Genomic DNA, 72,089 nt, shown 5'->3' with positions numbered 1-72,089 from the left:
CCAGATTTACCACATTATAAAGATTCAAATGTCCAGATCGTAACAAAAATTTACAAGACATACAAAGAAACAGGAAAGTATGGGCCGAGCCCATGGCGCACTCGGGAGAGTGTGGCGCTGGGAGCGCGGCGACGCTACCGCCGTGGGTTCGGATCCTATATAGGAATGGCCGATGCACTCACTGGCTGAGTGCTGGTCACAAAAAAAAACAAAAAACCCCCCCAAAAAAACAGGAAAGTATGCCCCATTTAAATGAAAATAAATAAATAAATAAATCCACAGAAATATCTTCTGAAAAAGCCCAGAGGGCAAATTACTATACAAACACTTTAAAACCACTGTCTTAAATATACTCAGAGAGCTAAAGGAAGACGTGGACTAAGACAGAGAAACAACATATAAACAAAATGAGAATATCAATAAAGAGAAAATATAAAGAACAAAAAGAAATGGTGGAGTTGAAAAGGATAATAACTGAAATGAAAAATCAACTAGAGGGGTTTAAAAGCAGTTTTAAGCAGGCAGACAAATAATCAGCAAATCTGAAGACAGAAAAATAGAAACAAGCATGGCAAAGAAAGAAAAATAAAAAAGATGGAAATGAACAGAGTGTAAGGGACTGGTAGAACATGATCAAACAGACTAACATATGCATGGTGGAATCCTAGAAGCAGAGAGAGTGTGAGAAAGGGACAGTAAGAATGTTGAATGAAATAATGACTGAAAAACTCATGAATGTGATGAAAGACATGAATCTACATATCCAACAGGCTCAACAAAATTCAACTTGGATGAACTGAAAGAGACCCACACTGAGACACAGTATAATCAAACTGTTAAAAGCCAAGAAAAAGAAAGAATCTTAAAAGCAGAAAGAGAGAAGCAACTTGTCACATATAAGGAATCCTACATAAGATTATCAAGTTATTTCTCATAAAAGAAAAACAAAACAAAACAAAAGTTTGGAGGCCAGAAGGCAATGGTTGGTATATTCAAAGTGCTGAAAAAGAAAATGTCAGTGAAGAATTCTATATCCAGCAAAATTGTCCTTCAAAAATAAGGGAGAAATTAAGACATTCTCAGATAAAGAAAAGGTAAGGTGCCCTTACCACTTGACCTGCCCTGCAAGAAATGCTAGGGAGACTTCTTCAGGTTGAAATAACAGGACGATAGATAGTAACTCAAAGCCATATGAAAAAATAAAGATTTGTACTAAAGGCAGATAAAAGGGTAATTATTGCAATTTTAGTTTGTGACTTCACTTTTAATTTTCTGAATTATTTAAATACAAATGTGTAAAAACTATTATTAATTTATGTATAAAGATGTAATTTGTGACATCAATAAGATAAAGGGATGATCACAGCTGATTAGAAGCAGAGTTTTTACATGGTATTGAAGTTAATTTGGTATAAATTCAAATTACATTATTATTACTTTAGTATGTTAAATGTAATGCCCCTGGTAGCCACAAAGAAGATATCTACCAAATATGCACAAAAGGAAATGAGGAGAATCAAAATAGTTCACTACAAAAAATTAAGTAAATGCACAAGAAGGCATTAATGGAAGAAATGAAGGACAAAAATTGAATAACACATACAAAAAACAAGTGTCAAAATTGCAGAAGTAAGTTTACATTTACATGTAAATGGATTAAGCACTTCATTCAAAAAGCAGAGATTAGAAGAAGGATTTTTAAAATGACCCAATTACATGCTTTCTATAAGAGACTCAATTTAGACCTAAAGACATAAATAGATTGAAAGTAGAAGGATGTAAAAACATATTCCATATAAGTAGTAACAAAAAGAGAGCTAGTGGCTATACTAATATCACCCAAAACAGACTCTAAATTTGAAAGTTAACAAGAAATAAAGAAAGATATATTTTAATAGAAAGTTCAGTACAGCAAGAAGATGTAAACATTATAAAAATTTACAAACATAGTAACAAATCTTCAACATATATATAGCAAACAATCACTGAATTGAACGGAGAGATAAATAGTTCTACAATAAGAGTTGGAGATTCTATTACTTCACTTTCAGCAATGTATAGAACAACCAGACAGAAGCCAAGTGAGGAAATAGAGGGCATGAAGGACACAATAAACCAAGTAAACTTAGCAGATATATAAAGAACATTCAATCAAACAACAGAATACACAATTTTCTCAAGTTCACATGGGATATTCTCCAGGATATACCACATGTTGAGCAACAAAACAATTCTCAATATATTTTAAAATATTCATATCATTCAAAGTATCTTCTGCAATGGGATTGTTAGAAATAAATAACAAAAGGAAAACTGGACAATTCATATATACATGGAAATTAAACAACACCTTTTGAACAAAAAATGGGTAAAAGAAAAAAATCAGAAGGCAAATGACAATGAAAGCGCAACATATCAAAACTTATGAAAAGCACTGCTCAGAGGGAAATTTATAACTGTAAATGCCTTCAGTAAAAAAGAAAAATGTTTTAAATAAACAATCTAACTTTATACGCTAAGGAAAAAGAAGAGCAAAATAACCCCAAACTTGCAGAAGAAAATAGATAATAAACAACAGAGCAGAGATGAGATGAACAATGTAGAGAATAGAGTAGAACAATGTAGAGAATAGAAACCAAAAATTGGTTCTTTGAAAAGATCAAAACAATTGACAAACTTTTGGTAGACTGAAAAGAAAAGAATAGAGAAGTCACAAGCAACTAAAATCACAAAAGAAAGTACCAACCTTACAGAAACAAAAAAGATTATAGGAGAATACTTTGAGCTAACAAATTGTATGCCAACAAATTAACCTAAAAGAAACAAACTAATTTCTTAAAGCATACAAATTACCTAAACTGATTCAAAAAGATATAGAAAAATCCTAACAGATGTATAAGAAGTTTAAAAAATGACAGTAATTAAAAACCTCCCCCAAAATATAATTTGAGAAGTGGATGAATTCAATGGTGAATTCTACCAAACATCTAAAGTACCAATCCTTCTCAAAAGCTCCCAAAAAATTTAAGATGAAGGAACACTTTCTAATTTATTCTAAAAGTCCAGCATTACTTTGATACCAAAGCCAGATAAAGATAAAGATGTCACAAGTAAAAAAAAAAAAAAAAATAGCAGACATATATCTCTTATGAATATAGATGCAAAAATCTTCCATAAAGTATTAGCAAATAGAATTCAGCAGCATATTGAAATGATTATTTACCATGGCTGAGTAGGACCTATTCCAGGAATCCAAGGGTGGTTCAATATAAGAAAATCAATTTATATATCACATTAATAGAATGAAGGAGAAAAAAACACAAATGATCATTTCAATTGATACCAAAAAAGCAATTTAAAAAATCAACTCCATTTCATGAGAAAAGATCTCAGAAAACAAGGAATAGAGGGAAAATTCCTGAACATAATAAAGGTATTTATGGTGAAGTGATGTCACCGAGATGGCATTGCTACCTCCCCACCACAGATCAACTTACAACTATGAAAACACAAAAACTTCCATCTGGTAAATTCCCTGTGCCCACATAGGAGGGAGGGCTACAGCCAGTTGAAGGAAGGAATCACCCAGAAGTTGGAAAGTCTTCATGGAGAACTTGTGCAAGGTCAACCCTGTGGGAAAAATTTGCAGTGCCTGGGGCAGAAGCCTATCTACCAGAGGTGCAACAGGGAGGAGCGTAGGAAGCTAATCTGCCTTACAATCAGCATGGGCGCTGCACACTGGAGACAAATCAGTGTGATAGAATTGCAGGGGACACAGTATGCAGGAAAGACTCAGTTTAAGCCAGAACTTCCACACAGCACAGTTGCATTTGTGGTAACCCCACAAAACCAGAAAGTGACTAAAAGGTGACATTTAAAATCTGGTCCACAGAAAAATATTTTCCCAGTCTGAGAAAAAGTAGTAAGGGAGAAATTTAGCTCAGGCTCAGAGTTCAAGTTTTGGTCCCCACAGGAAGTTTTCCCCAATCTGGGAATAAACCACAGCATAGCAAATTAGTTCTGGTGTAGTTTTAAAGTGTTTTTAAGTGGCTGCTAGTAATCCACTCCAGAATGGGAAAAAACAAACAAACAAACCAAAGACCAAAGACAGAGTTCTTATATTGAGCAGAAAAGGTCTAACATCACCAAAGAACACCTATAAAACCTGGTAGGGGAGCTGTCTCCTAACATGCCCAGGCAGCAATGTAAAGACAAAGATAAAAAAAGAACAGAGAAATATGACACCACCAAAAGAAACAAACAAAGTACCAGAAATGGACCCAGAAGAAGAGCATATCTATAAAATGTCTAAAAGAGAATACAGAATAATTCTCTTAAAGATGTTCAGAGAGTCACAAGTAAATACAGATAGAAAAGTAATTGATGTTTGGAAAACCATCTAGAAGCAAAATAATAAACTTGACAAAGGGAGAGCACATTAAAAAAAAATAGAAATAAAGGGCTGGCCCCATGGCTCACTTGGGAGAGTGTGGCACTGGTAGCACCGAGGCCGCGGGTTCAGATCCTATACAGGGATGGCTGGGCACTCACTGGCTGAATGTGGTGCAGACAACACCATGCCAAGGGTTGCGATCGCCTTACTGGTAAAAAAAAAAAAAAAAAAAAAGAAAGAAAGAAAAATCTAGAAATAGAGAATACATTATCTGAATGGTAAAACACAATTGCAAGCCCCAGTAGCAGACTTGATTAAACAGAGGAATGAATCACTAATGTCAAAGACATAACATAAGAAATTATGTGGCCAGAGGAACAAAAAGAAAAAAGCATGAGTAATTATGAAGCAGAATTGAAGCAATTAAGGAATTCCTTCGAGCAAAATAACTTACACATAATTGGCATACCTGAAGGAGACGAAAAATGAAGAGGCCTTGGAAGCATATTTAAGGAAATAATGACTGAAAATTTCCCAAGTAAGGAGAAAGATGACAACATCCAGGTAGAGGAAGCTCAGAAGTCAAAAATAAAATTCAATCCAAAGGAGAACACCCCAAGGAACATCATAGTCAAATTATCAAACACCAAAGACAAAGAAAAAATACTGAAAGCATCAAGAGAAAATAAACACATATCATTTAAGTGAGCCCCAATACAGCTCTTAGTGGAATTCTCAGTAGAAACATTACAGACTAGGAGAGAGTGAGATGATATATTCAAAGTGCTGAAAGAAAAAAACTATCCATCAAGAATTCTATATCCAGCAAAACTAACCTTGAAATATGAAGGAGAAATAAAGTACCTCCTAGACATACAAAAGCTAAGGGATTTCATTAACACTAGACCTGTCTTACAAGAAATGTTAAAGGGAGCTCTTCAATCTGAAAGCAGACAATGCTAAAGTATAAAAAGAAAACATTTGAAAGTACAAAATTCACTAGTAAAGTACACAGGCACTTTCAGAATATTCCAGTGTTGTAAGGGTGGTGAATAAACCACTTATAACTTTACTATGAAGAAAAAAGGACAAACCCAAAAAGATAATACCAAACTCACAAACTTTATAAAAGATAGGCAATATTAAAAGTTGTAACTTGAAACAACAAAATATAAGAAAGTGGGGTGGTTGGTATAATGCCAAAGCATAGAATTGGCTTTATTTTTTTCTTTTACTTTTAAAAAATTTATTATAATTAGCATATTCATTATTACAAATCATGATTTTTCTTTATGCCCTTTACCTGACCTATCATTCCCGAGACCCTCTCTGTCTACCTCCCATCTCTACTATCCTTAAGATTTTTCTCTCCTTCTGAAAGGTCAACATATTGTTCTGGTGTTCCTTCCTTCCTTCCTTCCTTCCTTCCTTCCTTCCTTCCTTCCTTCCTTCCTTCCTTCCTTCCTTCCTTCCTTCCTTCCTTCCTTCCTTCCTTCCTTCCTTCCTTCCTTCCTTCCTTCCTTCCTTCCTTCCTTCCTTCCCTCCCTCCCTCCCTCCCTCCCTCCCTCCCTCCCTCCCTCCCTTCTTTTGGGCACCCAGTTCTGAGTGACAGCATGTGGTATTTCTCTTTCCTTGTCTGGCTTATTTCACTTAACATAAATTTCTCCAGACTTATCCATGTTGCTGCAAATGGCAGAAATTCATTATTTTTTATGGCTGAGTAGCATTCCATTGTGTATATATACCACATTTTCCTTATACAGTCATCCATCGATAGACACTAAGGTTGGTTCCATATTTTGGCTATTGTAAATAGATATGTAATGAAGAACATGGGAGTCCAGGTATACCTTCACATGATGGACATGATGATTTCCATTCTTTGGGCTATATACCCAGTAGTGGGATTGATGAATCATATGGTAGTTCTACCTGTAGTTGTTTGAGGAACCCCTATACTGTTTTCCATAATGGCTGTACTAATTTACAGTCCCACCAACAGTGTAGAAGAGTTCCCCTTTAACCAGCATTTGTTATTCTTGGTCTTTTTAATAATGGCCAGACTAACAGGGGTGAGATAATATCTCAGTGTGGTTATGATTTGCATTTCTCTGATGGCTAGTGATGCTGAACATTTTTTCATGTACCTGTTGGCCATCTGTATGTCTTCTTTTGAAAAATGTCTATTCATCTTCTTTGCCCATTTTTAATTGGATTATTATTATTTTTTTTACTTTATAGTTGTTTGAGTTCTTTGTATATTATAGATATTAATCCTTTGTCAGATGTATACTTTGGAAATATTTTCTCTCATTCCATAGGTTGCCTTTCTGCTCTGTTGATTGCTTTGCTGTGCACTTTTTTACTTTAATATAATCCCATTTGCTTATGTTTTCTTTTGTTACTTGCGCTTCTGGGGTCTTTGCCCAGTCCTACTTCCTGAGGTGTTTCCCCTGTTTTCCTTTAGTAATTCTATAGATTCAAGTCTTATATTTAAGTCTTTAATCCATTTTGAGTTGATTTTGGTATACGGTGAGAGGTGCAAGTCCAGTTTCATTCTTCTGCATATGGATGTCCAATTTTCCCAGCACCATCTGTTGAAGAGGAAGCCTTTTCCCCAATGTAAGTTCTTGCTGCCTTTGTCAAAAATCAGTTGGCTGTAAGTATATGGGTTGATTTCCAGATTTTCTAGTCTGTTCCATTGATCCAACTGTGTTTTTATGCCAGTACATGCTGTTTTGGTTGCAATACCTTTGTAATATAATATAAACTTGGGTAGTGTTATGCCCCCAGCATTTTTTATTTATTCATTTATTTATTTTGGCTCAATTGCTTTGGCTATTTGGTGTCTTTTGTTGTTGCATACAAATGTTAGGAATGCTTTTTCTATTTCTGTGCTGAATGTTATTAGTATTCTGATGGGGATTGCATTGAATCTTTAGATTGCTGTCAGTAGAATGGACATGTTCATGATGTTAATTCTTCCCGTCCAAGAGGATGTTATGCCTTTCCACCTTTTTTTTTGTTTGTTTTCTTCAATTTCTTTGGTAGTATTTTCTAATTCTCATTGTAGAGATCTTTCACCTCCTTGGTTAAATTGATTCCTAGGTATTTTAATTTTTTGGTGAGCATAGTAAATGGGCCTGCTTTCTTGATTTCATTTTCTCCTAGTTCATAAAAACTATAAAAAAGCTACTGATTTTGGGGTGTTGATTTTGTATTCTGCAACATTACTGAAATCATTAATCAACTCTAAGAGATTTTTGGTAGAGTCTATAGGTTTTTCTCTATATAAGATCATGTCATCTGAAACAGGGACAGTTTGAATTCATCCTTTCTAATCTGGATGCCCTTTATTTCTTTCTCTTTCTTGATTGCTCTTGCTAGTACTTCGGATACCATGCTAAATAGGAGTGGTGAGAGCAGGCATCCTCTTCTTCTTCCTATCCTTGTTCCTGAAAGCTTTTCTCCATTTGGGATGATATTGGCAGTGTGTTTCTCCTATATGGCTTTTATTGTTTTGAGATACTTTCATTCTATACCTAATTTGCTAAGAGTCTTTATCATGAAATGATGTTGAATTTTGTCAAGTATTTGTCTGCATCTATTGAGATAATCATATCAATTTTATCCATTTTTTTAAATGAAGTGTATCACATTTATTGTGTATGTTGAACCAAACTTGCATCCCTGGGATGAATCCCACTTGATCATGGTGTATACTTTTTTTGATGTGTTGCTGCATTCCAATTGCTAATATTTTGTTCAGAATTTTTGCATCTATGTTCATCAAGGATATTGGCCAGTAATTTTCTTTTTTTGTTGTATTTTTATCTGGTTTTGGTATCAGGGAGATGGTAGCCTCATAGAGTGAGTTTAGGAGAATGACTTCTGTTTCAATTTTTTGGAAAAGTTTGAAGAGAACTGGTATAATTTCTTCTTGAAAGGCTTGGTAGAATTCAGCTGTAAAGCCATCCATGTCCTGGGCTTTTCTTTGTTCGTGATTACTGCTTCAATCTCATTGCTTGTTATTGGTCTGTTGAGGTTTTCTGTTTCTTTGTGGTACAGTCTTGGTAGTTCGTTCGTGTCCAGAAATTTATCTATTTTCTCCCAGTTTTCATATTTCTGGTGTACAGTTGTTTGTAGTAATCTCTAATGATTCTTCATATTTCTGGGTATTGGTGGTAATGTCTTCCATTTCATTACTGATTTTTGTTGTTTTTGTTTCATTGATCTTTTGTATCATGTTTTGGGTCTCAGCTTCATTTAATTCTGCCCTGATCTTAATTATTTCTTTCTGTCTACTACTATTAGGACTGGATTGTTTTTGTTGTTCTAGTTCTTTGAGGCATAGTATTACATCATTTATTTGAAGTCTTTCCACTCGTGTGATGTAAGCATTTATTACAATAAACTTTCCTCTCAGTACTGCTTTTGCAGTATCCCACAGGTTTTGGTATGATGTATCTTTATTTCATCATTTTCAAGAAATTTTTTGATTTCCTGTTCAATTTCTTCTTGAACGCATAGGTCATTCAGTAGTCTGTTGTTTAGTTTTCATGCACTTGTATAGTTTCCAGAGTGTTAATTGTTATTGATTTCCAGTTTTAATCCATTGTGGTCTGAAAAGATACTTGGAATGATTCAATTTTTAAAAATTTGCTGAGAATTGATTTATGACCTAACATGTCATCTATCCTGGTGAATGTCCCATGTGCTGATGAGAAGAATATGGATTCTGTATTTATTGGATGAAATGTTCTGTAGATGTCTGCCAGGTGCAATTGGTCTAAGGTGTAGATGGAGTTTGGATGTGTTGTCCCCTCCAAAACTCATGTTGAAATTTGATCTCCAATATGGCAATGTTGGAAACTGATTGAGTCATGGGGACGGATCCCTCATGAATGGATTAGTGCTCTCCCTGGGGGTGGGGGGATTAATGAGTGAGTTCTCACTCTATTAGTTCCTGCAAGAGCTCGTTGCTTAAAAAGACCCTGGCACCTTCTCTCTCTCTCTCTTGCTTCCTCTCTCTTGACTCCTCTCGCCATGTGATCTGCTTGTATCTGCCAGCTGCCCACCACTTTCCGCCATGAGTAGAAGCAGCCTGAGTCCCATGCCAGATGCAGCTGTCCCAGAATCGTAAGCCAAATAAACCTCTTTTCTTTATAAATTACCCTGTCTCAGGTATTTCTGTTATAGCAACACAAAATGGACTAAAACAGGTGTTGTTTAAATCCTGTGTTTCTTTGTGGATTTGTTACCTGGAAGATCTGTCCAATGCTGAGAAGGGGTGCTCAGGTCAGCCACTATTACCATATTAGTGTCTATCTCTTTTTTTAGAGCTGAGAGTGTTTGATTTACATATCTGGGTGCTCCAGTGTTGGTTTCATGTTTTAAATATCATCTGTTCCTTTCTCCCCATTTTATTTTTCATCTTCAGTGTCAGATTTTTGAGGTGACATGATTTAGCTTCTTTCTCTTTCTTGTTTGCATTTTGGTTCTAACGATGGGATTTGCTCTTTCTTGGAAATCTGTGAAAGTGATTATCCTTTTTCAGATTCTAGGTGCAGACTCTCTTGAGAATTTATTGCAGGGTTGGTTGTATGGTAGTGAACTCCCATAATTTTTATTTGTCTGGAATATACACTATTTCTCCTTCATTTCTGAAGGGTGACCTTGCTCATTGTAGAATTTTTGGCTGGCTATTTTTTTATTTTAGTATTTTAAAAATATCATCCCATTTTTTCTGGCCTGTAATGTCTCAGTTGAGAAGTCTGCTGTTAGTCTGAAGGCAGACTTCCTGTACTTTACTATACTATTACCTTACTATAATCGACTTGATGCTTATCTCTCGCTGCTTTTAGAATTCTTTCTTTTTCTTTTAATTTCCAGTTTGACTATAATGTGTCTTGGAGAGGATCTTTTTGGATTGAATCTGTTTGGGGATTTGGGCTTCTTGGATCTGAAGGTCTGCATCTCTCCTTATACCTGGGAAATTTTCTGTTATTACTTCCTCAAGTACATTTTCAATACCTTTTTCTTTTTCCTGCCCTTTGGAATACCTGTGATTCAGATGTTTGTGTGCTTGAGGTTGACTGCTAGCTCTCTTAGATTTTCTTCAATTTCTAAAATTCTTTTTTTTCCCACATGGGTTATTTCAAAAAGACCACCTTCAGCACCTTAAATTCTTTCTTCTGCCTGCTGCTCAAGCATTCTGTTCTGTTTTTTATTTCACTAAGTGAATCCATCAGTTTTAGGAGTTCTGCTACATTCTTTTTTAAGGTATTAATCTCTTTGTAAATTACTCCTTCATATTTAGATTTTTTTCTCATTTCATTGTTTTCTCTAATTGATTCTTCTCTTATCTCTTTGAGTTTTCTTAAGGTCAGAGCTCAGAATTACTTTTCTGACATCTCAAGTTTTTCATGCTCTATTGGGTCTAGTAATTGAGAGTTACCATATTCCTTTGGTGTTGTCATACCTTCTTATTTGTTTGTAGTTCTAGTATTTTTTTGTTGATGTTTGGTCATCTGGTAGACACTTTTTTCTCCTATTACTGTGGAGTGGGCTATAAGGGGAAAGAATTCCTCTGTCTAGGCTCTGCTGGTGACTCTTCTTGTATCAATGCAGTTGAATGTGCAGTGAGCTGTCTCATCTTCTGCTTGGTCAGTGGGCAGGCTGCCTCAGGGCTCAGGAGTGAGCCAACAGCTGTGGTGAGGGCAGTGCATGGAACTAATGCTTATCTGGGCTCCTGCTAAGTCAGTGAGTTGCTCTTTTTCCTTTTTTAGTGATCAGAGTTAAGTTCTGATTAGTTTAAAATAATCTGTTATGACTTCAACATGTTTTTGTAAACTCCATGGTAACCATAACACAAAATCCATAATAGACATACTACAAATAGTAAAAAATAAAAGTATACTAGTAGAGAAAACCACTTATTCACAAAGGAAAAGAATAAGACTGGAAAAAAAGGAAAAGGAATCTATGAAACAACGAAAAAAATAAAAGTAACAAAATGGCACTAACAAGGTCAGATATTTCAATAATAACTCTTAATGTTAATGGATTAAATTCCCCAATTAAAAGGCACAGAGTGACTGAATGAATTATAAAACAAGAACTAACTATATGCTGCCTACAAGAAACTCACTTCACATATAAAGACACACAAGAACAGAAAGTAAAGGAAAGGAGAAAGACATTTCATACAAAGAGAAATCATAAAAGAACTGAAGTAGGTAGCCTTTTTTCATATAAAATAAAATAATCTTCAATCCAAGGAAAGGAAAAAAAAAAGGTCACTGTACAATGACAAAAGAATCAGTGCAATGAGAGGATATAACAATTCTAAATATGTATGTGCACAATACTGAGGCATCAAGATCTATATAGGAAATACACTAGACTTAATGGGAGAAATAGATTCTAACACAGTAAAGGCTGGGAACTTTAATGTCCCAGTTTTAGCAAAGGAAAGATTACCCAAACAGAAAATGAACAAAAAACATCAGAGTTAATCTCCACTCTAGACTGATTTGACGTAACACATATTTATAGAACATTTCCTCCTACACCTGCAGAATACACAATTTTCTCAGCAGCTCATGGAACATTCTCTACAGTAGATTATATGTTAGGTCATAAAAAAAGTCTCAAGAGATTTAAAAATATTAAAATCATACCAACAATCTAGTCTATCCACAATGGAATAAAACTAGAAATTAATGACAGAAGAGACATTGAAAACTACAAAAACATGGAAATTAAACAATATGTCCCTAAACAATGAATGGGTCATAGAACTAATTAAAAAGGAAATTAAAAAATTCCTGGAACCAAATGAAAATGAAAACACAACATACCCAAATATACGAGAGACAGTAGAATCGGTTCTAAGAGGAAAGTTTACAGCAATAAATGCCTACATCCAAAAAAAGTAGAAATACGGCCAGTGCATGACCCAACAAGTAGGCCTCACCGCTGCCACCCAACTCCATCCCCAGCTCCTCTGAATGCATGCAGATTAGAGAGGCGCACAGTGGGAGAAGCCCAAGATCTACAGAGACCACATGCCCTGTGGTGCCAGCACGTGACCCAGCAGGTAGGCCTCGCTGCTGCCACCCGACTCCATCCCCAACCCCGCCAAGTGTGTGCTGATCAGAGAGTCACCCAGCCAGAGAGTCCCAGGATCCTTGGAGAGTACGTGGCCTGTGGTGCCAGCACGCAACCCAGCAGGTAGGTCTTGCCACCACCAACTGACTCAATCTCCAGCCTGGCTGAGTGCATGCTGACCAGAGAGGTGCTTCTCCTGAGAGGCCCAAGATCTGAGGTGACCAGGAAATCAAGACACTAGTGGACAACTGAGCAGACACTGAGGCAGCTGTACCAAATTGGCAGTCCCAGCAGCATCCTAGCCAGACAACAGTGTCAAAACAGTGGACCATGAAATCCCCTGCCACAATGACTAAACACCAAAAGAAAGCTACCAGAAATAAGAAAAATCAAGAAAGCACACCACCAAATGGAAATAACTCTTAAGTTCTAGATCCTATAGAACAACAAGCCCTTGAAATGTCTGACAAGGAATTTTGAGTGATAATTCTAAGGAAACTACTCAGCTAGATAACACGATGAAATGAGGAAAAGTATACAGAACCTGAAAGAACAAAGGTACAAGGAAATCAATGCCCCCAAAAAGAATGTAGCAGAACTTGCTGAGCTGAAGAATTCATTCAAACAAATAAAAAAATGCAACAGAGAGTTTAACCAGCAGGCTTGTAGAAGCAGAAGAGAGAACTTCTGATCTTGAAGATGGATTGTTTGATATAACACAGACAGATAAAAAAAGAAAAAGAAAAAAGAATTAAAAACATTGAAGAAAATCTAAGAGAGATATCAGACAACCTTAAGCACTCAAATATCTGAGTCATGGGTATTCCAGAAGTGGAGGAAAAGGAGATTGCATTGAAAACATATTCAAAATTATAGTGGCAGAAAACTTCCCAGGTATAGGAAAAGGCACATATCTTCAGATTCAGGAAGCTCATAGATCCCCAAATGTATTCAACCCAAAAAGGTCTTCTCCAAGACATGTTATAGTCAAATTGGCAAAACTCAAAGACAAAGAGAGAATCTTAAAAGCGTCAAATCACCTATAATGGAGCCCCAATCAGACTAACATCAGACTTTTCATAACAAACCCTAAAAGCAAGAAAGGAATGGGATGATATATTCAAAATACTAAAAGACAGAGATTGCAAGCCAAGAATACTCTACCCTGCAAGGCTATCCTTCCAAAATGAAGAGCAAATAGCATATTTCTCAGACAAACAAAAACTGTGGGAGTTCACTGCCACATGACCACCCTTACAGGAAATTCTCAAGTGAGTACTGGGTTTGGTACATGAAAAATAACTACCACTGCCATAAAAACTAGAGAAAAATCAAAACTCACTAGTAAAATAAAAATGGCAACAACGGAGAGAAAAAAAAGTTTATCTACAACCCAAGGAACCAACAAATACAGAGTACAAACAGTAAATCAGAAAGAAAGGAACAACAAACACTTAAGACATATAAACAAAAATCAGTAAAATGCTAGGAGTAACTCAACACTTTTCAATAACAACTCAATGTAAAAGGATTAAATTCCCCAATCAAGAGACACAGGTTGGTTGACTGGATTAAAAAGGAGGATCCAACTATATGCTGCCTTCAAGAGACCCACCTCACCCATAAAGACTCACACAGACTAAGAGTGAAAGGATGGAAAAAGATTTACCATGCAAACAGAAATAAAATGAGCTGGAGTAGTTATTCTTATATCTGATAAAATAGATTTAAACTAAAAACCTTAAAAAGAGATAATGATGGTCACTACATAATGATAAATGAATTCATCCATCAAGAAGACATAACAATCATAACTATGTATGCACCCAAAGTTGGAGCAGCCAAATTTATAAAGCAAACTCTATTAGACCTAAAGAAGGAAATAGACACTAATACCATAATAGCAGGGGCCTGAACACCCCACTATCAATATTGGACAAATCATCTAGGCAGAGAATCAGCAGAGAAACACAAGATCTAAACAACACTCTAGACCAATTGGACTTGGCAGATATCTACAGAACATTCCATCCAACAACCTCAGAATATTCATTCTTCTCATCACCACATGGAATATTCTCCAAGATAGATCACATGTTAGGTCACAAATCAAGTCTCAATAAATTCACTAAAATTGAAATTATCCCATGTATTTTTTCAGACCACAATGGATTAAAATTAGAAATCAATCACAAATGAAATTCTGGAAACTATAAAAACACATGGAAATTAATCAGCATTCTACTTAATGACATATGGGTCCAAGAAGAAATCAAACAGGAAACCAAAAAATTTATTGAAACTAATAAAAACAATAATACATCATACCAGAACCTGTGGGATACTGCAAAAGCAATACTAAAGAGGAAATTTATTGCATTAAATGCTTACTTCAGAAGAATGGAATGATGGCAAATGAATGACCTAATACTTCACTTTAAAGAACTAGAAAAACAAGAACAATCCAAACCCAAAGTTAGCAGATGGAAAAAAAATCATTAAGATCAGAGCAGAACTTAATGAAATTGAAACCCCAAAAAACAATACAAAAGATCAATGAATCAAAGAGTTGGTTTTTTGAAAAAATAAGTAAAATTTACAAACTATTAGCATGGCTAACTAAAAAAAGAAGAGAGAAGATCCAAATAACAAAAATTAGAAATGAAAAAGGTGATATTACAACTGATACATATGAAATACAAGGAACATTTGAGACTAATATAAATAGCTATATGCCAACAAATTTGAAAACCTGGAGGAAATGGATAAATTTCTGGACATACACAAGCCACAAAAGGTGAGCCAAGAAGATGTAGAAAATCTGAACAGACCAATAATAATAAAAGAGATTGAAGCTGTTATCAGAAGGCTCCCAACAAAGAAAAGCCCAGTACCAGACGGATTCACAGCAGAATTTCACCAAACATTCAAAGAGGAATTGATACCAATTCTCTACAAACTATTTCAAAAGATAAAATCGGAGGCAATTCTCCCAAACTCATTCTATGAAGCAAACATTACCCTGATACCAAAACCAGGTAAAGATACAACCAAAAAAAGAAAACTATGGGCCAATATCCTTGATGAATATAGATGCAAAAATCCTCAATAAAATACTTGCTAACAGAATACAGCAACACATATGCAAAATTATACACCATTATCAGATGGGATTCATCCCATAGATGCAAGGTTGGTTTGACATATGCAAATCAATAAATGTGATACTCCATATCAATAAAATCAAACACAAGGACCATATGATCATTTCTATAGATGCTGAAAAGCATTTGATAAAGTTCAACACTCATTCATGATAAAGACTTCTATAAGTTAGGTATAGATTTAAAGTGTCTCAACATAATTAAAGGCATATATGATAAACCCACTGCCAATATCATCTTGAATGGGGAAAAGCTGAAAGCTTTTCCTTTAAGAACAGGAAGTAGACAAGGATGTCCACTCTCACCACTCCTATTCAACAATAGTGTTGGCAGTACTAGCCAGAGCAATCAGAGAAAAGAAGGAAATAAAGGGCATCCAGACTCAAAAAGAGGAAAACAAACTGTCCCTCTTTGCAGATGACATGATCCTATATGTCGAACATCCTAAAGTCTCTACAAAATAACTCTTGGAGTTGATAAACGATTTCAGCACAGTAGCAGGATACAAAATCAACACACAAAAATTAGTAGAATTTCTATTCTCCAATAGTGAACATGCAGAAAGAGAAATCAAGAAAGCTTGCCCATTTACAATAGCCACCAAAAAAATAAAATACTTAGGAATTGAGTTAACCAAGGATGTGAAAAATCTCTATAATGAGAACTAGAAACCACTACTGAGAGAAATTAAAGAGGACACAAGAAGATGGAAAGACATCCCATGCTCTCGGTTTCAAAGAATTAACATTGTGAAAATTTCCATACTACTCAAGTTATCAATAGATTCAATGCAATCCTCATCAAAATTCCAATCTGTTTTTCTCAGAAATGGATAAAATTATCCAGATATTTATATGGAATAACAAAAGACCATTGATAGCCAAAGCAATTCTGAGCAAAATAAATAAAGCTGGAGGAATAACACTACCTGGCTTTAAACTATACTACAAAGCTATAATAACCAAAACAGCATGGTACTGGCATTAAATCAGACACACTGATCAATGGAATACAATAGAGAATCCAGAAATCAACCCACACACCTACAGCCATCTCTTCTTTGACAAGGGTGCCAAGCCTATACACTGGGGAAAAGACTGCCTCTTTAGCAAATGGTGCTGGGATAACTGGATATCCATATGCAGGAGAACAAAACTAGACCCATATCTCTCACCATATACTAAAATCAACTCAAAATATATTAAAAAATTTAATATACAGCCTGATACAATAAAACGTCTTAAAGAAAACTTAGGAGAAATGATTCAGAAAGTAGGACTGGGCACAAGACTTCATGAATATGATCCCAAAAGCGTAGGCAACCAAAGGAAAAATGAACAGATGGGATTATATCAAACTGAAAAGCTTCTGCACAGCAAAAGAAACAATTAACAGAGTTAAAAGACAACCAACAGAGTGGGAGAAAATATTTGCAAAATATACATCTGACAAAAGCTTAATTTCCAGAATATACAAGGAACTGAAACAACTTTACAAGAAAAAAACAAGTAACCCAATTAACAAAATGGGCAGAAGAGCTAAATAGGCATTTCTCAAAGGAAGATATATGAATGGCCAACAGACACATAAAAAAATGCTCAATATCACTCAGCATTTGGGAAATGCAAATCAAAACCACACTGAGATATCATCTCACCCCAGTTAGGATGGCTAAAATCTAAAAGACTCTGATCGATAAATGCTGGAGAGGTTGTGGAGGAAAAGGAACTCTCATACATTGTTGGTGGGACTGCAAAATGGTGCAGCCTCTATGGAAAATGGTATGGAGATTCCTCAAACAATTGCAGATAGATCTACCATATGACCGAGCTATCCCACTGCTGGGAATTGTTCTGCAATATTCATTGCAGCACTCTTTATAGTAGCTAAGAGTTGGAACCAGCCCAAATGTCCATCATCAGATGAGTGGATATGGAAATCGTGGTATATCTACACAATGGTATACTACTCTGCTATAAAGAAGAGTGAAATATTGCCATTTACAACAACATGGATGGACCTAGAGAGAATTATATTAAGTGAAACAAGGCATTCACAGAAAGGGAATTATCGCATGTTCTCACTTATTTGTGGGAACTAAAAATAAATAAATAAATACACAAACAACCTGGCGGGGTGGGGGGGAGAAAACACAAGAATTACAATTCCTTGAAGTTGATACGACAAGGAAACATAAAGTAGATTGTTGGGAGGGAGGGGTAGAGGGGGGATGAGGGAGGTTTCGGTAATGGGCCACAATAATCAACCACATTGTATATTGACAAAATAAAAGAAAATAAAGAATTACTATACTTAATCTTCCATAAAAAAAGTAAAAAAAACTTCAAATAAACAACCTATTGTTATGCTTCAAGGAACTAGAAAAAGAAGAACAAACAGAAACTAAAATCAGTAGAAGGAGAAAAGTAACAAAGATCAGAGCAGAAATAAATAAATTAGAGATTATGAAAGCAATACAAAAGAATGATAAAACAAAGAGTTGTTTTTTCAAAAAGATAAACAAAATTGATAATCCTTTATCTAGAGTAATAAAGATAAAAAGAAACAGTTGAAATAATATCAGAAATGCAAAAGGAGACATTGAAACTGATACCACAAAAAAACAAAATATCATAAGACTATTATGAAAAATTATATGCTAACAAACTGGAAAACCTGGAAGAAATGGATAAATTCCTGGGCATATACCTCTTACCAAGGTTGAATGGTGAAGATTTACAAAATTTAAACAGACCAATAATGAGGAATGAGGTTGAAGTAGTAATAAATAGTCTCTCAACAAAGGAAAGCCCAGGACCAGATGGCTTCAGTGCTGAATTCTACTAATTATTTGAAGAAGAACTAATACAATTTTCTCACTCTTTTGAAAAATTGAAGAGGAGGGAATATTCCCAAGCTCATTCTATAAGGCCCGCATTACCTTCATACCAAAACTTGAAAAATACATAACAAGAACAAAAAGAAAACTACAGACCAATATGCCTAATGAACATAGTGTGAAAATCCTCAACAAAATTCTAGCCTACAAAATCCAACAACACATGAAAAAAATCATTCACCATGATCATGTGGGGTTCATCCCAGGGATGCAAGGGTGTGTCGATATATTTGAATCCATAAAGACGACACATCACATTAACAGAATGAAGGACAAAAAACATATGAGCACTTCAATAGACCCAGGAAAAGCATTTGATAAAATTCAACATCCCAATGCAATGAGGTGACAAAAGTTTGAGATGAAGGATATGTTAAACACCCTGATATGATCATTGCACACCGTATAATTGTACCCAAATATCATATTTTACTCCATAAATATATCCAGTTATCATGGGCCAATTAATAAAATATAAATTAAAAAATTTTTCTGAGCCAGAAGTAGATTAGAGGTTACTAGAAATGGGGGAGAAGGAATAATGAGAAGTTATTACTTAATGGGCAGAGTCTATGCCTAGGATGGTGAAAAAGTTTGCAAATAGCTAGAGGTAGTGGTTACACAGCATTGTGAATGTGATTAGTTCCATGCAATTGTATGTTTAAAAATGCTTAAAATGGAAAGTCAGCTTATTTATATTGTACCACAAAAAAATTCAACATCCCTTCATTATAAAACACTGAACAGATTATATAGAAGGAATGTATAGAATTGTATAGAAGGAATGTACCTCAACACAACCAAGACCACATATGATGAACCCACAGCTAATATACTGAATTAAAAAAACTGAGAAGCTTTTCTCTAAGATCTGAAGAACAGAAGTATACCCACTTTTCAAACTTTTATTCAACATAGTACTGGATGTTCTAGCCAGCTCAATAAGGTGAGAGAAGGCAATAAAGTTCATCCACATTGGAAAAGAGGAAGTCAAACTATCAATATTTGCAGGTGACATGATCATATACACAGAAATTCCTAAAGACTTCAGGAAAAATTACTAGAACTAATAAGTGAATTTAGTAAAGTGTCAGGGTACAAAATCAACACACAAAAAATTAAGTGTTTCTATATACCAATAATGAAATATCTGGAGAATAAGTCAAGAATGTGATCCCATTCACAGTAGCTAGCAGTAAATTTAACCAAAAAGGTGAAAGACCTCTACAATGAAAACTATAAAACACTGGTGAAAAAAATTGAAGAAGACACAAATAAGTGGAAATATGTCCCCTGTTCATGGGATGGAAGAATTAATATCATCAAAATATTTCCCAAAGTTATCTACAAATTCAGTGCAATCTTTATCAAAATACCAATGACATTCTTTACAGAAATAGAGAAAACAATATTAAAATTTCTATGAAACAACCAAAACCCTATATAGATGAAGTAATTTTAAACAAAAAGAGCAAAGATAAAGGCATCTCAATTATATGACTTCAAAATATATTGCAAGACTGTAGTAACCAAAACAGCATGGTAGTATCATAAAAACAGACATATTCACCAATGGAACAGATTAGAAAATCCAGAAATAAACCTGCACATCAATAGCCAACTGATTTTTGAGAAAGGTGCCAAAAACATACATTAGGGAAAGGACAGCCATTTCAATAAATGGCGCTGGGAAAACTGGATATCCACATTCAGAAGATTGAAACCAGACCCCTATCTCTCACCATATACAAAATTCAACTCAAAATGGATCAAAGACCTAAATTTAAGATGCAAAACTGTGAGACTACTAGAAAAGAACATAGCAGAAATGCCACACAAAATGGAAGTGGGCAGTCATTTTTTGACAAGACTACATAGGCGCAGGCATCTAAAGCAACAATAAACAAATGTGATTACATCAAACTTAATAGCTTCTGCACAGTAAAGGGCACAATCAATGAAGTGAAGCAAAAATGTACAGAATGGGAGAAAATATTTGTAAACCACATATCAGGCAAGGTGCTAATATCCAGAATATATAAGGAACACAAACAACACACAAGCAAAAGAACAAATAACCCAATTTAAAAATGGGCAAATGACCTAAACAGACATTTCTCAAAAGAAAACATACAAATGGCCAGGAGGCACATAAAAAAAATTCTCATCATCAGTACTTGTCAGAGAAATGCAAGTTAAAACCATAGTGAGATATCATATAACTCCAGTTAGAATGGGTATTATAAAAAAGACAGAAAATAACAAATGCTAGCGAGGATGGTGAGAAAAGGAAACTCTCCTACATTGTTGTTGGGAATGTAAATTGATACAGCCATGGTGGAAAGCAGTATGGAGGTTCCTCAGAGAACTAAAAATTGAACTACCTTATGACCCAGCAATTTCACTACCAGGTATATACCCAAAGGAAATGAAACCAATATTTTGAAGAGACCTGTACTCCCATGTTCATTACAACACTCTTCACAATAGCCAATAGACAGAATCAATCTAAATGCTCATTAATGGATGAGTGGATTAAAAAAACTGTGGTGTATATAGAAAATGGAATACTATTCAGCTATTTAAAAAAATGAAATGCTTTAATTTGCAGCAGCAACATTAATGGAAGTGGAAATCATTGTGTTAAGTGAAGTAAGCCAGGCACAGAAAGACAAATACTGCATGATTGCACTCATATGTGGGATCTTTAAAAAAAAAAAAAAAGAAAGAAAAAAGAGGTTCTCATAGAAGTAAAGAGTAGAGTAATGGTTACCAGAGGCTTGGAGGGGAAGTGGTGTAGGGGGAGTGGAAGTGGTGGATTATTGGGTACAAAGCTATGCTATCTACCTTAAGTGAGTCAATGAATAGCATATGCATGTATAAAAATGACATACTGTACATTACAAATATGTAAAAATAAACATTAACTTTTTAAAAAGAGAGAAAAATGTATTTATGAACAACCCGCAGCTAACATCATACTCAGTGGTGAATTACTAAAAGCTTTTCCCTAAGGACAAGACAAGGACACCCACTTTCACCCTTGCTAGTGAACATTGTATTGAAGGATCTAGCCAGAGCTGTTAGTTGAGAAAAAGAAATAAAATTTATCCAAACTGAGAAGGAAGAAGTGAAACTATTCCTATTCACAGGGGACATGATTCTATATACACAAACCCCCCACAGAATCAACAAGAAAGCTACTAGAACTAAAAACCAAATTTAGCAGTTATAGGGTAGAAGATAAACTCACAATAATCAGTTGTGTTACTACAAACCAGCAATGAACAATCCAAACAGGAAACGAAGAAAGTAACTCCTTTTAAAATAAAATTTATTTTATTTTACTTTGTATTAACTTACCAATATGCAATGCAGTTGATTTTCATGTCCCTTTACCAATTCCTCCTTTCCCCTCTCCCTCTCCCCCCACCCCCAATGAACATCATATGTGTTCACTTCTCTTAACAAGTTCAAGAAATTGTAGTGACTGTCATGTCTTCTTCCTCCCAACTTATTTGTTTGTATATTTATTTTTATTAGCTCCCACAAGTAAGAGAGAACATGTGGTATTGCTCTTTCTGTGCCTGGCTTCTTTCACTTAACATAATTTTCTCTAAGTCCATCCATGTTGCTGTGAAAAGTAGTATTTCATTTTTTTTAAATAGCAGAGTAGTATTCCATTGTGTAGATATACCACATTTTCCTATCTACTCATCTGATGATGGGCATTTAGGCTGGTTCCAACTCTTGGCTATTGTAAATATGGCTGCAGTAAACATGGGAGTACAGGTATCCCTTCAACATGATGATTTCCATTCCTATGGGTATTTACCCAGCAGTGGAATAGCTGTGTCATATGGTAAATCTATCTGTAATTGAGGAAACACCATACCATCTTCTATAAAGGATGCACCATTTTACAGTCCCACAAACAGTGTAGGAGTGTTCCTTTTTCTCTGCACCCTTGTCAGCATTTATTTTTCTCAGTCTTTTGGATATTGGCCATCCTAACTGGAGTGAGAAGACATCTCAAAGTTGTTTTGATTTGCATTTCCCAAACGCTGAGTGATGTCCAGCATTTTTTTCATGTGTCTATTGGCCATTCACATATCTTCCTTTGAAAAATGCCCATTCAGCTCCTTTGCCCATTTTTAAACTGGGTTACTTGGTTTTTTACTATAAAGTTGTTTGTGTTCTTTGTATATTCTGGATATTAATCCTTTGTCAGACGTATATTTTGCAAATATTTTCTCCCACTGTATTGTTTGTCTTTTTGCTCTGTTAATTGTTTCTTTTGCTGTGCAGAAGCTTTTTAGTTTGACATAATCCCATTTGTTTATTTTTTCTTTTGTTGTCTATACTTTTGGGGTCATATTCATAAAGTCTGTACCCAATCATACTTCCTGAAGTGTTTCCCCTGTTTTCTTTAAGAAGTTTTATTGCTTGAGGACATATATTTAATTCTTTAATCCATTTTGAGTTAATTTTGGTATATGGTGAGTGGTATGGATCTAGTTTCATTCTCTTACATATGAATGTCCAGTTTTCCCAGCACCATTTACTGAAGAGGCCATCTCTTCTTCAGTGTGTAGTCCTGGTGTTTTTGTCAAAGATCAGATGTAAGTGTAAGGGTTGATTTCTGGATTCCCTATTCTGTTCCATTGGTCTGTGTGTTTGTTTTTATGCAATAACTGTGCTGTTTTGGTTACTATAGCTTTGTAGTATAGTTTAAAGTCAGGTGGTGCTATGCCTCTGGCTTTATTTTTTCTGCTCAATATTGATTTGTCTATTTGTGGTCTTTTGTTATTCCATATGAGTGTTAGAACTTTTTTTTTCCAATTCTAAGAAGAATGTCATTGGAATTTTTATGGGGATTGCATTCAATATGTAGATCACATTGGGTAGTAAGAACATTTTCCCAATGTTAATTCTTCCAATTTGAGAGAATGGGATATCTTTCCATCTTCTTGTGTCTTGTTTAATTTCTCTCAACAGTGATTTGTAGTTGTCCTTGTAGGGATTTTTCACATCCTTGATTAACTTTATTCCTAGGTATTTTATTTTTTGGTGACTATTGTAAATGTGCTAGCTTTCTTGATTTTTTTCCTGCTAGTTCATTGTTGGAATATTAAAACGCTACTGATTTTTGCATCTTGATTTTCTATCCTGCAACATTGCTGAAATCATTTTTCAACTCTAAGAGTATTTTTGCAGAGTCTTTAGTCTGTTCTATATATAGGATATCATCTGCAAACAGAGATAGTTTGACTGCATCTTTTCCAATCTGTGTACCTTTTATTTCCTTCTCTTCCCTGATTGCTCTGGCTAGTACTTCCAACATTATGTTCAACAAGAGTGGTGATAGTAAACATCTTTGTCTTATTCCTCTTCTTAATGGAAAAGCATTCAATGTTTCCCCATTCAATATGATATTGGCAGTGCAGTGGTTTTGTCATTTATGACTTTAATTGTGTTGAGATACTTTCCTTCTATATACAATTTGTAGAGTCTTTATCATGAATGAATGCTGAATTTTGCCAAGTGCTTTTTCAGTGTCTTTAGAAATGATCATATGGTCTTTGTCTTTGATTTTGTTGATGTGGTGTATCACATTTATTGATTTGCATATGTTGAACCAAGCTTTCATCCCTCAGATGAATCCCACTTGATCACGGTATATAATTTTATGTATATGTTGCTGTATTCTATTAGCTAATATTTTACTGAGAATTTTTGTATTTATGTTCATCAAAGATTTTGGTCTTTAGTTTTCTTTTTTTTTTGTTTTATCTTTGTCTGGTTTTGGTATTAGGGTGATGTTTGCCTCATAGAATGAGTTTGGGAGAATGGCCTCTGTTTCAATTTTTTGGAGTAGTTTGTAGAAAATTGGTATTAATTCTTCTTTAAAGGTTTGGTAGAATTCTGAAGTGAAGTCATTTCATCCTGGGCTCTTCTTTGTTGGGAGACTGCTGATTCCAGCTTCAATTTCTTTGATTGTTATTGGTCTGTTCATATTTTCTATGTCTTCTTGGTTCAGTCTTGGCAGTTTCTGTGTGTCCAGAAATTTGTCCATTTCCTCCAGATTTTCAAATTTGTTAGTGTATAGGTGTTTGTAGGAGTCTTTAATGATTCCTTGTATTTCTGAGGTATCAGTTGTAATATCACCTTTTTTCATTTCTAATTTATGTTATTTGTGTCTTCTCTCTTCTTTGTTTTTTGGTAGTCTTGCTAATGACTTTTCATTTTTTTTAATCTACTCAAAAAACCAACTTTTTGTTTCATTGATCTTTTGTATTGCTTTATAGGTTTCCATTTCATTTAGTTTTACTGTGATCTTAAATATTTCTTTCCATCTACTAACTTTGGGTTTGGATTGTTCTTGTTTTTCTAATTCTTTAAGGTGAAGTGTTAGGCTGTTTACTTGTCATCTTCCCATTCTTCTGAAGTAAGCATTTAATGTGATAAATTTCTCCCTTAGTGCTGCTTTTGCAGTATCTCATGGTTTTATGATAATGTGTCATTATTTTCATTAGTTTCAATAAATTTTTTGATTTGCTGTTTAGTTTCTTTTTGGACCCATAAGTAGAATGTTGTTTAATTTCCATGTACTTGCATAGTTCCCAGAGTTTCATTTGTTTTTGATTTCCAGTTTTAATCCATTGTGATCTGAAAAAATACATGGAATAATTCCTTTATTTTTAAATTTATTGAGACTTGATTTGTGACCTAACATGTGGTCTACCCTGGAGAATGTTCCCTGTGCTGATGAGAAGAATGAGTATTCTGAGGTTGTTAGATAAAATGTTCTGTAGATATTGGCCAACTCCAACTGGTCTAAAGTGTTGTTTACATCTTGTTTTTCTGTTGATTTTTTGCCTAGACAATCAGGTCCCCTACGATTATGGTATTAGTGGCTGTCTCTTTCTTTAGGTCTGTTAGTTTTTGCTTTATATATGTGGCTGCTCCGATATTGGGTGCATATATATTGATGATTGTTAGGTCTTCTTAGATAGATCCTTTTATCATTATGTAGTGGCCTTCTTTATCTTTTTTAAATGTTTTTTGGTTTAATGTCTATTTTATATGTTATAAGAATAGCTCCTCCAGCTCATTTTTCATTTCTATTTGCATGGTATATCTATTTCCATCATTTCACTCTTAGTTTATGTGTGCCTTTACAGGTGAGGTGAGTCTCTTGAAGGCTCCAAGTATTGTTGGCCCCACCTTTTTAATCCAGTCAGTCATTCTGTATCTTTGAGTGGATAATTTAATCCTTTTACATTTAGAGTTATTATTGAAAGGTGTTGATTTACTCCTGGCATTTTATTTATTTTTGTTTGGAATTTTTAAATATCTTTTGTTCCTTTCTTTTTGATTTACTGTTTGTCTTCTGTGTTTGTTGGTTTCTTGGGATGGTAGATAAGCTTTTTTCTCTTTATTGTTAATGTTTTTATTTTACTGGTGGGTTTTATTCTTTCTGGAGTATTCATGGTAGTGATGGTTGTTTTTCAGGTACCAAACACAGTACTCCCTTGAGAATTTCTTGTAAGGCTGGTCGTATGGCAGTGAACTCCTGCAGTTTTTGTTTGTCTAGGAAATTTACTATTTGTCCTTCATTTTGGAAGGATAGCCTTGCTGGGTAAAGTATTCTTGGGTGGCAATATTTGTCTTTTAGTATTTTGAATACATCATACCATTCTCTTACAGATTTTAGGGTTTGTGATGAAAAGTGTGATTTAATCTGATAGGGGGTCCCTTTTAGGTGACTTGATGTTTCTTTCTTGTAGCTTTTAAGATTCTTTCTTTCCCTTTGAATTTTGTTTGTGGATCTTTGAGCCTCCTGAATCTGAAGATCTGTGTCTCTCCTTATACCTGGGAAGTTTTCTGCTATTATTTCTTTGAATATGTGTTTGATGCCATTTCCTTTTTCCTCCCCTTCTGGAATACCCATGATTTGGATATTTGAGCACTCAAGGTTGTGTGTTATCTCTCTTAGATTTTCTTCAATTTTTAAAATTCTTTTTTCTTGTCTGCCTATGTTATTTCAAACAAGCCTTCTTCAAGGTCAGATATTCTCTCTTGTGCTTGCTCTAGCCTGCTGTTTAAGCTCTCTGTTTTGTTTTTTCTTTTGTGGAATGAATCTTTCAGCTCCGCAAGTTCTGCTGCATTCTTTTTCAAGGCATTGATTTGTTTGTACATTTCCTTTTCCAGGACCTGTATCCTTTTTCTCAGTTCATTGTGTTATCTAACTGAGCCTTCTTTTATCTCATTTAGTTTCCTTAGAATTGTTGCTTGAAATTCCTTGTCAGTCATTTCAAGGACTTTCTTTTTTTTATAGGATCTAGTACTTAACAGCTATTATATTTCTTTGGTTGTATCATACTTTCTTGGTTTTTTATATTTCTAGTTTCTCTCTGTTGGTGTTTAGTCATTGTGGCAGAGTCTTTCACAGTCCACTCACTCCACCCTGGTGTTTGCAGCAGTAGCTGAGAGTTTTGCTGATGCTTGGCTGCCTGTTGCTACCTCAGGGCTTGGGGTTTGGTGCGTCAGGCCTTTTGGGGGTGGGGGTCTCACCTGGTATGGATCCCACAGAGGGTGCCATGTCTGTAACTCCATTTGTAATGGCATCTAAAAGAATTAAATACTTTGGAATACATCAAACCAAGGAGGAGAAAGACTGTTATGCTGAAATTTGCAAAATAATGCTGAATGAAATTAAAGATCTAAATAAATGAGAAGACATAACACAGGAGTACTTTACATTATTCGTATGTCAGCACTACCCAAAATAATCTAAGATTCATTCCAATCCCTATGAAAATTCCAACAGCTTCTTTCACAGAAATAGAAAGCCAATCATCAAATTTGCATAACATTTCAAGGGACCCCAAGTCACCAAAACAGTCTTCAAAAAGAAGGACAATGTTGGAAGACTCACACTTTCTTTCTTCAAAACCTACTATAGAGCTAGAGTGATTAAACAATATGGCTTTTGAAATAAGGACAGACGTATTGACCAATGAAATAGAATAGAGAGCCCAGAATATACTCTAACATATATGGTCAATTGATTTTTACAAGGTTGCCATGACCATTCAATGGAAAAAGGACGTCTTTTCAATCAATGGTGCTGGGAAAATTGGATAACCATATACAAATGAATGAAGTTGAACCCTTACCTTAAACCATATACAAAATTTAACTCAAAATGGATCAAAGATCTAAACATAGCAACTAAATCTATAAAGCTCTTAGAAGGAAACATAGGAGAAGAATCTTTATGGCATTGGATTTAGCACCTATTTCATAGATATGACACCAAAACCACAGAAAAAAGAAAGAAAAAAGTAGATAAGTTGGGCTTCATCAAAATTAAGAATTTTTGTGCATCTAAGAACAATATTAAGAAAATGAAAAAGCAACACACAGAATGGGAGAAAATATTTACAAATATATCTCACAAGGGATTAGTATCCAGAATACAGAAAAAAATTCTACATATCCACAACAAAATAGCAAACAACCTAATTAAAAAATGAGTAGAAGACTTGAATAGTCATTTCTCCAAAAAGAGATAAAAATGACCACAAAGCACATGAAAAGATGCTCAATATTATTAGGCATTAGGAAAATACAAATCAAAACCACAATGAGATATCACTTCACACACACTAAAATGGCTTTCTACAAAAAAAAAAAAAAAAAAAGAAAGAAAAAATAATAAATGTTTGGTGAAGATGTGGAGAAATTGGTACCCTCATGCATTGCCAATGGGAATGCAAAATGATGCAGCTACTGTAAAAAACAGTTTGGTTTTTTCTCAAAAAGTTAAAAATAGAACTACCGTAAGACCCAGCAATTTCACTTTCAAGTATATACCGCAGAGTTTTGAATGCAGGGACTCATAACCGATACTTTTACATCAATGTTCATAGAAACATTATTCACAATAGCCAAAGGTGGAAATAACCCACATGTCTATCGCCGGATGAATGGACAAATAAATATGGTATAGCCATACGACAGATTATTATTTGACTTTAAGAAAGTAATAAAATTCTGCAATATGACAACCCACATGTCTGTCACCAGATGAATGGATAAACACACATGGTATAGCCATACAACAGATTATTATTCGACTTTAAGAAAGTAATAAAATTCTGCAATAGGCTACAACAAGAATTAACCTTAAAAACATTATAAGTGTAATAAACCAGGTAAAATAGTACACATATTTGTATGATTCTACCTCAAACCGGCAAATTAATAGACAGAAAGTAGAATAGAAGTTACCAGGGGCTGAGGGGAGGTGGGGAGGAAGGGAAGTCATTGTTTAATGGTTACAGAGTTCATGTTGGTAATGATGAAAAAATTGGGGCGTAGATAAAGTGATGGTATCATACCATTGTGATTGTAATTAATGCCACTGAATTGTACACTTACAAATGATTAAAGCCATAAGTATTATGTTATGTATATTTTCCCACAATAAAATTTCATAAGGCAATAAAGTGTAGATACATTCTATAACATACAACTTGAAAACATACCAAATGAAATAAGCCAGATACAAAAGGCTACACACTGCATGATTCCACTTATATGAAATGTCCAGAATGGGAAAATACATAGACACAGAAGGTAGATTAGTGGTTGCCAGAAGGTGGTGGGAAGGGGAAATGGGGAGCAGATGTTAAAGTGGTTTATTTTGGGGTGATGAATATGCTCTGGGATTAGATAGTGGTGATTGTTGCACAACTCTGTGAATATACTAAAACATGCTGAATTGTAATAATAATTTAAAAATGCCAATAGGACAAGTTCAGGCAGAAGAAGATGTGGTTTAGCAGCAGCATATATGAAAAGATTCAGCAGTTGTAGTTAATACTTAAGTCCATAGCGAGTCAATAGTATGGCATGACTTTTGAAAAAGCTAATATAATCTGAGTCTACACTAACAGAAGTATACAATCTATAAGAAGAAAAGCAGTCATCCTGTTCTTTCTTGGGCTGGCCAGGAAAGATGCTGGCCCCACCTCTTAAGAAACTGTTTAATCACCTGAAGCTAGTCTAGAGGAGAGTTCCCAGGTGTAAAAAGACTCGAGGTGGATTCAAGAAAGGGATTGGCCTAGAAGTAAGAGGCAACATAGTTTGGAAAAAGGTGTAGTCACATAGCTTTCAATTCCTGTTCCTCTATTAGGTTGAATTTGAACATGTCATTCACTCTATTAGTCAATTATTTTCATTGCAAGTGACAGAAACTTCAACTAAAATTGGCTTGAGCACAAAGGGGAGTGTATGGGCTCACATAATTAAAAATTTCACCAGCAGCTTGATCTAGGGGCTCCAAGGCTGTCACTGGAGCCTCATATCTAGTCAGTCTCTCTCTCTCTCTCTCTCTCTCTCTCTCTCTCTCAGCCCTTTCGCCTTTGGTTGGCTCCACAGTTAGGCAGGTTCTGCCTTCATCATGGCAAGATAGCTGCCAGCAGTTCCATGCTACATCATTCCGACCTTGAGTGTATGTGTGTGTGTGTGTGTGTGTGTGCATGCGTGCGTGCATGCTTGCCCACATGTGTGTTGGAGAAGAGATATGTCCTAGAAATTCCCATGTAAGTCTAAGATTCACCCTCATTGGAACATCATAAGTTATGTGTAATTCATTGTGGCTGAGTATCAGTATACTGATTGCTCATGACTGAGTCACATGATACACATTTGGAAACCTACCTGAAGCACATGTACTGAGAACTGAAGAGTTTGTGCCCTTAAAATAAACCCAGGTGTAGTGGATTGAATTATGCGACCCCAAAACTCATTGAACCTTGAATTGTGTCCCCCAAGTTTTAGGTATTAGAAACTTAGCCCCCACTCTGACTGTTAAGAGGGTGGGAAATCCTATTATGGTAATTGAAAGGTGGAGCCTTGAAGAGGTGATTGGATTGTAGGACTGTGCAGTAGTGAATGGATTAAAAGTGGTGGTCAGGGGCATAGTTCTGAGGGCTTTAAAAGAAGAGGAGAGTCTGTCTCTCTCTCTCTCTGCTCTCTCTGCTTCCACCAAATTGCAATGTGAGACCTCTGATTCACTGTTGCCACCACCAGATGGACTTTGGAATTCCCAGCCTTAGAAACTGTAAGCAATAAATTTCATTTTATTTATAAATCACCCAGTTCCTGGTATTTTGTTATAAGCAATATAAACAGACTAATACAGAAAATTGGTGCCAGAGAAGTGGGGTGTTGCTTATAACAAGTACTTGAAAATATGGAAACAGCTTTGGAACTGGGTGTTGAGGAGAGGTTGGAGGAGTTCAGAGGACTCAGAAGACAAAGAGACAAAGGAAAATTTGGAATATCTTAGAGACTGGTTATGTGGTGGTGAGCAGAATGCTAATAGAAATATGGATTGGAAAAACCATTCTAAAGAGGTCTCAGATAGAAATCAGGAGTTTATTGGAAACTGGAGCAAAGATTACCCTTGCTGTGAACTGGCAAGGAGCTTGGCTGTGTTGTGTTGGAACTTAGGGGTTTGTGAACCAGAGCATTTGGCCAAAGAAATTTCTAAGCAGCAAAACATTAAGGAAGCTGCATGGCTACTTCTAACAGCCTACTCTGAGTTATGGCGGCAAAGGCATGACATAAAGCCAGAATTTGAAAGGGAAGCAGAGTGTAAAGATTTGGAAAATTTTCAGCCTGGCCATATGGTAGAGAAGCAGAGAGCATGCAGTGGTGCAGCCCAGAGACCCTTAGCTAAGATTAGTACAAAGAAAAGGGATTATCAAGAGAAGGGAAAAAAGGCCCTGAAGGCATTGGAGAAGCCTCTGGGGCCAATCCTTCCACTTCAGGCCCAAAGACCTAGGGAGACAAAATGGTCTTGGGGAACAGGCCTGAGGCAACCTCCACAGGCTCACTGCTCAGGACCACCTTGGGAAGCTGCTTCCAGCACCCCATCTGCTTTGGCTACTCCAGCTGTGGCTAAATTGGCCCCAGGTATGACTGTACCTGCAGCTTTGGAATATACAAGTCAGAAGCCTTGGTGGCATCACGTTGTGTTAGGCCTCAGGCTTGCAGAATGCTAGAACTGTGGAGGATTGGGAGCCTCCACCCTGATCTCAGAAGATGTATGGAAAAGTCTGGGGGCCGAGGAAGAGATCTGTCACAGGGGCCAAGTCATTGCAGACAGCCTTCACTAGAGCAATGCTGAGCAGAAACATGGAGTCAGAGTTGCAGCAGAGAAACCCTAACAGTGCTATGCCTAGTAGAGCCGTGGGAGTGGGGCCACGATGGAGACCCCAGACCTGTGGAGTTACCAGAGTGGAACAGCAGCCAGGGAGAGCTGAAGTGTGGCCTGTGACCAGGAAAGCCATAGCAGGGGAGCTTCCCAAGGACTTGGGGACCCAACCCCCACACCAGCATGCAAAGGAGGTTGAACATGGAGTCAAGGTACATGATTCCCCAGCTTTGAGATTTCATGCCTGCTCTGCTGGGTTTCAGACTTGTTTGGGACCTGTTACACCTGGTCTCCCCCTTGAATTAAGTTGACAAACTTTTGAATATTATCATTTCTACCTGGATCCAGGAGAAATTTTAAAACCACTCTTTCTTAGAAAATTTTCTTACTTGATGAGCTAAATTATTTTTCCTTTCTAGATATTTTAAGCATTCTTTAAAGATGATAGTAGCAACTTTGAAACAGTCTTTCCTGAGAAGTCTGATTAACCTTGATAGAACATTTGTGACACTTGCAGGAGGCCCTTGTCCCTTGGAGGAGGATTAACATAAAATAGACATCTGTATATTGAAAAATGAAACTAGATCGGTACCTCTCACCATATACCAAAATCAGCTAAAAATGGATTAAAGACTTAAATATAAGACCTGAAACTATAAAACACCTAGAAGAAAACATAGAGGAAACACTTCAGGATGTAGGACTGTGCAAAGACTTTATGAGTAAGACCCCAAATACAAAGGCAACAAAAGAAAAAATAAAGAAATGGAATTATACGAAGTTAAAAAGCTTCTGCACAGCAAAAGAAACAATTAACAAAGCAAAAAGACAAATTTCAGAATGGGAGAAAATATTTGCAAACTAAATCTGACAAAGGATTAATATCCAGAATATACAAGGAACTCAAACAACTCAACAATAAGAAAACAAGTAACCCAATTTAAAAATGGGCAAAGGAGCTGAATAGACATTTCCCAAAAGAAAATAAACAAATGACCAACAGACACATGAAAAAATGATCAACATCACTAATCATCAGGGAAATGCAAATCAAAACCACATTGAGATATCATCTCACCCCAGTCAGACTAGCTATTATCAAAAAGATAGAATAACAAATGCTGGCAAGGATGTGGAGAAAGGGGAGATTTCCTACACTGTTGGTGGGACTGGAAATTAGTGCAGCTATTATGGAAAACAGTATGGAGGTTCCGCAAACAGCTACAGATAGAACTACCATATGATTCAGCAACTCTACTGTTGGGTATATGCCCAAGAGAATGGAAATCTTCATGTCGAAGGGATACCTATATTCCCATGCTTATTGCAGCTCTATTTACAATAGCCAAGAATTGGAACCAACATAAATGCCCATTGATGGATGACTGGATAAGGAAAATGTGGTGTATATATAAACCCAATGGAATACTACTCTGCCATAAAAAAAGAATGAAATTCTGCCATTTGCAGCAAGATGGATGACCTTAGAGAAAATTATGTTAAGTGAAATAAGTCAAGCACAGAAAGAGGAATATCACATGTCCTCACTCATAAGCAGGAGCTGAAAGAAAGAAAGAAAGTTGGAAGGAAGGAAGGAAACAATCACAATAATACAGTGAACTTTAAAAAAAAAAGACAACAGAACTGTGATTATTAGAGGTGGGAAAGGGGGATGGGAAGAGGGTTAGCAAGAAATTAGTTAAAGGTCACAAAGACTGATTACATTTTGTGAACATGAGTATACTAATTATCCTGATTTGGTTACCATGTATTGTACACATATATTGATATTCAAATCAATTACCAACAAATATACATCATCGATTATGTTTCAATTAAAAAAAATATCTGGAGGATGGTGCTGAAGAGAGGACAGAGGAACAAGCAGATGGCATTTTCAATTGCCTTTCAGAAGTAGTCTGGAACATTTCCTGATCCTCTTCTAAGATTCAAAATGGATAGATCCATCACTAAGCTGTAGTAAAGAGAAAAGATGCTTAAAATTACCTGGCCAGACCTGAGAAAAAACCTAGACCTGAAACTATTTTATGCAGTTAGCATCAAGATACAGCCAATGCAGCATCCCTTTATTCCATTTCTAGTGGGGATAAAGTTCACTGTTTGTCTTGCTTTCCCAAACCTCAGTGATGTGAAGCACCATAGGCACTGGGCCTTATGCAGTGTTTGTGTGTGTGTGTGTGTGTGTGTGTGTGTGTGTGTGTGTGTGTGTGTGTGTATGTCTGTGTACATGTGCATGTGTATGCAAATGCTCTACCCTGCCAATGACACTAAAGGTGGATGGTAGTGTTCTTCATCTGGTGTTTCCATTCTGGACATAAGCCCAGGCAACAAAACAATGCCAAGAGAGAAAGAAATGTAAAGGTCAGAGAAATTATGCAGGCTGTATTAGCAATTCCAAGCAGGAATGGTAGCCCTGATAATGCTAGCAGGGTGAAATGTATGGGCCCATATATTACAGGCAGTTCAGGTGTCATTGGAGAGAAGAAACTTCTTTAATACATATGGCTTTATGGATGCTGTCTCAATCTTTTCAGGATACTATAAGAAAATACCATAAACTGGGGTGGCTTATAAACAACAGAGCTGTATTTCTCACAGTTCTGGAGGCTGGAAAGTCCAAAATCAAAGCACCAGCAGATTCAGGGTCTGTTGAGGACGTACTCTCTATTTCATTAACAGAATCTTCTTGCTGTGTATTCACATGGTGGAAGGGGTGAGGAGTCTCTCTGGGGCCTATTTTATAAAAGCACTAATCGCATTCATGAGGGCTCTGCTCTCATTCATCACCTCCCAAACTCCCCACCTCCCAATACCAATACACTCGTGATTTGGCTTCAACATGTGAATTTTGGGTGAACACAAACATTAAGATCATGGCAGATGCCAAGGCCTCCACATCGCTGCCAATGAGACTCTTGAGAAGTGGGTTATGATTCTTATTCTGTTTTCCAGGAGAAGAAACTGAGATGCGAGAAATTCTCCAGAGGATTGCAGCCCCACTCCAGAGTCAGTCCTCTTCCAGATATGAAGAAGACTTCTCTAGCAGGAACAGAGACTGTGATCCACCATGGGCAGTGTGTTAAGACCTATGACATCTAAAGAAGGTAAAGTCCTAGGACAGGAGTATATATTAGTCAGGGTTCTTCAGAGAAAGAGAACCAATGGGGGTGGGCATGTGAGAGAGAGAGAATTGGCTCAGATGATCATGGAGGCCAAGAAGTCCCACAATCTGCCATCTGTAAGCTGAAGAGCCAGAGAAGCTAGTGGTATAATTCACTCTGCATCTGAAGGCCTGAGAACCAAGGGAGCTGATGGTGTAGATCCCAGTCTGAGGGCAAGAGAAGACGAGATGGGATGTTCCAGCTCAATCAATAAGGCAGAAAAAATAAAAAAAGCAAATTCCTCCTTCCTCTGCCTTTTGTTCTGTTTAGGCTCTCAATAGATTGGATGATTCCCACTCACATTGGCAAGGACAATCTACTTTACTGAACCCACCTATTCAAATGCTAATCTCATCTGGAAATACCTTCACAGACACACCAGAAACTGTTTAATTTGGGTACCCCCTAGACCAGTCAAATTGGCACATGAAATTAACAATCACAAGGTACAAAAGCAGGAAAAGTTCCCTGAGATAAAAACTAGCAAAAATCAACCCATACTAGATGAAGATAGCTGACAACAGAAGTGCCCCAGCCAGAAATCAAAGAGGGCATGTGCAAATGACTGCTGACGGTACCCGTGTGCTTTTCTACTCAGTCAGGTAGGTAAGTTGGTTCTCAAAACGGTATCACTCACTCACTGCTGTAGAGGGAAGTGAGTTGAGAGTCCTAGAATTTGGATACCAACTTTCCTCGTAATTTGCCATGTGACCTTGAGAAAATCTCGCTCCTTCAGTGGAGCTCAGTTTTTTAATTTCTAAAATGAAGAGACAAGACCAGGGGATCTCTAAATATCTCCTAGCTTGAAAACCTGATGACTCCACTCAAATGTGTTGTAACTTATCTGAAGTAATTGTTGTGTCACCTTAACAGATTGTGTTTAGTAGAGGGTATAGAGGCTGGGAAAGAGAGAGAAGTGTAGTTTTACAACTTCTAAGGTGTGCGTATGGTTCTGATGGAGGAAATCTTGAGCCACAGTCTCCTTGAATTCAGAGAAACATCGTCGAAGAATGTTGAATCTCCTTTGTTCTAATTCTGTAATGACCAAGAAGCCTCAGGATACATTCAGCTTCCCAAGTAAACTGACCTACTAAGAAAAAAGGCTCTTGGATGAATGGTGGTTGTGGGTGACCTGATCAGCTCTGTCCCCAGGGGAAATTAGTCAGTTGACAGCTGATAATTCTTACATTAAGCTCTGAAGAATTTGGTTAATGGAGATTTGTGCTACTGCCCCTGAGTATCTCTAGAGGGGGCAGTAAAATTCCATCTCTGCCCTCATAAAACTGAGGCCTAGTCTCCACTCCAGTGGCAAGGCTTCCAAGGCCCTGAAGGTCTACTGAGTTCAATTCACCTATACACCAGCATCTAGAACCTTCTTCTCTTGATATCGTTGGAGCAGCACCATCTTCTCTTTCTCAGACATACTTTGGGGTGAGGAAACATGACACAACCTGTGCTACATGTGTCTCCCTTCAAAAAAGTGTGACCTGACAAGGCTCTAGGCACTGTAGCAAGCTGTATGGACAACTGAAGAGATACCTAGCTTGCTTAAGCACACCCATGAGATGACGGCTGTTTATATGTCAGGTTACCCAGGGCAGAGGAGACAGCACAAGCCTGCGGACTGGACACCTGGGTCTTTGATCTTTCATTGACCTAGATTTTTTCTGTGACCTTGGGCAAGTTTTTTTTTTTAACCTTCCTAGCCTTCCACTTCCTCATTTGTGAAAAGGTGGAGTTCAGATTAGACCAGGGATGGAAACTGAAATGAGCCTCTAAACATTAACATTAGTAAATAAACGAGGCTTTTCCCACCCTCAGGCCTTGCCCACTGCCCAAGAAGTTTCTGACCAGAACCCCTCTCTGCAGGTCCACCTAGCAGCCTCACCCACAGCCCATGAAGCAAGTTAGCATCTCTGCCCTTGGCAAACCCACTTCTGAACCACTGAGGGAAGCACACTTTTGCAGCTGGTCCCAAGAATTGGTGCAGCGGACCAGCTTCGAGCAAACCCACACTCAGCTAGCCAAGCCAAGGCATTCTCATGCCCCTAACTGAGAGAAATAACCCAACTGTCATGATCCTGGTGGATTTGCCCCTGAGTCTTTGAGTCATCATATGCACATGCATCCAAGTGAAAAACAGCCTGGTTGACGTGCCCCTGAATGTCCTGTCCCCGATTAAAGAATCAGCACAGTGCCCCTGACACTGGTGAACTAGTCTCAGAGACTCTGACATGACACATGCCCACACTCCCAGCCTGAGAATCAATCCAGCAATGTCATCCCCAGTGAGCCAGTTCCCAAGATAACTGATCCACAGTTTGCATGTGCACACCCCTGGCCTAACAACCAACCCAGCGAATCCACCCCTTGCAAAGCTATGCCACTACTACCACAAACTCCTAAGCGTAGGTTACTGAGGGACCCAAAGATATAGCAAAACTGGATTGCAGCTGAAGAAACTACACAGAGTCTACACTACTGCACCCATTCAGAACAAAGCCATTGTACTCAACCCAATTGACATCCTAAGCTGCATTTGCAGGTGAAAGTCTTTCTCCACATAAGCCACTCTACAAAACTCAAAGAAGTGACTATTCCACCAGACACACAGATATCAATGCAGGGAAACAAAAAACATGAAAAAAGAAAAAAATACGACATCACCAAAAAACACAATAATGCTCCAGGAGTGATAACAAAGAATCAGAAATTGCTGACTTGCAAGAAAGGAGTTCAAATTAATTATCTTAACAAAACTCACTGAGATGCAGAGAATACAGACAATTCAGTGAAATCAGGAAAACAGCTCATAATCTGCATGATAATTTTAACAAAGAGACACATATAAAAAAATCAAACAGAAATCTTGGAATTGAAGAATTCATTGAATAAGACAAAAATAGATCTGAGAGTCCCAACAGCTGACTAAATCAAGCAGAATTTCTGATCTTGAGAATTGCTATTTTGATGTGTCATAAAAAGGAACGAAAAACTGCCATTTGCAGCAACATAGATGAACTTAGAGAAAATTATGTCAAGTGAAATAGGCTAGTCACAGAAAGAGAAATACTGCATGTCCTCACTCATAAGTGGGAGATGAAAAAAAAATAAACAAATAAACAAAAGAAAAGAAAGAAGATACAACAATCACAATAACTCTTTGAACTTTCAAAAGAAGAGAATGGAACTGAGGCTACCAGAGATGGGAAAGCAGGAGGGGGAAGGAGAGTTAGCAAGAAATTGGTAAAGGACCACAAAAAATGATTACATTGTATAAAGATAAATATAATAATAAAAAATAAAAATAAAAATAAGAAAATAAAATTGCAGTTTTGAAATAAGCCAGGATTACAAAGAAAAGAAAAATTAAAAAAGAGAGAACAAAGCCTATAAAATTTATGAGATACTATTAAGTGAACAAATATTCAAATAATGACCATTCCAGAAGGAGAAGAAAACAAAGGAGGTATTGAAAATCTACTTAATGAAGTAATAGCTGAAAACTTCACCAGTCTTGAGAAAGATATGAACATAGAAATCTAGTAATCTCAATCATTCCCAAATAGATTCAACACAAAAATGTCCTTTCCAAGACACCCTGTTGTCAAACTGTCAAAAGTTAAAGACACACAGAATTCTAAAAACAGCAAGAGAAAATCTTCGAGTCACTTATAAGGGAATCTCCATTAGACTAATAGCAGACCTCTCAGCAGATACCCTATAGGCCAAGAGAGAATGGGAAGATACATTCAAAGTACTGGAAAAAAAAAAAAAAACAAGAAAAAAAACCCCCCACCAGCGAAGAATTTAATACCCAGCAAAGCTATGCTCTGGAAAAGAAGGAGAAATAAAGTCTTCCTCAGACAAGCAAAAATTAAGGGAATTCATCACCACCAGTCTGGCCATAAAAGAAATGCTTAGGGAAGTCCTACATCTAGAAGAGAAAGAATGATAGGAACCATGAAGAAACCCCCCCCAAATATAAAACTTACTAGTAGAGTAGATACACAGATTACAAAGAGAAAGAAATCAAACCTCATCTATACAGAAAAACGCCAAACCACAAGGATAAACAATAACAGAGGAAGAAAAGAGCAAAGGATACACAAAACAATCAGAAAACAACCAACAAAATAACAGGAATAAGACCGCACATATCAATAATAACCTTGAATGTAAATGGATCCAAAGACAACTAAAAGACATAGACTGGCTGAATGGATAAAAAAGCACGACCCAACTGTATGCAGGTCACAAAACACACACCTTACCGCCAAAGACACACATAAACTGAAAGAGAAGGGATGGAAAGTGATATTCCACACAAATGGAAAACAAAAGCAAGCAGGAGTAGCTATACTTATATCAGATAAAACATAATTTAAATCAAAATGTACTAAGAGATGAAGAAGGGCATTATATATTGATAAAGGAATCAATACAACAAGAGGATATAAAATTATAAATATATATGTACCCAACACCAGAGCACCCAGATACATAAAGCAAATATTATCAGATCTAAGAGGGGAGATACACAACAACACAATTGTTGGGAACTTTAATACCACACTCTCAGCATAGGACAGATCATTGAGACAGAAAACCAATAAAGAAACATTGGATTTAAATGCTACCATAGACAGATGAACCTAACAGTCATTTACAGAATATTTCACCCAGCAGATGCACAATATATATTCTTTCCAAGTGCACATGGAACGTTCAGCAGCATAGATCACGTTAGACCACAAAACAAGTCTTAACAAATTTAAGAATATTGAAATCATATCAAGTATTTTTTTTCTGACCTTAATGGAATAAAACTAGAAATCAATAACAAGAGGAACTTCTGAAACTATACAAATATTGGAAATTAAGGAACATGTTCCTGACCAACCAGTGGGTCAAAGAAGATACTAAGAAGGAAACAAAAACATTTTATGAAACAAATGAAGACAGAAATACAACATATCAAAATCTATGGGATACTGCCAAGGCAGTATTAAGAGAAAAGTTCATAGCAATAAATACCTACATCAAAAAAAAAAAAAAAAAAAAAAGAAAGATTTCAAATAAACAACCTAACAATGCACCTTTAGGAACAAGAAAAGAAAGAGCAAACCAAACCCAAAATAAGTAGAAGAAAAGGAATAATAAAAATCAGAGAAGAAATAAATGAAAGTGAGACTAAAAGATGCAAAACATCATTCAAATGAAAAGTTGGGATTTTTAAAAAATAAAATCAACAAAACATTAGCTAGAGTAACTAAGAAAAAAAAAGAGAAAAGCCCCAAACAAATAAAATCAGTAATGCAAAAGGAGACATTATAACTGATACCACTGAAATCAAAGGATCATTACAGACTATTATGAAGAACTATCCACCAATAAATTTGAAAATTTTTGGAAAAAATTTAGAGGGAAATTTAAAAATTAGAAAATTTCCTCTAATTCCTCTAATTTAAAAAATTAGAGGAAATGGATAAATTCCTGGACACATGTGACCTACCAAGACTCAACCAAGAAGAAATAGGAAACCTGAATAGAACAATAACAACTTACAAGATTAAATCAATAATCAAATACATCTCAACAAAGAAAAGCCTAGGACCAGAAGGCTTTACTGCTAAATTCCACCAAACATTTAAAGAAGAACTAACAGCAATACTTCTTAAACTATTTCAAAGAATTGAAGCAGATGGAATTCTTCTTAACTCACACTATGAGGCCAGCATTACCCTGATACCAAAACCAGGCAAGGACAATATCCCTGATGAACATAAATGCAAAAATCCTCAATAAAATACTAGCAAACTGAATTCAACAGTACATCAAAAAGGTTATACAACACGATTAACTGGGATCTATCCCAGGAATGTAAGGATGGTTCAAATTATGCAAATCAATAAATATGATATATCACATCAACACAATGGATGAAAAAAACAAATGATCATCTTGATACACCGAGAAGATGCATTTGATAAAATTCAATGTCCCTTCACAATAAAAACTCTCAACAAATTAGGTATAGAAGGAAAGTATCTTAATACAATAAAGGCTATATATTTCAAATAAAAGCTATGTGATTACTAACATCATACTGAATGGGGAAAAGCTTTCAGAACTGGAACAAGACAAGAATGACAACTCTCATCACTTTTATTCAACATTGTACTGGAAGTCCTAGCCAGAGCAATTAGGCAAGAGAAAGAAATGAAGGGCATCCAAATTGGAGAGGAGGAAGCCAAATTATCCCTGTTTGCAGATAACATGATTTTATATAAAGAGAAGCCCAAAGACACTACAAAAAATAATCTTAGACCTGATAAATTCAGTAAAGTTGTAGGATACAAAATAAACATACAAAAAATCAGTAGCATTTCTATACACCAGCAATAAACCAGCAGAAAATGAAATCAAGAAAGCAATTCCATTTTTTAATTGAAACATAATTGATTATATGTATATATGGGGTATGGTGTTGAATATCAATACATGTGTGCAGTATGTGATGCTCAAATCAGGGTAATTATATACTCAACAGTACATAATGTAATCATTTTTATAGCAATCCTATTTAAATATCAACAAAAATAAAATACCTAGGAATAAATTTAACCAAGGAAGTGAAATACCTCTACAAGGAAAACTATCAAACACTGATGAAGGAAGTTAGACACAAAAAAATGGAAAGGCATCCAATGTTCATGGATTGGAAGAATCAATATTGTCAAGATGACTATACTACCCAAAGCAATCTACAGATTCAATGCAATCCCCATCAAACTACCAGTGATATTTCACAGAAATAGAAAAAAAATCCAAAAATGTACACGGACAAACAAAAGACCCCGAAGAGCCAAAGCAGTCATGAGCAAAAAGAACAAAGCAGGAAGCATCACACTTCTTGACTTTAAATTATACTACAAAGCTATAGCATGGTACTGGCACAAAGACAGACAAATAGGCCACTGGAACAGAATAAAACTCCAGAAATAAATCCACTTACCTGTAGTCAACTGATTTTCAACAAAGAATATATATTGGGGAAAAGAAAGTCTCTCAATAAATGGTGCTGGGAAAAATGGAGATCCATATGCAGAAGAATGAAACTAGACCCCAATCTCTCACCATATACAAAAATCAACTCCAATCTCATCATATACAAAAATCAACCCCTATCTCTCAACATATACAAAATCAGATTATTAAATACTTAAATGTAAGACCTGAAACTATAAAATTTGTAGAAGAAAACACAGGGGAAACACTTCAGGACATAGGACTAGGCAAAGATTTTATGAACAAGAAATAAAAAATACAGGCACCAAAAGCAAAAGTAAACAAATGGGATTATATCGAACAGAAAACCTTCTGCACAGCATAAGAAACAATCAACAGAGTGAAAAGACAACCTGAAGAATGGGAGAAAAGATTTGCAAGCTATGCATTCGACAATGGATTAATGTCCAGAATAGACAAGTAATTCAAACATCTCAATAGTAAAAAACCAAATAATCCAGTTTAAAAATGGGCAAATGAACTGTACAGACATTTCCCAAAAGAAGACATACCAATGGCCAACATGTATGTAAAAATAAATTCTCAGCATCACTAATCATAAGAGCAATGCAAGTCAAAACCATAATGAGATATCTTATTACCCCAGTTAGAATGGCTATTATCAAAAAGACAGAAAATAACAAATGCTGGCATGGATGTGGAGAAAGGGGAACTCTTATATACATTGTTGGTGTAAATGTAAATTAGTGCAGCCATTATGGAAAACAGTATGGAGTTTCCTCAAACAACTACAGATAGAACCACAATGTGATCCAGCAATCCCACTATGGGGTATATGTCCAAAGGAATGGAAATCATCATGTCAAGGGGACACCTGCACTCCCATGTTTATCACAGCTCTATTTACAATAGCCAAGATTTGTAAGCAACCTAACTGTCCATCAGTGGATGATTGGATAAAAGCAATTGAATACCACTCAGCCATAAAAAGAAGAACGAAATTCTGCCATTTGCAACAACATTAATGAGCTTGGAGAAAATTATGTTAAGTGAAATAAGCCAATCACAGAAAGAGAAATATTGCATGTTCTCACTCATATGTGGAAGCTAAAAAATTTGACCTCATAGAAGTAGACAGTATAATAGTGTTTACTAGAGACTGGTAAAGGCTGGGGGGAGATGGGGATAGGGTTGTCTGGGGATACAAAATTGTAGAGAGATAGAAGAATAAAGTGTTAGTGTTCTATAGAAATATAGGGAGACTGCGATCAAGAACAAATTACTATGTAACTTCAAGTAGCTAGTTGAGATGATTTTGGATATCTTCAACCCAAAGAGATGGTAAATGTGTGAAATGATGGAAATCCGATATGATCATCTCACACTGTAAAAATGTACCCAAATATCACATTGTACTCTGTACAATTATCATGAATCAGTTAAGAAAAAATAAATTAAAAAGAAAAAATAATTAATTAAAAAATGATAAAATAAATGAAGCCTGCTTAGTGCAATGCAACAGAGAGTAGTGGAAATTTTGACTACATGCTCTGACTAAAGATAGCAACTGTTCCTTAGCTCCAGATGATTGTGGTCATGTACAAATACATAACAGAAATATGGACTTTTTAATGTGAAATCTCCTGATTTATAATTATTGGATGTAATTTAATTTTTAAAAATAGTGTACAGCGCCCCCCCCCCCCCATATGTCTTCAGACCTCCATGTGTACAAGAAGGTCTTTAACAGCCCTTGCATTCAGGGCAGCAGTGTGATGGGCAGGAAAGTATAGTGAGGTAGGTTGAGGGATCCAGCTAAAAGCTTGCCTTGAGCTTGACAGGCCAGAAGTCCTGCCCTGGGACAGTAATCTTTGCCCTGCCTCACTCATTTATTATGTTTTTGTTTAGAAAAGCCAAAGAGATCGATACTTGAGAGTTGTATCAAGAAGCCAAAGAGATCAATACTCTGAGAACAACAAATACTTTGAAAGTACTTTGAGAATGATAAGATCTACAGAAATATTGTTCATTCCAGCATTTATGGAGTGCTTATTCTGTGCCAGATATAGAACGGGAAAGTCACAAAAAGGTAAATATAACAAAGTTGTGGCTTTTTAAAAGTTACTATTCTAGTGGAAAAGTTAAAAGTTAGCATGCTATACATTTATAAAGATAAACATGGTACTTAGTGCTGTAAGAGAGACTACTCAACAGAGAAGATGGTATTTGAGTTAGCATGAAGGATGAATAGGAGTTTTCTGAGTGAATAGTAATTGTGATGAGGATGAAAATAAAATTTCAAGAGGGAAGAGCTCTACTAATATTAAAAGTTCCGTGAGGCAGAAATCATGTTTGTCTTTCCTGTTTTTTTTGCTTAGTGCTGTGCACATAGTAAGTACTTAATCGATATTTTTGTTGCTTGAGTGAATGAAAATGTAAAGCGTGCATAAAGAGACAAGTGAGAAAGGATAGGTAAATTGAAAAGATGGTGAGTAGTCTGGTAGGCTCAATTGGGAGATGGGAGGTAGGCATCTCATCTGTTTCTTTCATAATCAAAAATGTCAAAGACAGGATGCCCAAGCCACTAGGCCATTCCTTGACCCATGTCTCAAAGGTAAACCGTGGAAGAAAACCTCTTCAGAGACTAGCCTTGCAGGTATCAGGGTGTGGAGAAGGAGATCAAGAGGTCTTAATGTCTGATTCCCCATGCATGATGGGGAGAAGGAATGTGGACCTGTTGTTGTAGGCTAGCTGCCCCACTGGGTTATGTAATGCCTACAAGATTTGAGGACTGCTTTGGTAGCAGTATGACATGAAGTTCCAGGTATCCCTTTTTCTAAGTAAATCATCTTTCCACAACGTTAATAATTCAACATCTGTTCATGGAGCCCACCATTAAATCAGAGACCATTGAGCTGGAAGGCCCTTTAAGAATAAGCTAGTCATGGGCCTTTCCAGTTAGCTCAGTTGGTTAGAGTGTGGTGCTGATAACACCAAGGTCTGGGGTTTGATCCCTGTACCAGCCAGCTGTCAAAAAAAAAAAAAAAAAAAAAAAAAAAGCTAAGCTAGTCAGGCTAGTGGTTTTCAGCCCACGTTCTCTAGAGCTTTAGGAATTCTTTAAAGGTGACTTGGTGGTAGCTGCTTGGGGATTATAGCTCAAAGTCGAATGGGTGGCTCTGAGCCCCCAACCTAGCTTCAGCTGGAAAAGCCCTACTGAGTTTCTGTGTTAGATTTCATTACAAGAAAGGGTTCCACTGCAAAAAATTATATAATAAAATAAAGACTTGGAAAACATCTGCTTACATTAAAACCTGCCATTTTACAGGGCCTGAAGTGGAAGCTGAGGACAAGTGGCTACAGTGATGTCATACAACCAGCCAGTGGCAGAGTCAGGCCTCAGGGATGTCCTACTACACAATTCTGGTGGGTACAGTTCCCATTATATTGACCCAGAATTATGCAGCATGGCAGCCTTGCACTAGATTTCTTCTCTTCCACTGCAGAGGTGTGCTATTTTTCACACTCTTGTATACACACAGCATTAATAAAGGAGCTGCTCAAAATCAATATAAAAGAAATTTTGAAAAAATAATTGATTATACTCTTCACTTGCATGGTAAAACCTTGCAAATTTCAAAAATCAATTGTTTTAAAATGTGCATATATCTTAATATATTCATTGAGCACCTACAATGCACCAGATATTGCAGTTGATGTTGGAAAAACCCATAAGAACAAAGTCTAGCTCTGTCCACAAGTGGTTTACAGTCTAGTGGAGGAGACCCAAGATCCTTGAACATAAAACACCAACCTTACCTTCTAGCTTCCTCTCAAATCTTTTGAGAATTGAGGCAGGCTCTGTTTGGGGGTGTGTAGGTAAATGTTTAACAACTGACTCTTCAGGGGGAGAAAACCCCAACCTGATTTATATTCACTTCCAATTTCCATGGTGTAAAAACTTAAATCATAGCAAATTTCAAGCTACCAATGTGTTGTTACTGAATGTGTAGGTGGAAAGGAGGTACAATCGCTTCTCCCACCAGCTGGTGCAGGCTGGCTCCAGCATACTAGAAGAAGATACGCTTTCCTTTAAACTCTCTTCCAATCCTTTTATGCCTAGCTGTGGACTGCATGCATAGAGAATTTTGTATTCTACTTTACAACTATTGTTATTTTGTAAATACATACATCAACAGAGTCTTCACTATTTTTGATTGATTTTTAAAAAAATTTTCCCCTGCCACAGCATGACTTTCCTAAAGAGCACCTGCAGGACAAATGGTAATCAGGATGTTAATGTCCTAGCCCTTTTTTTCTAGTTTCTGTTTCTTACAGCTACTCAATCTATTCTTCTCCATTCTTGGCATTTACATCCAGACAGTACTCTGAGAGCAGTGTGACATGTCTCTCAATCAGAAGATGAACATATAGCAGGGCTGGAAAAGTTGGCATTTAGGGAGGTATGAAGCTAGTAGAAGGGAACTTTACACAACCCAGAAAGAGCCGCTTTTTTTTTTTTTTTTGCCAAGGCCTATTCATGTCCTATGCCTCATTGTGAACATCTGCTTTCTTTTTTTTTCTATCACCACCCAGATGAAGAAGTCTGTGATAGAGAGGATCCTTGAAGATACCCATCAAGAAGGTCTGTTGATTTTCCTGCTCCCTCTTCTTAGGAGCTCTAACACAAGATGCACATCTATGCATGGACCTCATTCCCCAGGTCAGTGGTGGGTAGACTAGGGCTTTTTTCAGAGACTCTGACATCTGGAATCACTCAAGAGGTCCTGATATGAGTGTTCCCTGTTAGTGTAACCCCAAGAAGCAGGTAAGGATTGAACTCAGTGCTTTGTGTGATTTATAGGGGGCTATCAACTTAGTGAGGCTCCACCACAGAAGTCATTACTGATTTTATTCTTCAATTGCACTCATGATCATATATCTGAAACTTAGAGCAAGTAGCTTTTGTTCTGTGTAACCCAGTAATAAATCTGCTTTCTGATTTTAAAAAATCCTCTTCCTTTGGCTTTGGGTTACAGGCGCTTTCCTCTCCCTCAGGTGGGGGGAAGAGGAGCACAGTCTTTAAATAAATAAAATTAATCAAAGCACTGCCCTGTTTAACTGATTCAGATAGTAAAGCTTTAGAAATCTTTATACTGTACAGGAAATAGAAGTATTGACCTGTGGAATTAATAGAATTTTGTTTCTTGAAAGGGTCCTGGAAGATTACTAGAAAAAATTAGATAGCAAGCTTCTGGACAAGCCAGTAAGTCCCAGTTATGACATTGACTTGATGGGAACATCATATTCAGCTTACATTTGGCTTGCCTAGGTGTACCTTTTTTAGGAAATTATTTTGCTCAAAGTCTGAAGACTGCCTGAGTTTTTAATGTGGGGTGAGGAGCCTGCCAGTGGGAGATGATGCCAACTCCACCTAAATTGTCTTGTGAAGAACGAAACACTCTCCAGTCACCAGAGGCTCATTTCCTGGATGGGTGTTGGGCAGAAAGTACCCAAATCAACAGGGAAACCTCCCTGAGTGAGGCGATATCCACAGGGGTCTGGCCACTGCTTGTCCCTCTCTCTGGGAAAATTCATACCAAATGAAAACTCCTTTCTAGACTGCCAGCTATATAGGTGCCCTGTGCTCTTTGGACACTTCCATTCTGCAAACAAAGGTTAAGAATGTGCATGTTTACTGGCCTAAAAGAGAGGGTTCTATTTTGATCTCTTAATAGCTCTGAGTGAGGGCTTAAATATGCTGGCATATGTTCCTCTTTCTGACCTATAGGAGGAGAGAGACAAGTGCTGGGCAAAAGAGGTTCATTTTGAGGACACTGTGTGTGTGAACGAGCTGACTTCCAGGATTGTGAGGCCAAAGCCATATTCTTTCAGGGAGGTGAAGAGGTGTCCTTGGTTACCGAAGTAGTCATTTATTTTCTCTTCCTTTAGTTCTCCTCTCACCTTTCTGACTATATCTTGGACCTAGAGTCAGGACACCCTGGGCTTGAATCTTGGCACTGTTACTCATTAGTTCTGTCACTTTAAACAAGTGGCTTTACCCTTCTATTTCAAACCCTCCAATGGCCAGAAGTCCTGAAAATGGCCCACAGATACTCCACATGATCTCATTCTCTCTGACCTCATCTCCTACTCTCTCCTTGCTCACTCCACTCGAGGAACACTGGCTTTCTTTTCTTTGAACACACAGGTGCATTCCTGCCTTGGGGCCTTTGAACTTACTGTACCCCATTGCCTGGACCATTCTGCTCTCAGACATTGAATGGCTTACTCTCTCACTTTCTTCAGGCTGTTAGCCAAATGTCAATTTATCAGAAAGGCCCTCCCTGACCACCCATCTTAAACAGCATCCCATTTCTCTCAGTCCCCTTACACTGGTTTATTTTGCTTCACAGCATTTATCCTCCCATGACAAATCTTTTGTTGTGGTTTATTGTCTGTCTCTCCCTTCTAGAGTTTTTTTTTTCACAGTAACTGGCAAGTAGCTGCTCAATAACTAAATATTGAATGAAGATACGAATGAAGGAATAAATTGAAACTCCAAAAACTATTGTGAGGTCTCCATGAGATAACATACATGACAGTGGTTTGCAAACAGTAATGTACAGATTGCTGCTTTTTATTTTTGCTTCCTGCATTGAATCCTCTTTTTTTATGTGGTCTTCTATCCATGCAGATGCTCAAGACTTTGGCCCTTGAACTAGTTCAGGTAATTTTTTTTCTAGTGTACTTTTATTTCTGTCCTCAATCTACATCTTAAACTCCTGTTCATGATTGCCTGGAGGACATGTCTACTTGCACACCCTGTCATCATCTCAAATATAACTTGTCTAAAATGTGATGCCTCTACCTTTCTCTGACTCTTTTCACAGAAACCAGCTACATTATGCCTTTGTCAAAGGTATTTTTGTTTATCACCATCTCATCCTGGCTTCAAACGTTTCCATAGCTCTCTCCTTCTGTCTTCTAGAATCAATCGATATGTTTCATCAGGTCTTCTTTTGCTCTGTCAAATTTCTTCTCTTTCTTTCTTTCTTTTTCCCTGGTCCAGGCTCTTCTACCCCATCTAGTTTCTCTGTCTCCAGCCCTTCCAGCCCATGCTGTGAGATTTCAGTTTCCTACAAACCAGCATTGTAGACTTCCAGAACCCACAGCTTCTCTCTTGTGAAGAGCAGCTTGTCAACAAAAGCACTGGAGGCTGACAGGTAGATGGCCTGAATTCTAGTTCTGACTCTTAGAAGTGAGCTCTGTGATAGGAAGAGAAAAACCATTGCATTTTGGGTTGGACCACAAAAAACAAAAATGTAGGTTGCACCTCTTTACAGCCAATGTTCTGTCCTAAATTAAATGAATAATCCCATTTGCAGCTAGCATATTGACTGCTGCTAGCTCTCAGGGCCTTGTTTTTGGGAGTGGTGCTGGATCCTGAGAGGGCTTTTTTACACTTCTTTGATTTTGTTTGAGCTGCTTGATAGCTACCTTAAAATTTAAATGCCAAAAATATTTGTTCTTCTGCTCTGGATAAAATCTGATAAAACAGATTTAAAAAGAGTTTTTAACTCTCTGTAATGAAAATTTGGCTCAATTAAAATTGATATTCAAGATATATATATATATAAATATATATATAAAGCAATTATATGTATATTATATTATGTATAAGTATGTATAATCTCTTTTTGAGGCCTATTTCTCTTTGTTGGATTTTGCTTCTTCCCGTGGGAACTTCTTAGTTGATCCTTTTCTTAAAACTCTACTAAGTATATGCACTCTCTCTGTCTACTTCTTTTGTTGGCCTATTTTCTCTCAATGACCCCTGGCAACTCTGGGACCATATGAAAAAAATGGCAATGGCACCAACATCCTCCTTTTATAGGTCCGCTGCCTCCTCTCAGAGCCCCAAGGGTCGTGAGTGAGTTCAGCCCTATTCCTTAATGGACTTTGACCTAAGCTCAGTAATTTAGTTAAAAAAAAACACAAAAACCCAACCCCCCCCAAAATTAAATTAAAGTTCTAACTAGATTAGTCTTCAAAAATAGGATTTCTTTTTTCCCTAATGACAAAGAATGATTGAATGTAATGTATTTAAGTCAACTTGTTAAAGTGGATTATAAACTTCTACAACTTCAGAATAAATTGTTCAAGATATTTATATCATAATGAGAGGACATATTTATATTCTATATTCATATTTATAATGAGATAACATAGTATTTATATTATATTCTATCATATTAACACCAGAATATTTCAGATGTTAGTGAATTAAATGAATGTTATAATTTCATTCTTTTTAAAAAAATTTTAACGTCTCAATATAAATTGCAGTTGATTTTCGAGTCCCTTTACCCATTCCTCTTTCTCCTCTCCCTTTCTCTCCTACCCCCCCAACTACAGCATATCTGTTCACTTGTCTTAACAAGTTCAAGGAATTATTATGATTGTTGTGTCTTCTCCCCCCACACCATTTATTTGTTTGTATATTTATTTGTTTATTTATTTTTAGCTCCCACAAATAAGTGAGAATATATGGTATTTATTTTTCTGTGCATGACTTGTTTCATTTAATATAATTTTCTCTAAGTCCATCCACGTTGCTGTGAAAAGCAGTATTTCATTTTTTTTATAGCATAGTATTCCATTGTGTAGATATACCATATTTTCCTTATCCACTCATCTGATGATGGGCATTTAGGCTGGTTCCAACTCTTGGCTATTGTAAATAGTGCTGCAATAAACATGGGAGTACAGGTATCCCTTTGACATGATGACTTCCGTTCCTCTGGGTATATACTCAGCAGTGGAATGGCTGGGTCATATGGTAGATGTGTCTGTAATTGTTTGAGGAACCTCCATACCATTTTCCATAAAGGCTGCACCATTTTGCAGTCCCACCAATAGTGTAGGAGTGTTCCTCCTTCTCGGCATCTTCGCCAGCATTTATCATTCGGAGTCTTTTGGATATTAGCCATTGTAACCAGACTGAGATGGTATCTCAGAGTGGTTTTGATTTGCATTTCCCAAATGCTGAGTGATGTTGAGCAGTTTTTCATGTGTCTGTTGGCCATTCGTATATCTTCCTTTGAGAAATGACTATTCAGCTCCTTTGCCCATTTTTTAATTGGGTTACTTGTTTTTTTGCTGTTAAGTTGTTTGAGTTCCTTGTATGTTCTGGATATTAATCCTTTGTCAGATGTATATTTTGCAAATATTCTCTCCCACTCTGTTGTTTGTCTTTTTGCTCTGTTAATTGTTTCTTTTGCTGTGCAGAAGCTTTTTAGTTTGATATAATCCCATTTGTTTATTTTTCCTTTGGTTGCCTGTGCTTTTGGGGTTGTATTCATGAAGTCTATATCCAACCCTACTTCCTGGAGTGCTTCCCCTATGTTTTCTTTAAGGGGTTTTATGGTGTCAGGATGTATAATTAATTATTTAATCCATTTTGAGTTGACTTTAGTATATTGTGAGAGGTACAGGTCCAGTTTCATTCTTCTGCATATAGAAGTCCAATTTTACCAAACCATTTATTGAAGAGACAGTCTTTTTTCCAATGTAAGTTCTTGTTGCCTTTGTCAAAGATCTGTTGGCTATGTGTATGTGGGTTGATTACTGGGTTTTCTATTCTGTTCCATTGATCCAAATGTCTGTTTTTATGCCAGTACCATGCTGTTTTGATTATAATAGCTTTGTAATATAATTTGAAGTCAGGTAGTGTTATGCATCTGGCTTTATTTTTTTTGGCTGCAGATTGCTTTGGCTGTTTGTGGTCTTTTCTTCTTCCATATGGATGTTAAGATTGCTTTTTCTATTTCTGTGAAAAATGTCATTGGTATTTTGATGGGGATTGCATTGAATCTATAGATTGCTCTGGGTAGAATGGATATTTTCATGATGTTACTTCTTCCCATCTAAGAATGTGATATGTATTTTCATCTTTTTGTATCCTACCTAATTTCTTTCAGTAGTATTTTGTAGTTCTCATTGTAGAGATTTTTGACCTCCTTGATTAAGTTGATTCCTAGGTATTTTATTTTTTTTGTGCCTATTGTAAATGGGTTTGCTTTCTTGATTTATTTTCCTGCTAGTTCATTACTGTAGTATAAAAAATACTACTGATTTTGGGGTGTTGATTTTGTATCCTGCAACATTACTGGGTATGTAATATATATACCGACATCTCTTCTTGCATGCTGACCCACTTTTTTCCACTAGAGCCCTGAGCATATTAATCATAGTTCTTTTAAATTCTTGGTCTGATAATTTCAGCAACTTTGCCATTCTGAGTTCTGATGCTTACTCTGTCTCTTCAAACTCTGTGTGTGTGTGTGTGTGTGTGTGTTTGTCTTTTTGTGTGTCTTGCACTGAAAAGCAATTTTGCTGAAAACAATAAATTGTGTGCTGGGTAAAAGGAACTTAGGTAAATAGGACTTTGTTTTGAGGTTTTGTGTTTATCTGGCTAGGAGTTAGTCTTTGTTTCCTGTTTACTGTAGCTGTAGGCTTTAGAGCCTAAACTTTCCTCTGTTGTCCTTGTTTTTGTCTTTCCTGTTATGCTTAGACTTCCCTAGAGAATTCTTCTTAAGTACAGTTGGAGACATGCAGTTCTTTCCTTAGCATTTCCCTGTTATTATATAGGAACCCTATTGATGTAGTGGTAAGGTGCGATGGGTAGTGAGGTGTTCTGTTGTTTTATGATTAAGTCTTTTTTAGTGAGCCTGTGACCCAGGTTATGACTTTCAAAAGTGCTTTTCTGTTATTTTTCCCTCTCCATTAGGTGAGACAAGAAGGCTAGGAGGAACTAGAGTTGGACATTTTCTGTTCCTTATGGAAGGCCAATGAGGCTATAGTTGAGTAATCCCTTCTTCCAGGTCAGTTAGTCTCTGGTCAAACCCTAGTTGTTTAGGCTCTGGTGCAATAGCTTCTTTTAGGTGCAGGCATGTTAAGAACAGAATGCTGTGGGTGCATTTCAAAATGTCTACTTTCCCCCTCTCCCTGCCAGAAGCAGGAGGGGATTTTTCTCTGATCATTAGTGTGTGAAACTGGTAGGGTTCCTGGTGGTAAAACTCACAAAAGTGTGAGGGCCCCACTGTGATCTGGCAATCCTGGAGTTTTTAACTTCCAACATTGTCCAGACTGAGCCTCCAGCAATATGTCATCTACAGTTTAGGTTTTCTACCTCAGCACTTATTTTCATGGGGTTTTCTGTTCCAGGGTTTCTGCTGTGTTTTAAGTTGTGATTATCTGTATTCACCAGAGTGTCTCTTCAATTCTGGGAAAGTGGTTTGCCCTGTGACCTTAGTCCTTTGACAAATCTAAGAAGAGTTGTTGATTTTCAGTTTGTTCAAGCTTTTTTTGTGTGTGGACAGAAGTAATGACTTCCAAGCTCCTTACATGCTGAACTAGAAACTGGAAATCATCACTATCATTTTTCCTATTTTATGGATGGGAAACTTGAAGCTCTGGGGTGTGACATGATTTGCTCAAGGTCACACAGTCAGGAAGTAGAACTTGGATCCAGACTTTCTGTCTCCTAATGCCATCTAATCCTACTCTTCTCCACTTCCTCAGAGATGTCAGTTCAGTGCTCTTAAAGATCCTCTGCTCTTCCCTTCCTACTCACTTCCAATCGCCCTTACCTCCATCTTTGGTAGGACCTTCTCACAGTTAGAGAAAGACTATTCTGTATGACCAAATATCTTTGGAATCTCAGAACTATGGGTTCAAATCCTCGTTCTGCCACTTACTAGCTATGTGACCTTGGGACACTTAATTGACCTCTGCACCTCAGTTTTGTCATCAGAGAAACAAGGATAATAATTTTCTTACAAGGTTTAAGGGAGGTTTAACTGGGATACTCATAACCACAACCTAATATATTGTGTAGGAAATTTAACTGTCAGATGGAGGTTTGGACTAGATGACTCTTTAGGTATCTTCCATCTTTGGGATCCTGTGAACCAAGCCTTTTCTAAAGATTTTGATCTTTGATTTCTTCAATCTCCAAATTTCCAGAAAACTTGTCTTGAAGCACAGGCTTTACCACTTGATCATATACCCTTAAAAATATTGTGAAATATACATACAAAAAATTGATAAAACCTGTGTGTGCAGTTTAAAGAATGGTAATTAAATGAAAACCCACATGCCTGCCTCCCTGCTTAAGAAATAGAACATTACTAAGGAAGACCACAGAGACTGCCTATGTGCCCCTCCGTGATTACGTCCTTCTCTCTTTCCTCCAGAGGTAGCTATTACCCTGAATTTCATATTAAGCATTCCCTTGCTTTTCTCTATATTTACCACCTAGGCATATATTCTTAAACAATATAATATTTTTCCCATTTTTGAACTTTCTATAAAACATATATTATGTTTCCGAGAGTCATGTTGATGTGTTTAGTCTGTTTCTGTTGCTCGTAACATAAATACCTGAAACTGGGTGATTTATAAAGAAAATAAAATTTGTTGTTTACAGTTTGTTAGGCTGGGAAGTCCAAAGTCCAGGGAACACGTCTGATGAAGGCCTTCCTTGTAAGTGGCTTCAGAGACACATTGTGTGATGGTGGAAGCAGAGAGGGAGAGAGAGACTCTCAAGTGTTCTCCTTTTAAAGCCCTCAAAACCATGCCTGTGACCACTATTATTAATCTATTCACTACAGCATGGACCTAACAATCTAATCACCTCTTCAAGGCCCCACCTTTCTATTAACGTAATGGGATTTCTCACCCTCTTAACAGTTACAGTAGGGATCAAACTTCTAATACACAAAACTTGGGGGAAACAGTTCAATCCATATCAATGTGTGTAGCTGTAGTTTTTTCTTTTCCAACACTATGCATTAGTCCATTATGTGAATACACAACAATTTATTTACCCATCATCCTGTTGAGAATAAATTGGGTCGTTTTCAGTTTGGAGCTATGGCAAACAGTGTTGCTACAAACAGTCCTGTGAATGTCTTCTAGGGCATATGTGCAGGAGCTTCTTCAGTATATATCCACAAGATTGGGGTTGTGTAGACAAGCACATGTTCAACTTTAGTAGACAAAGCCAAGTAGTTCCCCAAGGTTGTTGTGCCAATTTACAGTCTCACAAATAGTGTATGAGAACTTGTTTTCTGCATATCTTCATGCACACTTGATATTGCCAGTCTTTTTAATATTTGTCAATCTGGTAGATGTGAAAAGGTGTCTCCTTGTGGGTTTAATTTGAATCTCCTTGTTTATTAATGAGATTGAGCATATTTTTCATATGTTTATGACTACTAATATTTTTCTTTTTTGTGAAATGCCTATTCATGTCAATGACCAATTTTTTTCTATTGAACTATTTACCTTTTTTCTTCTTGCTTTATAGGAGCTATTTATGTAATCATATACTGTTTTATTATATTCTCCTTGATGGTGCCCATCCTTTTCCTCACTCAGATTATAAACTTCTGGAGGACTGGAACCAATCCTCCTCCTTCTCTTGAATGCCCTTCCCTTACCTCACCCACTTAGCTGGGCCTGAGGAGTAGTAGACAGGGGAGGTCTTCGAATAGTCATCCTCAGTAAGGGGCAAACTAGAATGAACACCCTCCTGGATGCTTGACCTCTACCTGAAGTCATTAAGGGAAATGAGGATGGAGGTAAGAAACTGACATTATTTAATCCCGTTGTGCCAGGTTAGGCTTAACACTCTATTGCATAATCTTGTCTCACACTGGCCCTGAGAGGCACATATTATTCTTATTTTACAACAGTGGAGGCACAGAGAGGTAAAGTCAAAATATATCCAGAATGTACCCACTTCTCACCACCTCTTTCACCAATCTGTCTGATCCAAACTGCTGTCATCTCTCAAACATACCAAGCCTGCTTCTACCTCAAGGCCTTTGCACTTGTGGTTTATTCAGTCTAGAGCACTCTTCCTTTAGCCCAATGTCTCACTCTCATTTCATTCAGGTCTCTGATCCAATGTCACATGACAGAGGTATTTTCCCTGATATTTCAAATAACAACCCCTGTCACTCTGTCCTCTTACTCTGTTTCATTTTCAGAGCATTTGCCACCACCCAACATATTGCATATTTGCTTTTTGTCTGTCTTTTCCCAGTATAATGTGAGCTCTGTGAAGGCTCTGTGAGGGACGGGTTCTTGTCTGACTTGTTAGCCCCTGTATCTTAGCCCCTGAATAGGCCTGGCACCTACTGGGTATTCACTAACGATATGTTGATCCAAAAAGTTAAAGTCACTTGCCCGAGGTCACGTAGCTAGTGATTGATGAAGTCAGTATTCTAGCCCAAGTCTCTGGAACTCAAATCCTACTCCACACAATCCCTGCTCCTTTCTTCAATGACTCAAGGCCAGATTTCAGACTAAACTTGGAAGGGATATGGCCTTGGAAGGGATAGGGCCCAGTAGAGAAGAGACAAAGTGATGCCTTGGGGAACCTGCATAGCAGAGGAGGGCTTATCCTTCTTCCCAGCAAGAAGTGGGGACGTGTAAGAGGCAGGCAGGTATAGTGGAAGGGAAATCGGTGGCTGCCTCTGTGGTGTGGTTTTATAGGTGCCAGGAAGGTTCCCTGCACCCAAATTTCTTTCCCAGATGCCTGAAATTCAACTCTCAGTGATTCATTTTTTTCGGGGTGTTACCGATGGATTTTACAAAAGAGAAGATTGGCTGTAAGCTTACCAGCCTGAGAGGGAGTTCTCGGAATCTTGAGGCAAATCTTTGTGAGGATCTCAGAAACAACTTGGGAAGAGCATCCCAAAGACATGGGGGGTGGTGGATTGGGAGGGGTACAGAGCACATTGATGGAAGAAAGGAATGAGCACCTTCCCCTTTGCTGAGAGGTGCTTTAGCTCCTTGCTACTCCACATTTGTTCCTCAGATCAACAGCATCAGCATCATCTGGTAACTTGTTAGAAATGCAGAATTTCAGGCCCCGCTCCAGATCTACTGAATCAGAATCTGTGTTTTAAAAATATCCTCACATTATTCATGCACACATTCAAGTGTGAGAAGCTAGAGTTGTTTGTAGTTATAGTTCTTCTATTTCCCGTGCTATCTAGTATTCTATCATCTGAATATGCCATAAATTACATATCCAGAGGCTAGAAAGTTCTGGAGTAGCAAAGATGCTTGTGGGCAAGTATTGTGTGTGTATATGTGTGTGTGTAACCAAGTTTGCTTCCTCCCAACCTAACTGCATTTTTGGAATGCCCTCACTGTGCCTCAGGGTCATTCTCACTGTCTCCCCTTGAACACAACCTGAGCCTGGTTACACACAGACTTTGCAGTTCTCTGTTGACATTCATCAATGGGAAAGTTATGTAAAGGCAAACAAAAAAAGCTAACCAATGAAGAAATTACAGAGCATGCATAATACAGATTGTCAAAGTAGACTTTTTTTTCATATAGTAATGGGCATTTTTTTCACCTGAGTAGTCACCAACACAATAGCCCCTTGGGATAATATGAAGTATAGATTTCTGATTCTATAAATGTAGTAAGCACAGCAAAAGAACGGTCTCCCTGAGCCTCAGTTGTCTTATCTTAAGCTAACTGACCTAACTGACCCTCCTCTTGCCTCACATAGACTGGCATTACTCTTTGGTCACTTTGCTTGGGTTTTTTCCCTCTCAGGTCCCTCCAAACAACATGGGAAAGGCATCATCTTATCTCCTGCTACATGGCAGTGGCCTACCATGAGAAAGAACAGATACCAAGGATCTCTACTTCACTTTTGAAACCTCCCAAATGAATCAGGATCCTTGTTTCCCAATTCTAATTTAGAATAGACTTAAAGGTGGAGAAATGTACATTTCTCAAACCCTAAGAAGACCAGGTATTTGGGATTTTAAACAACAGAAGCTTTGGACAGTGCCTGGCACAGGGCATGGTCATTTCATGTTTCTGTCTGTGAGAGGCTCAAGTTAAGAACCCATCTTTGGAGCTTTTGGGGATGATTCATATGGGGAGAGTCTCCCTCTTTCTTCTTCCCAATCTCCCTATGATGATGTGATCCGATGGTGTTCACTTTACAGGTTGACAAGATAACAAGACCTTAAGTATACAATGCACATAACTCGAATGATGACAGGTACACTCGTGAGCTAACTGGAAGCTTGCTTACACACCAACAAGAGCCATTGCCAATGCTTTGGGATTTAAAGCATTGTGAGGCAGCTGCAGCACTGTATGCTTTAGTTGGGAGAATGACAGCAGAAAGGAATTGTAAGAAGGGCTGAAGTATGGATTTAAGCCTATTAAGGAAAAGAGGAAGATGGAGAAGCGGGCAGAAAAATGACCAGAAAAGCTGAAGAGGAAAGCCGGGAACATTTAGTTTGACATTTATGCTTTTGTGCTGTAGTTTCAACATTTGGTTTTGAGAAAGGAAGATCTCTGATTGTAGTAGGAATGCATTCCAACTGATAATGCAGAAAAGTAATAGCAGCTCTCAGATCTGATTATACATTTGAAAGAATGGCTTCTCAAAATAGATATGGATATTTGGATAATGTCCCTATAAAACTTTTTAAGTAAAGGATCTTGAACAGCTGAAAGGTCATCTGGTGCATCATGACTGTCTGGGCTCAGGCCAGGGAGGTACATCAGGCTGCCCAAGGTGTTGTTTAATGAGGCTTGGAGAAGAAGCCTCAGCTCTGAATTAGCAATGAATGTTCACAGAATGAAAGACAATGCTAGTAAAATGTTATCTCATTCTTAATTCGTAATTCTCAAACTCATGTGCTTATTAAACATGTAGATGCCTTGATTCCAACTCCCAGAGATTCTGTTTCTGGTGGTTCTGACTCAGGTGGTCCATAGTACACTTTGAGAAACATCTTCGAGGAAAGATAGTAGCCAAGCGAAATGAGGTTTTTAAATAAGCAATGTTTTTTTTTTTTTCCCTTCTCTGGGCTTCAGTGTTCCTATCAGACTTACCATTTTGGGTTAGGCACACCAGATGTTTCCTGTGGTCTTTTCCAATTCCTTGAGCCTATAGATATGTATGTGAAAATCAGTCAGTGACTATCCCATGATGCTCAGGCATGAAAGCTAAGAAAAATGTTTGGGTCCCACATGTGAAAGAAATCCCAAATGAACCAGGAGTGTTGTCAGGTGAGCAGGCTGGAGAGGGAATAACAGAGCTGGGACTGTATAGGTTCAGAAGAGAAAACTCAGGGAGATGTAGTTTTTGGCTTCAGGAGCGCTGAAGTAGACAGGGCACGTGTGGCTCTACTCACGTGTAGAAGGGAAAGTGAGAGGAAACTAATATTCACTGAATACTTTATATCCTTACCTGAAAGCTACAGGATGACAGGTTTAAACTCCACAAGTGAACAAAATTCTTATGATAAAATGGGCTGCCATAGGAGTAATATGCTATCCATCACCGGAGGGGTGCAAGCCAAAGAGACCTTTGCTTTATGGGGTGCCACAAGAAAGATTTAAACATTAGGTAGTGATGCTGGCAATAGTGATTGAGGAGTGTGAGGAGAGGGCTGGACCAGATGGCCTTTAGGGTCCTTTGGCAAAATACTAAGAGCTGGTGAAGGTAGTCTTTGGCATACCTGCTTCACTTTTCTGTGACCTCGCAGCCCCAGACCCCTTGTGCTGCCTGCCTTGCCTGTCAGGGGCAAACACTGAAGCTCTAGACACCTGAGAAGCCTTCTTTCCCCTCCAGAGGTATTGGCATTTTGAAAGCAGACCAACATAAGAGGTAATGCTGAATCCAATGGTAACATTTTAGGCATCAGCCATTTGTGAGCAGGTGGCCTGAAGCCTCAATGCAGAGGCTGTTGTTTATACTATTCCTACATATGAGGTTGTTCCTGAGGGTAGAGAGCCCCTGTATAGAGCCTGGGAACCTGTAGGCTTATCTACCTATCGGAGTAATCTTGCCCCAGGTTTTGAACTCCTCTGGCTTCAGAAAAATCTAGGGAATCCTAAGTCTGAGGAGTCTCAGCTGCAGGTTTTCTGACATGTAAAAGGATGCACAATTTTAGAACATCATTGTTTCCTGTGTGTGCATGTGTGTGGGGGTGGGGTGGGGGGGAGGAGAGAGAACATGAATAACCAAAAAAATATATATATACTACAGATGTTAAAGCTGTAAAATTGTCTTGAATTTTAAAGAAAAGGGCTGAAGGATGGAGGCATCCCCATCTGAGGATTGTCTGACCCTTTGATTCTGTGTAAATTGTTGAAGGAGGGAAGGGTGTGAGGGAAGTCAGCCCTGTCAAGTACTCAAAGGCATTCTGGGCTGGGAGTGGCCCTACTACCAAGGACCTCAAGCAAATTTACTTTTTTCTCTGGTTCCCCATGCTACTGTCTGTGATGTGAGGGTGTTGGCTCATGAAACACAGCAAGAGGAGTTGGGCCAGCACCGATGCCCTTTGGTCATGTAAGGCATCCCCATTAATCTTACCTCCCAATTCTTGAATGCTCACATGGCAGGGCTAGATAGTCCTTGACACACCATTAGAAAGGCAGCAGAGGGTAATGATTAAGAGCACTAGCCTGTCTAGTCCTGGATAGCAATGTTGACTCTTACCTAGGAGCTATGTGGCTTTGGGCGAATCACTTAACTTAACAGTGTTTCCATGTATAGAACAGTTTAGGTTTTATGCTTTCTGCTGGGCTGGGAACATCCACAGGTCTGGGTTTCTAGCTACTCACGCATTTGGTAGGACAGCGCTTCCAATAATTTGGAGGATGTGAGCTGGGGGTAGTGGGCTATTTTCCTCCCATTGGGAATTTGGCCAGGGAGCAGAGGAAATCCAGGGTGGGGTGGGGCCAGGCTTTCTAGCTGGTGAGCAGGAGCAATGGAAGGAGAGGACCCCAGCTGGGATGCCTCAGTGGGAAAGAAGGAGAAGAAAGGTAGGCAGACAGATGGGAGCTCCAGTGGTCTCAGGGCCATACTTGCCTAATTTAGGCCACATTCTAGTGTTAGCCAAGTGGCTTCTATACTAATTTCAGCCATGAATTTTCCTGTATGTATTTGAAAATGGTACTTCTTGGTGGGTCAGTGAACTGTGGTTATGGAGAAAATGTGTGCATGCATTCATTACATACTGAGAGGCATTATAGTATAATGGTTAGGGGAAGGACTCTGAAGCCAGACTGTCTGGGTTTGAATCTTTGCTCCAAAACTTACCAAATGTGTTAGTTTACTTCTCTGTATCTCAGTTTCCTCATCTGTAAAATGCAAATAATAGTACGTACCTCACAGGCTTGTTGTCAGCATTAAGTGAGTTAATAGATGAAAAGTGTTCAGAACAGTGCCTGGCATGCAGTGACCACTCTACAAGCATTTATTATTGCCTTTAAATCAACAAGCAGTTAAATTAACAATTAAGTCATCAATGCTGACTCTGTGCCATGCTGGGTACAAGACATAAAATTGATGTATAAGGTGTGGGACCTGCTCTGAAGGATCTCAGTAGTGGTGTAATTCAAAGAGCTTTGAATGATGGGGCAGAAGACCTGTGTTTGAGACCTTCCTCTACTACCTAGAACTGTAGAGTAGCATGTTGAAATGGAAGTCAAATGGTCTAACCCTATCCTCCTCCCACCATCTGATACATAAACTTTCTTACTGCCTTCCAGACAAGGACAGTCACACTCTGTTTGCATGTTTTCAGAACAAGGAGCTTACTCCCTCTCCAGGTAAGACATGACACATTACTTGATTACTCTATTTCTCAGTTTCCTCATCTGTTAAAATGATGACAAGTAATATGGACATCAGAGGACTACTGTGAACTTCAAAAGCAATGATGGTTTGTGAATCTGTTAGGCACCCTCAGACTTCAGCACAACTTCTTGACTTGTGACACATGGATTCCTGCCTAGGCCCAGAAGCATGCTGCCACATTGAGCCACCAAATGTCTGTGGCAACCATAGTGTAGGCTCAGATGGGCTGTCTAGTTATGCTGTTTTCCCCTCCACCACTGCAAGAAGGATGATGGAAAGAAGGGGGGAATGAGTTGGGGAGCAGCTCTGAAGGCCATACCTCTTTAGGGATCACTCCAAAATACCCGTATTTGGGGGATATGATCTAAAGCCCCACTATCCCACCTTCTGAGCACACTGAATAAATATAGACTTCTATCACTACCTTGGGGTGTTGACAGGCTGACCCATGGTGCCGTTGGGTACTCCCAGGGCATCAGAATCAAGAGGGGCAGTGGCAACACTATTAATTGAACACTTGGAATACTTGGTCATGTTGCTGATGAAGCTTAGGTCTGGGGGTAGAGGAAGTGGATAGCATGCAAACAGCATCCAACACTTAATGTCATGGGTCACCAAGTATGTGCCCAGTCCCTTGCTGGGTGTGGTAGATTAATAAGAAAAAAGTCTCACTCTTGGCTTCTGGGACTCCCTCCATGGGGGTATGGCTCAAGAGAGACAGCTCAGCTTAGTAGGCAAGTTTCTGAGCTGCAAGCAACAGAATTCAACTCTGATTTAGGCATTTAAGGAATACATCAAGTGATAATGGGGAGTTTACAGAATTCCTGAGAAGGCTGTAGAACCCAGCTTAGGGCTGCATAACCAAGAACAGTGCCCTAAAATCACACCACTGGACTTATCTGTTGAGGGCATTATTACAACCGCCACCATCAGGCTTTAGATGCTATGCTCTGTACCACCAACACTGCTAGCACTGGACACTGATGCCATACTAGCTGCCATTTTGATTCAGGAACTCACTCTTGGTACTATATCACCACTGCTACTCATGGTTAATGCTTACGTGCCTCCAGTGCTCCAGGGTCAAAGTCTGGGTGGGTACATCTGATTGACTCAACCTAGGCCATCCTGGCAGTAAGGGAGCATGGGAAAGCAAGTATTTGGTATTTCCAGGTTCTCTGATGGGAGGTGGGCTCTACCTCCTACCAAGCCTCATCAGGAGGAATATTATCAAAACATAAAGAAGGGAGTTCAGATTCTCGGTGGCCAAAAAATGACAGATGGATTCTATGCCATCAACTCAGAAGGAACACAGTTAAGGGACAAGACAATGGTTTTCAAACTGCAGGTTGCAACCCACTAGGTGGCTTGTGAAATCATTATACTGGGTTGCAACTAACATTTCAGAAAAAATGAAAGTGACTGAAAAAAATAGAAAAACTCAGAGTGCCTCATGTGTGGTAAGGCCAAGTACTGATTCCTGAAACTTTTATTTGGCTTTTCAACTAGGTTGAACCATAATGAAGTCACCAGCATCTGTTTTGGAGCTGTAAAAATATAGAAATTCATGAGCAATGAGATTGAATCAATAATCAGAAGTCTGTCAACAAAAGAAAGCCCAGGTCTGGATGGGTTCACTGCTGAATTCTATCAAACTTAAAAAAAAAATTTAATTTAATTTAATTTAATTTTTTTAAATTTTATTTTGTCGATATACAATGTGGTTGATTATTGTGGGCCATTACCAAAACCTCCCTCCCTCCTCCCTCTCCTCCCTCCCACCCAACAATGTCCTTTCTGTTTGCTTGTCGTATCAACTTCAAGGAACTGTAGTTGTTATGTCTTCTTCCCCACTCCCCCGGTTTGTGTGTGTGTGTGTGTGTGTGTGTGTGTGTGTGTGTGTGTGTGTGTGTGTGAATTTATTTATTTATTTTTAGCTCCCACCAATAAGTGAGAACATGTGGTATTTCTCTTTCTGTGCCTGACTTGTTTCACTTAATATAATTCTCTCAAGGTCCATCCATGTTGTTGCAAATGGTAGAATTTCATTCGTTTTTGTAGCTGAGTAGTATTCCATTGTATAGATATAACACATTTTCCATATCCACTCATCCCATGATGGACATTTGGGCTGGTTCCAACTCTTGGCTATTGTAAAGAGTGCTGTGATGAACAATGGGAAACAGGTATACCTTCGACTTGATGATTTCCATTCCTCTGGGTATATTCCCAGCAGTGGGATAGCTGGGTCATATGGTAGATCTATCTGCAATTGTTTGAGGAACCTCCATACCATTTTCCATAGAGGCTGCACCATTTTGCAGTCCCACCAACAATGTATGAGAGTTCCTTTTTCTCCGCAACCTTGCCAGCATTTATCGTTCAGAGTTTTTTGGATTTTAGCCTTCCTAACTGGGGTGAGATGGTATCTCAGTGTAGTTTTGATTTGCATTTCCTGGATGCTGAGTGATGTTGAGCATTTTTTCATATGTCTGTTAGCCATTTGTATATCTTCCTTAGAGAAATGCCTACTTAGCTCTTTTGCCCATTTTTTAATTGGGTTACTTGTTTTTTTCTTGTAAAGTTGTTTGAGTTCCTTGTATATTCTGGATATTAATCCTTTGTCAGATGTATATTTTGCAAGTTTTTTTTTTTTTGTCTTTTTTGTGATGGGCACACAGCCAGTGAGTGCACTGGCCAGTCCTATATAGGATCCGAACCCGCGGTGGGAGTGTCGCCGCGCTCCCAGCGCCGCACTCTGCCGAGTGCGCCACGGGCTCGGCCCATATTTTGCAAATATTTCCCCCCACTCTGTTGGTTGTCTTTTAACTCTGTTAATTGTTTCTTTTTCTGTGCAGAAGCTCTTTAGTTTGATATAATCCCATTTGTCTATTTTTCCTTTGGTTGTCCGTGCTTTTGGGGTCATATTCAGGAAGTCTGTGTCCAGTCCTATTCCCTGAAGTGTTTCTCCTATGTTTTCTTTAAGAAGTTTTATTGTTTCAGGGTGTATATTTAATTCTTTAATCCATTTTGAGTTGACTTTAGTTTATGGTCAAAGGCATGGGTCTAGTTTCATTCTCCTGCATATGGATATCCAGTTCTCCGAGCACCATTTGCTAAAGAGGCAGTCTCTTCGCCAGTGTATAGGCTTGGTGCCTTTGTCAAAGATCAGATGGCTGTAGGTGTGTGGGTTGATTTCTGGATTCTCTATTCTATTCGATTGATCAGTGTGTCTGTTTTTATGCCAGTACAATACTGTTTTGGTTATTATAGCTTTGTAGTATAGTATAAAGTCAGGTAGTGTTATGCCTCAAGCTATATTTTTTTTTGCTCAGAATTGCTTTGGCGATGCGTGGTCTTTTGTTAGTACATATAAATGTCTGGATAGTTCTTTCCATTTCTGAGAAAAATGTCTTTGGAATTTTGATGGGGATTGCATTGAATTTGTAGATCACTTTGGGTAGCATGGACATTTTCCTATGTTGATTCTTCCAATCCAAGAACATGGGATATCTTTCCATCTTCTTGTATCCTCTCTAATTTCTCTCAGCAGTGGTTTGTAGTTCTCATTATAGAGATTTTTCACATGCTTAGTTAACTCAATTGCTAAGTAATTTATTTTTTTGGTGGCTATTGTAAATGGGCAGGCTTTCTTGACTTCTCTTTCTGCATGTTCACTATTGGCCAATAGAAATGCTACTGATTTTTGTGTGTTGATTTTGTATCCTGCTACTGTGCTGAAATCATTTATCAACTCCAAGATTTTTTTTGTAGAGGCTTTAGGCTGTTCAATATATAGGATCATGTCATCTGCAAACAGGGACAGTTTGACTTCATCTTTTCCAATCTGGATGCCCTTTATTTCCTTCTCTTCTCTGATTGCTCTGGCTAGTACTTCCAACACTATGTTGAATTGGAGTGGTGAGAGTGAGCATCCTTGTCTAGTTCTTGTTCTTAAAGGAAAAGCTTTCAGCTTTTCCCCATTCAGGTTGATATTGGCAGTGGGTTTGTCATATATGGCTTTAATTATGTTGAGAAACTTTCCATCTATACCTAACTTATAGAGGGTCTTTGTCATGAAAGAATGTTGAACTTTATCAAATGCTTTTTCAGAATCTATAGAAATGATCATGTGGTCCTTGTGTTTGATTTTATTAATATGGTGTATCACATTTATTGATTTGTGTATGTTGAACCAGCCTTGCATCCCTGGGATGAATCCCACTTGATTGTGGTGAAAAATTTTACGTATGTGTTGCTGTACTCTGTTTGCTAGTATTTTAGTGAGGATTTTTGCATCTATATTCATCAAGGATATCAGCCTGTAGTTTTCTTTTTTGGTTATATCTTTACCTGGTTTTGGTATCAGGATGATGTTTGCCTCAGAGAATGAGTTTGGGATATTTGTGTCTGTTTCAATCTCTTGGAATGGTTTGTAAAGAATCGGTGTAAATTCCTTTTTGAATGTTTGGTAAAATTCTGCTGTGACTCCATCTGGTCCTGGGCTTTTCTTTGTTGGGAACCTTCTGATAACAGCTTCAATCTATTTTATTGTTATTGGTCTGCTCAGATTTTCTACGTCTTCATGGCTTAGTTTTGGGAGCTTGTGTGTGTCCAGAAATTTATCCATTTCCTCCAGATTTTCAAATTTGTTGGCGTATAGTTGTTTATAGTAGTCTCGAATGATTCCTTGTATTTCAGATGAATCAGTTGTAATATCGCCTTTTTCATTTCTAATTTTTGTTATTTGAATCTTCTCTCTTCTTTTTTTTTTGTTAGCCATGCTAATGGTTTCTCAATTTTATTTTTCTATTCAAAAAACCAACTTTTTGATTCATTAATCTTTGTATTGTTTTTTGGGTTTCAATTTCAGTCAGTTCTGCTCTGATCTTAATGATTTCTTTCCGTCTGCTAACGTTAGGTTTGGATTGTTCTTGTTTTTCTAGTTCTTTAAGGTGAAGTGCTAGGTTGGTCCCTTGCCATCTTTCTTTTCTTCTGAGGTGAGCATTTAATGCAATAAATTTCCCCCTTACTACTCCTTTTGCAGTATCTCACAGGTTTTGGTATGATGTGTCACTGTTTTCATTAGTTTCAATAAAATTTTTGATTTCCTGCTTGATTTCTTCTTGGACCCATATGTCTTTAAGCAGAATGCTGTTTAATTTCCATGTGTTTGTATAGTTTCCAGAATTTCGTTTGTTATTGATTTCTAGTTTTAATCCATTGTGGTCTGGGAAAACACATGGGATAATTCCAATATTTTTGAATTTATTGAGACTTGATTTGTGACCTAATATGTGATCTATCCTGGAGAATAATCCATGTGCTGATGAGAAGAATGAATATTCTGAGGTTGTTGGATGGAATGTTCTGTAGATATCTGCCAAGTCCAACTGATCTAGAGTATTGTTTAGATCTTATGTTTCTCTGCTGATTCTTTGCCTAGATGATCTGTCCAATATTGACAGTGGGTGTTCAGGTCCCCTGCTATTATGGTATTAGTGTCTATTTCCTTCTTTAGGTCTAATAGAGTTTGTTTTATAAATCTGGCTGCTGCAACATTGGGTGCATACATATTTATGATTGTTATGTCTTCTTGATGGATCAGTCATTTATCATCATGTAGTGTCCCTCATTGTCTCTTTTTACGGTTTTTAGTTTAAAGTCTATTTTGTCAGATATAAGAATAGCTACTCCAGCTCGTTTTTCTTTTCTGTTTGCATGGTAAATCGTTTTCCATCCTTTCACTCTTAGTCTATGTGACACTTTATGTTAGAGGTGGGTCTCTTGAATGCAGCATATATTTGGGTCCTCCTTTTTAATCCAGTCAGCCAGTCTGTGTCTTTTGATTGGGGAATTTAAGCCTTTTACATTTAGAGTTGTTATTGAAAAGTGTTGACTTATTCCTAACATTTTATTGATTATTGTTTAGTTGTCCTATGTGTCTTTTGTTCCTTGCTTTCTGATATACTGTTTGTTTTCTGTGTTTGTTGGTTCCTTAGGTTGTAGATAGCCTTATTTTTTGGTTTTCTCTTCATGAATGCCTTTTTTATTATACTAGTGGGTTTTGATTTTTCTTGGGTTTTTATGGCAGTGGTAGTTATTTTTCAGGAACCAAACCCAGTACTACCTTGAGAATTTCTTGTAAGGGTTGTCATGTGTTGGTGAACTCCCACAGTTTTTGTTCGTCTGAGAAATATACTATTTGCCCTTCATTTCAGAAGGATAGCCTTGCAGGGTAGAGTATTCTTGGCTGGCAATTTTTGTCTTTTAGTATTTTGAAAATATCATCCCACTCTTTCTGGCTTTTAGGGTTTTTGATGAAAAGTCTGATGTTAGCCTGATTGGGCCTCCCTTATAGGTGATTTCATGCTTCTCTCTTGCAGCTTTTAAGATTCTCTCTTTGTCTTTGAGTTTTGCCAATTTGACTATAACATGTCTTGGAGAAGACCTTTTTGGGTTGAATACATTTGGAGATCGTTGAGCTTCCTGGTTCTGAAGATCTGTGATTTTTCCTATACCTGGGAAGTTTTCTGCCACTATTTTGTTGAATATGTTTTCAATGCAATCTCCTTTTTCCTCCCCTTCTGGAATACTCATGACTTGGATATTTGAGCGCTTAAGGTTGTCTGATATCTCTCTCAGATTTTCTTCAATGCCTTTGATTATTTTTTATTTTTTTGTCTGCTTGTGTTATTTCAAACAGCCCATCTTCAAGTTCAGAGGTTCTCTCTTCAACTTCCGCCAGTCTGCTGGTTAAACTCTCCATTGTATTTTTATTTCACTGAATAACTTCCTCAGTTCAGCAAGTTCTGCTACATTTTTTTTCAGGACATTGATTTCCTTGTACATTTCCTCTTTCAGGTCCTGTATACTTTTCCTTGTTTCATCATGAGGTCTAGCTGATTTTTCTTTTATCTCATTCAGTTTCCTTAGAATTATCAATCGAAATTCATTGTCAGTCATTTCAAGGGCTTCTTCTTCTTTAGGATCTAGAGCCTTAGAGTTATTATCCATTGGTGTTGTACTTTCTTGATTTTTTGTATGTCAGGTATCTTTTTTTTCTATGTTTATTCATTGTGGCAGAGGGTTTCACAGTCCACAGGTTTGACACTATTGACTGACTAAGATGTTGCTGTGGTTGCCAATTTGGTATGGCTACCTCAGTGACTGCTCAGTTGGCCACTAGTGCCTTGTGTGTGTGGCTGTCTTGGGTCTTTGGCTTCTCTGGGGGGCCATCTGTCCAGTCAGCTTGGACTCTATCAGGCTGCTGGATCATGGGGCGGTACTGTAGGGTGTGTGGTCTCTGCAGAGCTTCCCCTCCCCCTGCAGGATATCTCCCTGCTCTGTGCACACTAGGCTGGGCTTGGGATGGAGCCGGGTGGCGCCAGTGAAGACTACCTGCTGCTGCATCGCATGGCAGCGGCCACCCCACAGGATTTGTGGACTCTACGGAGATTCTATCTCCCTTGCTGGATGACTCTGTGCTCCGTACGCATTGGGCCAGGCTGCTGGATCGCGCAGCAGCAGTGTGGTCCCCATGGAGTTCCCACCTCCCGTGCCAGACGTCTCCCTTCTCCGAGTGCACTAGGCCGGGCTGGGAATGGAGCCAGGTGCCTGCGGTGAAGCCTACCTGCTGGATCACGCAGTGGTGGCCCCACAGGGTGTGTGGTTTCTGCAGAGCCTCCGCCTCCCTTGCCGGATGTCTCCCCACTCTGTGCGCACTGGGCTGGGCTGGGAATGGAGCCGGGGGGCGGTGGTGAAGCCTATCTGCTGGATCGTGTGATGGCGGCCCCCCGCAGGGCATGTGGTCTCTGTGGAGCTTCTGCCCCTCCCGCTGGATGTCCCCCCATTCCATATGAACTTGATGTTATGTTTTTTTAGTTTATATCGGTTGATTTGTGGGAGAGAGTGATGCTAGGGACCGTCTATTCTGCCATCTTGACCGGAAGTCCTTGAATTCTATCAAACTTTTAAAGAAGATTTAATATGATTCTTCTCAAACTATTCCAAATTAAAGCAGAGGATGTTCTTCCAAACTCATTCTATGAGGCCAGCATCACCCTGCTACCAAAACTAGAGAAAGACACACACACGAAAAAGAAAACTACAGGCTGATCCTTGATGAACTTAGATGCAAAAGTTTTCAACAAAGTACTAACAAACAGAATCCAACAGCACATAGAAACGATTATGTACCATGATCAAGTGGGATTCATCCCAGGGATGCAAGTGTGGTTCAACAAATGCAAACCAATAAATGTAATACATCACATTAACAAAATGAAAGACAAAAGCCATACGATCATCTCAGGAGATGCAGAAAAAGCATTTGATAAAATTCAATATCACTTCATGACAAAAAACTCTTAACATATTAGGTATAGAAAGAAAGTATCTCAACACAATAAAAGACTTATATGACAAACCCACAGCTAACATCATCCTGAATGGGGAAAAGTTGAAAAATTTCCTCTAAGAACAGGAAAAGGATGCCCACTCTCACCACTCTTATTTAACATAGTACTAGAAGTTCTAGCCAGAGTAATTAGGCAAGAGAAGGGATGCAAGAGCATCCAAGCTGGAAAAGAGGAAGTAAAATCATTCCTGTTTGCAGATGACATGATCTTATATATTAAAAAACCAAAAGACTCCTCCTAAAAACTCTCAGAGCTGATAAACAAATTCAGTAAAGTTGCCAGATATAAAATCAATATATAAAAATTAGTAGTGTTTCTGCACACCAACAGTGACCCAGCAGAAAAAGAAATCAAGAAAGCAATCCCATTTACAGTGGCTGCCAAAATATAAATAAAAAATAAAATACCTAGAAATAGATTTCACAAGGAGGTGAAAGATCTCTACAATGAAAACTACAAAACACTGATGAAAGAAATAAAGAGGACACAAAAAAACGGAAAAACATTCCATGCTCATGGATTGGTAGAATTAACATTGTGAAAATGTCCATACTACCCAAAGTGATCTACAGATTCAATGCAATCCCTATGAAAATACCAATGACACTCTTCATAGAAATAGAAAAAGCAATCCTAATATTCATATAGAACAGCAAAAGACCTTCAACAGCCAAAGAAATCCTGAGCAGGAAAATAAATAAAGCTGGGGCATTACACTACCTGACTTCAAAATATGCTACAAAGCTACAGTAACCCAAACAGCATGGTACTGGCATAAAAACAGACACCTAGGAACATTGAAATGAACAGAAAACCCAGAAATAAACCCACGTACTTACAGCCAATTGATTTTTGACAAATGTGCCAAGAATATGCAATGGGGAAAAGACCTCCTCTCCAATAAATGGTGCTGGAAAAACGGGATATCCATGTGTTTCAGAAGCATGAAACTAGATTGCTATCTCTCACCATATACAAAAATCAACTCAAAATGGATTAAAGACTTAAATGTAAGATCTGAAACTATAAAACTTCCAGAAGAAAACACAGGGGAAATGCTCCAGGACATAGGACTAGGCAAAGATTTTATGAATAAGACTTCAAAAACACAGGCAACAAAAGAAAAAAATAAGCAAATGGGATTTTATCAAACTAAAAAGCTTCTGCACAGCAAAGGAAACAACAGAGTGAAGAGACAACCTACAGAATGGGAGAAAATATTTGCAAACTGTGCATCTGACAAGGAGCTAATATCCACAATATACAAGTAACTCAAATGACTCAATAGTAAAGAAACAACCCAAATAAAAAATGAGCAAGGAAGCTGAATAGACATTTTTCAGAAAAAGACATACAAATGGCCAACAGGTATGTGAAAAATTGTTCAACATCACTAATCATTAGGGAAATGCAAATCAAAATTTATTGAGATATCTTCTCATGCCAGTTAGACTGGCCAGTATAAAAAGGACAGAGTAATAAATGCTGGCAAGGATGTGGAGAAAGGGAAACCCTTCTATACTGTTGGTGGGACTGTAAATTAGTGCAGCCATTATGAAAAACAGTATGGAGGTTCCTCGAACAAGTATGGGTAGAACTACCATATGTCCTAGCAATCCCACTACTGGGTATATACCCAAAGGAATGGAAAGCATCATGTCAAAGAGATACCTGAACTTCCATGTTTATGGCAGCTATATTCACAATAGCCAAGATACAAAACCAACCTAAAAGTCCATCAACAGATGACTGCATAAAGAAAATGTGGTACATATACATAATGGAATACTATTCAGCCATAAAAAGAATGAAATTCTGCCATTTGTAGCAACATGGATGAGTTTAAGCCTAGCACAGAAAAATACTGCATGTTCTCACTCATATGTGGGAGCTAAAAAAGAAAAACATAAAACAAAAAACCAAATAAATAATAATAAGTTGAACTGCTAAA

This window comes from Cynocephalus volans, chromosome X (assembly GCF_027409185.1).
Source record: "Cynocephalus volans isolate mCynVol1 chromosome X, mCynVol1.pri, whole genome shotgun sequence".
Lineage (NCBI taxonomy): Eukaryota > Metazoa > Chordata > Mammalia > Dermoptera > Cynocephalidae > Cynocephalus > Cynocephalus volans.
The sequence above is the reverse complement of the archived record's forward strand: the minus strand, read 5'-3'. Positions refer to the sequence as shown.